This window comes from Prionailurus bengalensis, chromosome C2 (assembly GCF_016509475.1).
Source record: "Prionailurus bengalensis isolate Pbe53 chromosome C2, Fcat_Pben_1.1_paternal_pri, whole genome shotgun sequence".
Taxonomy (NCBI): Eukaryota; Metazoa; Chordata; class Mammalia; order Carnivora; family Felidae; genus Prionailurus; species Prionailurus bengalensis.
This window is the reverse complement of record NC_057350.1, coordinates 55,268,171-55,340,006: the sequence shown is the minus strand read 5'-3', so window position 1 is coordinate 55,340,006 and position 71,836 is coordinate 55,268,171. Positions and strand designations below refer to the sequence as shown.

The 71,836-nt window shown below is 38.6% G+C and overlaps 2 protein-coding genes across 8 annotated transcripts; one reads left to right on the top strand and one right to left on the bottom strand.

The window, feature by feature from the left end:
- Nucleotides 1-12,610: 12,610 nt before the first annotated feature.
- On the bottom strand, nt 12,611-32,357 carry LOC122491404 (WAS/WASL-interacting protein family member 1-like). The gene is made up of 2 exons (XM_043594067.1): nt 23,333-32,357; nt 12,611-13,625 (listed from the first exon to the last, which is right to left on the bottom strand). Exon 1 carries the CDS (start codon nt 25,018-25,020, stop codon nt 23,728-23,730), a length of 1,293 nt encoding a protein of 430 aa, XP_043450002.1. The 5' UTR covers nt 25,021-32,357; the 3' UTR covers nt 12,611-13,625; nt 23,333-23,727.
- Nucleotides 20,008-70,436, top strand: CD47 (CD47 molecule). 7 transcript variants are annotated; one of them, XM_043594071.1, is made up of 12 exons: nt 20,008-20,125; nt 20,233-20,337; nt 35,839-36,186; nt 43,950-44,039; nt 56,667-56,774; nt 58,171-58,263; nt 59,300-59,392; nt 60,211-60,303; nt 66,222-66,253; nt 67,634-67,658; nt 68,270-68,302; nt 70,193-70,436. In XM_043594071.1, the coding sequence occupies exons 3-12, from the start codon at nt 35,952-35,954 to the stop codon at nt 70,195-70,197; spliced, it is 807 nt and encodes a 268-aa protein (XP_043450006.1). In that variant the 5' UTR covers nt 20,008-20,125; nt 20,233-20,337; nt 35,839-35,951; the 3' UTR covers nt 70,198-70,436. The 7 variants fall into 7 exon arrangements, 4 of the variants coding, with proteins under 4 accessions (XP_043450006.1, XP_043450003.1, XP_043450004.1 ...); XR_006299350.1 differs by lacking the exons at nt 20,008-20,125; nt 20,233-20,337 and adding exons at nt 24,345-24,450; nt 63,106-63,152; XR_006299351.1 differs by lacking the exons at nt 20,008-20,125; nt 20,233-20,337; nt 68,270-68,302 and adding exons at nt 24,345-24,450; nt 63,106-63,152.
- Nucleotides 70,437-71,836: the final 1,400 nt, after the last annotated feature.

Here is a 71,836-nt window from a genome sequence, read left to right as displayed (position 1 = left end):
AATGCTGAACAATAGGAAAACGGTTAAATAAAGTGCAGTACATCCTCAAAGGAAATTAGGCAGCCATTAGCAATGGTGTTTTCAAAAAGTATTTACTGACATGAGAGAATGCTCACACTAAAGGAAAATCAGGATACAAAGTTATTTATATGGCACAATTGTAGATTTGTAAAATATATGCATACACACACATACACATATACACAAATCAAGGAAAACTCAAGAGAGAGAAGGATCAAATAGCGATCTGTGCAATATGAGCTCATGTGTGCTTTTTAGTTTCTCCTTTATCAGCTTCCACGATTCCTAAATTTTCAAATTTAATGATACAATATAAGTATTTTTCCAGATAATAAGAAGTATCTGCAATAGAGGGGCAGGCATTTCCTGGAACCCAACGGTGCTGGGTCACAAAGTGTGCATTGTGGGTCGCTCACCTTATCCAGCTTGCATGGGACTCTTCCAGTTTCAGCAATGAAAGGGTCACATCCTGGGAACCCTCTCAGCCACAGATAAAGCAGGCATAGTTGGTCATTCTACCATTTGGCCTAAAGGAATCACTGAAGTGAAAAGCTTTCCCAACTGTAAACTGCAACAGTAGTCTTGGTAATTCCTTCAGTCTCTCTATAGAACTGGCTATTTTGACCTTGCAGATTTATGAAGCCTTTAAAAAAATTTTTTTTTACCATTTATTTTTGAGAGACAGACAGATCATGAGTGGGAGAGGGTCAGAGAGAGAGGGAGACACAGAATCTGAAGCAGGCTCCAGGTTCCGAGCTGTCAGCACAGAGCCTGACACGGGGCTCAAACCCACAAACCATGAGATCATGACCTAAGCCAAAGTCAGATGCTTCACTGACTTGAGCCACCCAGGTGCCCCTATGAAGCTTTTTAAATAAGTCACATCTTTTTTTTTATTATTTAAAAAAAATTTTTTTTTAACATTCATTTATTTTTTGAGAGACAGAGAAAGAGCAAGAGCAGGGGAGGGGCAGAGAGAGAGGGAGACACAGAATCTGAAACAGGCTCCAGGCTCTGAGCTGGCAGCACAGAGCCCGATGTGGGGCTTAAACTCACAAACCATGAGATCATGACCTGAGCTGAAGCTGGACGCTTAACCGACTGAGCCACACAGGCACCCCTTAAATAAGTCACATCTTAAAGAGCTTGTTGAAAGCAAAGCAGATTGCATTAACGCTAAATAGGCTGGTTAAGCGACATTATAAGAGCTCTGAATGTGTGTTCAAATAGGTCAGCAAACAAGAACTACCTCTTGTCTTTGGGAAAAGAAACCTATTTATCTCTCATTTCATTTTTTGTGCTGTACATATTCTTTCCCTTTGCAAGAGAGGGAGTGGCAGGTGTATCATGTCACCAGAGGAAAAGTGAGCTCTGGGGAATCAGCTTAGAGGGTGAAATGAACTTGCTGGTTAGGGCTAAAGCTCTATGGAAGAACAAAGAATTGGGTCTGAAATGCTTTTTTTTTTTTTTTTTTGCCTGCCTTTCTTACACAATCAGGACAAATCCTCTCCCATGCTAAATCTACAGGAAGTTCTTCTACATCTTTGCTCGGAAAATATCTTGAAAATATAATAGAACTACAATACTCAATGTGCTAGCAGCAATCTCTGCGTCATGGAGGAGAGCTGCAGTGGCTAATCAGGGGGTTGTGGGGATATCAGATGCCTGTGTCAAGCCTTGCCACTGTAAGTACCATTGGCCAGTCACTTTGCCACTCTCTGTGCCTCAGTTTCCTCACATATAAAATGTGGATGCTGGGGTGCCTGGGTGGTTCAGTCAGTTAAGCATCCAACTTTAGCTCAGGTCATGATCTCACAGTTCATGAGTTCAAGCCCGAAGTCAGGCTCTGTGCTGACAACTCAGAGCCTGGAGTCTGCTTCAGATTCTATGTCTCCTTCTCTCTCTACCCCTTCCCCATTCATTCTCATTCTCTCTCTCTCAAAAATAAATAAAAAAATAAAATGGAGATACCAATAGCACCCACCTCATAGCATTGTGAGGATTAAATATGTTCACAAATAAAAGCTTGAAGCAGTGCTGGGAGATGAGTATACAGGTGGTTTACTAGAGAATACTCCTAAAATCAGCACCAGGGGTAGATGAAGGAAAGAAGCTGAGGAGAAGGAGAGGATGAGCTGTGATGAAGTCTTGACAGAGCCTTAGTGGGGATGGCCCCAGATGTGTCCTGATTTGGGGACAGTGGGTGCTTGGCCTCGATACCCCTGCAATCCATTAGATGGTGACCACTCTGAGAGGGGGTCATGAACTGGGTATGGCAGCTGTGAATTGCCTCTCAGGTTTCCTCCCACAGACCCAGGTGCTAGGATCTTAAATCCCCAGGGATCTGAACCCCCCTGAAATACTACAGGGGCTGATCTGATAGTTTATCTTATCTGCATAAAACCCCCTTGGCTTTGTAGAACATTCACTTCCTTAGATTTTACAGTGATCTAGGATGCTTCCACTCCACCTTCTGTTTCTGTCACATTTACTTAGGATCTGATTCCTTAAAATTTATGGTGAACATTGTGATGTGCTCCAACCTCCCTTTAGGAACAAATGTTAAAGTTATCCTTTTCCAATCCTCTTTATTTTTTGAATATTTCAAAAAAAAATAGTAAACACACAAAAACAAGAAGAAGGTGCACTTGGGTGGCTCAGCCAGTTAAGCGTCTGACTCGATTTCAGCTGAGGCCATGCTCTCACAGTTGTGAGATCCGCATTGAGCTACACACCCAGCACAAAGTCTGCTTAAGATTCTCTCCTCCCCCCTCACCTCCCACCCCTCTCCCAGAGTCCTGGCTTGCATGTGAGTGCTCACTCTTTCTCTTTCTAGAAACAAACAAATGGGCACCTGGGTGGCTCAGTTGGTGAAGCATCCAACTTCTGCTCAGGTCATGATCTTGCAGTTCATGAATTCGAGCCCCGCATCAGGCTCTGTGCTGACAGCTCAGAGCCTGGAGCCTGCTTTGGATTCCATGTCTCCTTCTCTCTCTGTCCCTCCCTGCTTGTGCTCTGTCTGTCTCTCTCTCTCTCAGTCTCTCCAAAATAAATAAACATTAAAAAAATTTTTTTAAGCAAACAAATGAACAAAACACCCAGAAATATTCTCAGAGAATTCAGAAGCCTACCTTGAAAGTCAGAAACAGGATAGAGGAATTGTTCTAGACTAAGAGACTAAAGAAATATGGTGACCAACTGGTTCAAGGGGAAAATATCTATCTAGCTATAGATATAAAAAACCAATATGGCAAAATGCTAATGATTGTTGGTCTGGGTCAAGAACACTATATTCTTCTTTGAGTCTTTCTGTGCATTTTGAAAGTTTTCAAAAAATATAAATTCAGGGGAAAGTAAGAAATGTCTGCTTGTTGAAATGTCTGTTGCTTGGGTTCTTATTTATTTGCAAACATGTTAAAACAGGAAAGAGAATCTACATGGCCTGAAGGGCAGCAAATAGGTTCAACACTAATACTAAGCCCTAATTTCTTATAAGTCAAGCAGGAAGTAATAGAGGCAGACATGTGGGTTTTAAAATAAGACACTTTTTAATTCTCAATGAAATTCTGGAGAGAAACACATCATCTGTGAGCACTTAGGAAGGAAAGCAATGATCACTAGGAGACAACATATGTTCATGAAGAATAGGTCATGCATAATACACCTTTCCCAGTGGGGAACATCAAAGATATAACTTAATTACAACAAAGTAGTTGAAAAAGCCCATCAGATTGGGTATGTCATTAAAATGGAGAAACGTTAGCTGGGTTGTTAGTTGAGCTTTCCTTTCTATCTATCATTCTTTCATCCCTTCACTCATTCATTATCAATCATGTATCCAGCACTGTGCTAGGCAACCACCCCCCTGGAATTAACAAACACATTACTGTCCACCTAGACTCAAAGGACATTTCTAAAGATGCTTCTAAAGTTGACCTAGGACCAAATGCATCAGGATCACATGTGGTACTTGTTAGAAATGCACATTCCTAGAGCCCCATCACACGCTTACTGAATCAAAATTTCTGGAAATGAGACTTGGGAATCTCCATGTCCAGATAATGTCCCAGATAATTCTCGGTACACTGAAGTTTGAGAACTACACTAAAGTTCTCTACCCTCTGTTTTGAAATCTTACACATATTAATCAGTGAATTAGGTGAACCCCAGTATAAATTTTGCCTATCAAATCTGTGACTCATAGTTGGAGGAAAAGCTGATAAACTGTATTAAAGAATCAAACTGGAAAAAGACCTTGACAAAGGAGAATGATGGAATGAAATTAACAGTATAAAACTTAATAGGGTTAAATGTTAAGTTCTGCCTCTAAGTTCAAAGAATCAACTACTTAAATACAAGGTAGGAAAGCTCTGGACTGACAGCAGTTCACTTGAAAAAGATTTAAAGTTCAATGAGAGTCAAAAATGTGATATTATTTTTTAAAAAACTCATACAAATTTTAGGGTGCATTAATAGAAACTGAAATTAAGGAATAGAGAGGCAAGGTTGCACCCATCATATTTTGCATTGCAGAGCACATCTATTTTAAAATATTTGAATTTTTTAAAAGACACTGTCAGACTAGAAGTGTCCAAGAGAAGGTGACTAGGTAGTAGTCTTAAACCCACATCCTATGAAGAATTAAGGAACAGAATACATTTCACATAGAAAAGTGAATGTTCACATGTCATGATAGCTGACAATATGAGACTGAGACACTATTGAGTTGTTGAAGAAGGAATTTATTTTTCTGTGTGGGTCCACAGGACAGACCTGAGAATATAGGGGCAAAATTATAGGAAAGTTATTTTTGGCTTAATCTAAGAATTAGGGGGTCTAAATACGGTATGGGCTGTTCCCTTTAGAGATGAATTCCAGCAGTTGGTTAAAACAGAGGATTCCAATTAATAAATCAATCAAGGGAGGTCTAGCATGGACCAGTGGTGATGGTGGGCTAGAAAGTAAGGAGTATGTTTAACTCAACCTTCTGTAATTGAAATACAAAAAAAAAAAATTAAGTGAAAAAAATAAAAAAGGACACCTGCCTTACATAGGCAGTCCCTTCATGTATTCCATTCTTTAAATTTCTATATAAGTTTATCCAGAATTTTAGATGCCATGAAAAGCCTTCAGACCCTTATCTGGTTATATCAGTTGTTCATCCTTCTGAAGTCATCTGTTTCTGACATCTTTTAGAGGGGCTGTTTTGGAAAAGGCAAGAATGCCCATGACATACTTCCACCATCCCACAGAGGAAACCCAACCGTGGTGAATCCTTAAGCTGACAGGATTTCAAACCTTACGCTGTGTTAGTCAACAACAGCCAACCTCACCATAAGTGGAAACTGAACTGGAGGGCAAACAACGTGGAGGTTGGCTGGTGCTCTAAGAGGTGGCTTGTCACAAAATCTATGTTAAAATAGAGAGATCATGGTGATTAATTGAAGGGATTATATTGCTTATTTTGGAGAGTTTTATATATAATACACAAACTGGTTGGGCATTTGGAAGATGGAGCAGAGGCAAAAGATATACAGAAAGTAAGTTGTAGAGGCTGTGAAAGCCCACTGGATATACCTAAATTATTAGTAGGCAAAAGCCATGGGGAAGCAGAAACCAAAAACTATGGCAAGGAGTGAGGACCGTGGTTGGCGGGTGGGAGTAGGAACCGCTGAAGCAGACATACTGGCCCTTGCCAGAGTTCTCCTAAGAGCAGAGGCAGAAACATTGAACTGCTGAGGTGGTGTCCAGATAAATCATTCACCAGAGCCATCTTGGGTGTGTTTAGCTAACTCTGTTCTCAGAATAACATTCCAGTCTCCAACAATGTCTGTTCTGCAGTCCTTACTATTGTCCTTAAGGACTATTGTCTTTATTTCTCTGTAAATCCTATTTAATACTTCTCTGACTTTTCCATTTTACCAAGGAAAAAGAAAAGAAAGTGTGCTATTGGTAGTTTGGGACATGGCCCAAGCAGTTTATCATCAGTTCAACATTTCTTTACAGTCCCATGGTATTTTTATCTTTAAAATTTCGAGAAATTTCCATCCTCCTCCTTAAGAGATCTGCACTAGTTTCTATACCAAAATAATGTTTAGCCCATTGATTTAAATTAACAACTTAGAGATATACCCCTTTTTTATTTTTTCAGTTCCTTCCCGTAACTCCTGGCTGATAACTCATGTAATCTTCTGAGGTATGGCTACCTCAGTTTGAGAAACATGGTCTTGCAATAAACCTACATTAGTTGAGGTTATCTGAGTATTCCCTGAAGATTGTAACTACTGCAGAGGTTGGTCTCAGGGAGATACAAATGTGTGTGTGTGTGTGTGTGTGTGTGTGTGTGTGTCCCATTCCAGAACCTCTTCTTATTCACAAAGGCCAAAATGGACAATATTCTAGATGTTTCAAATACGTGTTAATTTTTAATAAACACATGCTATAGAAAAATTGAATTTAATGTTCAAACCCAAATATATTTATTTGTTTTTTTTATCTTTCTGTAGATTGAAAGTAATTATATTTTTGCTTGTTTTTCTTAAGTCAGTGTTGATTGCCCCCACTTTATTGTAGGCCTGAAGAAAGTCCACCTTCTTTCATATAAACCTCACTGAAGAAATAATAGGAAGAAAAAGAAGAAAAGCTGAGAACATGAGCAATACAAACAAAATCAAGGATGAGGATCAGACCTAAAACTTGGTCAAGGTGTAGCATTGTAGCTAGCATAATTTTTCCACTACAGTGTATTTAAAAATCAATTATGATAAAAAGTGTTTTTACATGAAGTGTCATTTTTAGTTACTGAATGTTATTATTTATTAAAACTCTATTAAAAACTAGATTTTAAATTAAATATTAGATCTCAATAAACTAAATTTAAATAATTAAACCTATTTTTTAAGTTCATTTATTTATTTATTTTTTTATTTTTTTAGTAATCTCTACATCCAATGTGGGGCTCAAACTCATGACCCGGAGATCAAACGTCATATGCTGCTCTGACTGAGCCAGCTAGGCTCCCCTAAATAATTAAGTCTAATATTAATGGTGAGGGATTACAGGGAGGAGGAAATCCATTGTGAAACCCATATTTTATTTAAAAATTTATACATAAATAATGTGTTGAGAGATTACGATTCTCTAAGTCACCTTTTTGCCCATCGCTAGTGTCTACTTTCTTTAGAAACTGGTTTGTACTTCCCAGGCACTATAAACATCAAGTAAAATTTACTGAGAACCCACTAATAACTGTATACATCAGTTAAAAAGCCCTTACTGGACAGTAACGGGCATCAGACACAGTGAGGGAGGAGCACTAAGATATGGTCCTATCCTTCAGGAGTCCACAGCCAGCAGAGAGGAAGGGACGTATAAACACATAATTGCAGTGGAGCATGACACACACAAGAGGGGAAATATGTGTAGGGCACCCAGTCAGGAGTCTTCATAGATACAGTGGCTCCAAGCTAGGATTTTGACACAATATCAGGTAGGGCTTTGACAAGTGAATATCCAAAAGAGAGGTTCCAAGCAAAACTACTTAGTTTGTGCAGAGGTGTGATGCAGCATCGGGTATTAGAGGGACAGCTATTGCTTCAGTGTGACTGGGAGATGTTAAAGGAAATAAACTACAGCATGAGTGAGAAAAGAAATAGGGTCAAGGCTAGATTTGTCATTTCTTCTCTCTGTATGACCTTAGGCAAATTACCTGACCTCTATTAGCTTCAGTTTCCTCATTTATAAAATTTCTTCCTAGAATTACTGTGAAAACCAAATGACATAAATTGAAGATTATACATAAGAACTGGCTCCCCAGTACTCAATGCAGACTAGCTGCTCATGGTGTTTGTGGAGGTTGACACAGTTAAATACAAGAATGGGATGCCAGGCCCAAGACCTCACAGGACCACCTCAAACTCACTGCCATGCCAATATCTATAAACTCAGTGTGTGTGTGTATGTGTGTGTGTGTATGATGGAAGTGAGGGTAGGAGGGGGGAGGGAGGGAGAGAGAGAGAGAGAGAGAGAGAGAGAGAGGAAGCTTAATCTTGGGAAGCAGGAAACTCATTCCACCTGTGTCTACTACTCTCTGACACCCAGATTACTATCATATTTAAGCCACTTTCCATAATAAAATGAGTATGTTCAACTGTCCCTTTCTTTTCATCCTAACACCTGGCTTGGACAACCACAGAGCTTAGAAAGATTGCTCACATTTCTCCTCTACCTCCCTCAGAAATCCACTGGAATATTGCAGATGAGTGTGCCTGTCCAGCCAATGCCTGCTAGGGTAAAATATAATACACTGTTTTCACACAAAGAGGTGTCTATAATTAATGTATGCCACATAATGACTTTGGAGATAAGTATATATCCATGAGACCATCACCACGATGTATGCCACAAACATATCCATTACCTCCAAAAGTTTCCTCCTGCCCTCTTCTTTTTTGGTGATAACAACAGTTAATAGCTACCCTCTTAGCAAATTTTTAAATATACAATATGGTATCATTAACTATAAGCACTTGGCCATACAGTAGATCTCTAGTAGGACTTATTCATATTGCATAGCTGAAACTTTGTGCCCTTTGACTAATACCTTTCTGTTTCAGCCTCCCCTCAGCCCCAGCAACCACTATTCTATTCTCTGCTTTTATGAGTTTGACTATTTTAGATTCTTCATATAAACGGCATCATGGCTGCTGTATCTGGCTTATTTTGCTTAGCATGATGCCCTCCAGGTTCATCCACGTGGTCACAATGGCAGCGTTCCCTTCTTTTTTTAGGGCTGAAAAATATTCCACTGTATGTTTATGCCACATTTTTTACAATCTATTCATCCATCAATGGACATCTAGTTTGTATCCATGCCTTGGCTATTGTGAATAATGCTGCAATGAACACGGCAGCAGTGCTGACATCTCTTTGACCTCCGTATCTTAATTACTTTGAGAATATACCCAGAAGTAGGATTTCTGGGTCATATTCGGGAGTTCTATTTTAATTTTTTGAGGAAACCCCAAGCTGTTTTCCATAGTGGTTGCACAAATTTACATTCCCACCATCAGCGTACAAGGGTTCCCTTTTCTCTGAAACAAAATGCACTCTTAAAAAAAAAGTTCTCACAATTAAAGTCCAATTGGACACCTCTCTGTTTTTTGATAGGATAGGCAGCTTGAATTCATTTATCTGAAAACCATTCTCTCTTAACCCTGCCCCTAAACTTGCATCTCCTCCTTTGCTCCCTATTCTGGTCAGTGGCATCATTATCTATCCAGAGCTCTTCCCAGGAACTTGCAAGTCTTCCTTGATGCCTCTCTCCTTCACTACCCACACTCAATCAATGACTAAGTCCCAGTAGACCTAAGTCCAAAAAGCAAACCTGTCTTCTTCCTTCCGCTTCTCCTGTGGCTTCCTCGGCTCAGGTCCTCATTATTTCTGTGTTCAGGCAACATAATTGTAAAGGCCTCCTCACTGGACTCCCTGTATCCAGCAGAGCCTACCCACATGGTGGCAGAGAGATCTAATATAACAACCTCTACTTGAAATCATTTCAAGGTGCTCCTTCATCTACAAAATGAAGTACAAATAGGGTGGACGAGGTCTTGACTGCTCTGACTCTGCCTTCCTATCTAACTTTATCTCCCACCACATAACACTTTGCATTCTGTGCTCTAATCATACCAAATTACTGGTTGTTCCCCAGAAAAGCTCTTCCAAGGCTCCATACTTTCATACCTACAAATCCCTTTGTCTAGAACTTTGCTACTTTAAGAGTGGTCCATGGACCAGCAACATCGGCATCACCTGGGAGCTTGATAGAAATGTAGGTTCTCAGGCCTCACCCAGACATTCTGAAGCAGAATCCACATTTACCACAATACCCAGGTGATTCTTAAACACATTAAAGTTTTAGAGTACTGCACAGAATGCTCTTTCCACCTTTGTTCATCGCACTGGTTCTCAGGCTTAGAGACCCAGTACCCCCTTTTTATATATTAAAAAAAAAGCAACCTGCCTTTTACTATCTTGAAATAAATGTTGTGATAATGTATCTATGCTCATAATTTAAAAAATTCAATATAATGTTTTAATAATAATGTGAAAAAAGGCAAGTGATATAGAATAAAACATATTTCTATATGTAAATGGTGGGGCACAATTATACTTAAAAACATAACAAAGTAATAAAATATTTGCCTAAAATCACTGGGAACAGATACAAATGAAGACCAATTCAGGTGTATTGCATTGGTGACACAAATACCATGAGCAATGAGACAGTTAGTGATGCGACTTTTCAGGATGGAGAATGACTCTTGGCAAAGTTCCAAAGAGCAAAACACAATCTTCCTTTGACTCACAAGGGAGTCATATATTGCAAAATTCAGTTTTTAATAAAACTGTGCAAGTCATACTTTGTGTCTATACATGACAGGAATCAGGTTTTTGTCTCAGATAATTATAACCAGATTTTCACCTACGTGAATGTCTGGTGGGACATTCAAATGTCTGTTGGATGCAGGGTGATGCTGTCTTATACAGGACTAACCAACGCATTGCAGGGCATCTAGCATCTTTGGCCTCCATCCACTAAATGTTAGAACCGTCCTCTCAGCAGTGCCACCACCAGTAATGCCCCCTGAGATTTCCAAAGTTCCTGAGGGGACAACACCTCTCCTGCTGAGAACTGTTGGTCTGCCAAAACCACTTTAAGACTTCCTTCAAACCTCTGTTTACCCAGTTTCTCTCTCCGTCACTGGTGTTACTCTGGCTCTATGCTTCAGTGGTGCTCTTAGCTCCCCCGAACATGGTTCTGGTTCAGCCCTTTGAAGTACAGGACTTTTATACCCTCTAGGGAATCACACAATCTTTTGTTGAGTAAATGCTTAACAAAAGTGGTTGAATAAATGACTTAAAAAACAAACTAAAAGGAATCCCTGGATGAGTCTGTTGGTTAAGTGTCTGCCTCTTGATTTCAGCTCAGGTCATGATCTCACAGTTCATGGGTTTCAGCCCTGCATTAGGCTCTGCACTGACAGCACGGAGCCTGCTTGGGACTCTCCCTCTCTCTCTGCCCCTCCCTCACTCATGCACACCTTTCCCCTCTCTCTTACAGAATATATAAACAAACATTTAAAAACAAAAACAAAAACAAAAGAACTTTGAGAGCATGTAAATTAGAGACATTTTCATCCATAACAACTGAATGTTTTCTAATATACCTATTTTATCCTGAAGATAGTATGATAAAAATGAACATTTGGTAATTTTTCTTTTGTTTTCTTTATAACTGCAAGTATTTGGTAATCTTTATTCTTTTTTTAATTTTTTAAAATTTTTTTACAGAGAGAGTATGAGCAAGAGAGAGGAACAGAGGGAGAAAGAAAGAGAATCTCAAGAAGTCTCCATGCTGAGCATAGAGCCCAACGCAGGGCTCGATTCCAGGACCCTGGGATCATGACCCTGGCTGAAATCAAGGGTCGATGCCTAACTGACTGAGCCACCCCAGCACCCCTCTGTAGCCTTTATTCTTTTATTCGATGTATTCAGTACCAACTGTGTGTCAGGCACTGAGCTGCACATTCCTTTGAGGAATCTATGATGCATCATGAGAAAGAGCCAAGTACACAACTTGGTATATTTAAATGTGAAGTTACTTTATTTTTTTTAATTTTTTTAATTTTTTTTAATGTTTATTTATTTTTGAGACAGAGAGAGACAGAGCATGAATGGGGGAGGGGCAGAGAAAGAGGGAGACACAGAATCGGAAGCAGGCTCCAGGCTCTGAGCCGTCAGCCCAGAGCCTGACGCGGGGCTCAAACTCACGGACTGCGAGATCGTGACCTGAGCCGAAGTTGGACGCTCAACCGACTGAGCCACCCAGGCGCCCCTAAATGTGAAGATATTTTAGCCTCCTGTGGCACCAATCACCAGGAGTGATTAATTCTGACCAGGTGACTTGAGATCCACATCTTCTATATATAATAGTGCAAAAGTTCACATTTTGGTGCTCTCATATAAAGGCTATATGAAAAAATATGTGATTCATTCACTGATGACACTTAAAATCTCTCAAAAAAAAAAAAAAAACCCAAAAATCAAAAACTGAAGAGAGGCATTTTCTCAAGGTTCATTGTTATGGGTATACTGATATGCCCTCTGTGGGGTGACTTGGGGCCCTTCTAAAATCAGCCTTTCCAAATGGGATGGCTTCATCACAGTATTCTTCTCCAAAAGGTGATTGGGAATATTATTTTTTCTTCACTAATATGCTGAATTTGGTACTTATGCCCTCAGGAAATTTACCACTAAAAAATACTCCTCTAGTTCAAATAGGCAATAGCACAGGTCTTGAATACATTTGTATATTTAAGGGCTAGTTGTGGGGATGGTGGTAAAAAATTAAAACTAAAATACTTTTGACAGCTCTAATAGTTAAGAATTACAACATATATATCTGCCTGGTTCTTCTCTGTCCCAGAATATCCCACAGCTCCTGGCATGTGTGAGGCATATAACAAATATCTGTCAGATGAATTAATCCATGCATACGTAAATGAATGGTCTATATTTCCACTTATTCTGGGCTTCAGAATTTTTTTTTTATTAAGCTTTAGGGAAGTAAAAAATGTTAAGGAAAGCAACTGTGAAGGGTTTTCCTTCCTATCCCAGAGAGAATGCAGTCTTTGGAGGCACCGAAGCTTCTTGGTCAGGCAATGCTGTAACCTCTATCGAACCTAGCACAAAGGTGGCCTTTCTTTGTTTTCCTCCTTCTCTTCACTGGTTTCATGAGCTGGTGCCAGCCGAGTCTAGATGGCATGCGCTTTACACTTGAATGAAACACTCCCTGCCCTCGGTTCTGGGAGCTCCACTCTGCTGCCTCCATCTGCTGCTTCTGATAAATGCTCATATTCTAAATATATTACTATCAGCTCACTCCCAAAGTGGTTTGCCGGCTCTCCATGCAGCAAACAACCCCACTGGCACAGAGCCACTTCTTGGGTAGAAAGAATTTGGGCAGACAGAAGACATACCTCCCAGTGAGGAGAGATGAGAGAGAAGAGGGAGGAAATGGCCTGGAGAAGCTAATGACAAAGACCTTGGCTATGTCCTGTGGGTCTCCAGGGGCCACCAAATCAGCTTACACTGCCAGGGGTACCTAATGCAGGGGTGAGTGGGTCTGAAGTGTAGGCATTCTGAGAGAGCAGCAGAGGTTAAGTTGAAGATGACGCTTTGCTTTTTCTCTGAAAATGAGTTGAATATTCTTAGCCTGGTCGGCTGACAACCCTCCATTATGAATAACCTCCAGGAAACTAAGATTCACAGGAATTTGCCTCCAGCCCTTTAAAGCCTCCTCGGGCACATACACGATTTAAGCTGCTCTTCCAACTCCCCCTGCTAGTTTCAGCTGCCAGTTGCCTCCCTTTCGATGTTTCTTCCTCCCAGCAACTGATCTCTAGCCAGCATAATCACCAATTGCATTTGGGAAAGATGGAGTAATGCAGCGTGGAAGGTCTCCCTGAAGAATGCGTTCACAGCAGAAGCCACTAGGGTAGATGTTTATTCTCTCACAGTTGTGGAATCACAGAATATTGGAGCTAGAAGGAGAGTTAAGAAACATCTAGTCCAATTCCTTTATCCTAAAGGCATCTTCAGTTATCATGTTCCAACAGACTCCCGATACCCCTCCCCCACTTCCCCACCACACCTCCCCTTCTCAGTTTGCCCATTTTGGTAGTGGCAACTTCATTTCTCTAGTTGCACAGGCTGAAAACCCTGGAGTTATCTGGCCACAACCAACATCTATCTGGTCCCATGGCAAATCCCGAGGGTTCTACCTTCAAAACATAGCTACTATCTAACCCCTCCTGGCCACCTCCTTTGCTACAATTCTGGTCTGAGCCACCTTAATCTCCCCAGTGGATTACTGCAATAGCCCAAGGACCAGCTTGTGACAAATCTGGTCTGTCATCTGCTTTTGTAAATAAAGTTTTATAGACACACAGCCATATTCATTGGTTTACCTGGTGCTCCAACAGCAGTATCAACGAGTTGCAACAGAGATCTTGTGGCCTGCTAATTTACTATCTCTGGCCAACCCCTGAAATAACCCACTAAATGGAAAGTTGGATAGTATCACTGCCCTGTTCAAAATCCTGTCACTCAGAGTACAAGTCCTATTAAGCCCTGCGTAAACTGCCCCTGCCGTGATCTTCTGACCTTATCCCCTACTATTCTCCCCTGTGCTTACTGTCACCTGACCACACTGTCTGTTCCCCTGCCCCTAGGCCTGTCTTCCTCCCCCTGCTCTTCCTCAAATAAGCCAGGTGGGCTCCAAATGCAGGACCTTGCATATATTGTCTCCTCTGCCAGAAATGATCTCCATGTTGACATCTGCCTGACTTGCTCACTCTTTACTTTTTCTTCAAATGTTACCTTCTAGTGAGCCTTCCCTGACCACCTTATTTAAAATGGCATTTCCTGGGGCGCCTGGGTGGCTTGGTCGGTTAAGCGTCCGACTTTGGCTCAGGTCATGATCTCACGGTCTGTGGGTTCGAGCCCCGCGTCAGGCTCTGGGCTGACGGTTCAGAGCCTGGAGCCTGTTTCAGATTCTGTGTCTCCCTCTCTCTCTGACCCTCCCCTATTCATGCTCTGTCTCTCTCTCTCTCAAAAATAAATAAACATTAAAAAAAATAATAATAAAATGGCATTTCCTCCCCATCCCTTCTCATTGCTTTACTTTTCTCCACAGCTGCTACCACCATTTAGTGTACCACACTTCCCTTTATTTATTTCCCATGTTGTCTCTCCCCACCCTCCCACTAAAACACAAGTTCTGTGAGGGCAGGGTTTTATCTGGTTTGTTTTCCTGATGTACCCACAGTGCCCAGGCATGTACTAGCTGTTCAATAGCTCTTTTTGAATAAATACATACATACACACTTAGAAGTGTCTCAGCAGGGTATCTGTAAACACTCCTGCTTAGGAGAAAGAATCACCAGGAGCTCTAGGCAGAAATGACCTCTGTACTTGGGGAGGCACTTTATTTCCCACTTTCCTACTTTCTCTTTTCCATCCATCTTATTTCTCACCATGTAACTAGCATACTTCTTCTATTCCTTAAGTCTATGGCTATAGTTTCTGTAGCATTTCAGATCTCAGTCTTTTCTGTTCTGCCCATCTTCATTAAAACATATCTCTCTGGCTTCTATTACCAAAAGACTCTGGCCTGTTCTCGTCTAAGCTTATAAACTCATTAAAGCCCAGATATTAATGAATAATAATGTCTCTACCTCCTAGAAAATAATTTGCATTTAAACAACTTTCAGTGCCTCAATCCAAAGCGACCAGTGATGTGGGAATTCCCAGCAGGCAAAAGGCCTGGGCCAGCTAGGGTAGTCATGGAAAGGTCCCTCCAGCAAAATCAAATCACAGCCCATCGGCAGCTGTCCACTTTGCCTCTATAAGATGAATCCAGCCATGTATATCCCCATCAGACTATGTGTGCACCCAGATACACAGGGTGTCAATTAGAGGCACTGAGAACATCTTAACTTGCATGGAAATGAGACTGTCACTTGTGATATATGTGCACGCTTACATATATTACTATCGATTTCTTCCCTTAGTGCTTTGATAGCTTTTCATCTAACTTGTGGTCCCACTGGCACAAAGCCACTGCTTGGGGAGGAAAAGGAAGCTGGGTAGGCATAGTATTCAGCCCCCAAAGAGGTGAGACAGGGAAAGCGGATGACTATTGGAGCACAAATTACAAGCATGTTCCATTGGTCTTCTGGGGCCATACTTACAATGCTTCAAAACACAGTGTGGGTTCTGAGAGTAGAAAGGAGGAAAAGATTGAGAAGTGCAACCTTTATACCAAAAAATAATACCAGCAACAACAACAAATTTCTGTTTCATAAGAATTTGTAGCATGCAAGGAAAGCAGATTTTCTTAGGCAATCCAGTACTGCCAGACAAAATTAAGAGAATCATCTATACAACTGAAGAGGAGGAATATATCCATTACCAAATCTGACTGATCTGTCCATCAGAAACCCTTCTAACATCTCCAGAGGAAGGAGCATTCATGCACACCTATGGGCAAGAATGCTGCTTACCTTTTTAGGACAAAGCAGATTCAGATGACCCTTTTATCTTAGTTTATCAGAACCAGCTGCAGGTGATCTAGCTCATGTGGTTTTTGAAAACGAACAAATAATTTTCTTTTGAATTATGATAGAGCATGACTCATTTCTCCCCTATTCCACATACCACCACATAGGTGCCTCTGAATCTGTCATCTGGTGAAATGGGTATTGATTTGTCATTCCTCCAGGGAATCCTTGGTTTCATTTACTTCCTTCTCTAGACAAAGAGACACATTTATGTGACTATATGAAAATTTCTACATTTTCATCAAAATGGCATCTTGTATGGCTAAAATTAACAACTCAGGAAACAACAGATGTTGGTGAAGATGCGGAGAAAGGGGAACCCTTTTGCACTGTTGGTAAGAATGCAAACTGGTGCAGCCACTCTGGAAAACAGTATGGAGCTTCCTCGAAAAATTAAAAATAGAACTACCCTACAACCCAGCAATTGCACTACTAGGTATTTATCCAAAATCACAAAAATGCTGATTCAAAGTGGCATATGCACCCCAATGTTTATAGCAGCACTATCAACAATAGCCAAATTATGGAAACAGCCCAAATGTCCACTGATTGATGAATGGATAAAGGTGTGGTATACATACACACATGCACATGCACATACACACACACACACACACACACACACACACACACACACGGGAATACTACTCAGTGATTGAAGGAATGAAATCTTGCCATTTGCAACTACTGGATGGAACTAGAGGGTACTATGCTGAGTAAAATAAGTCAGTCAAAGATAAATATCATCTGATTTCACTCAAACATGGAATTTAAGAAACACAAAAGATGAACATAGGGGAAAGGAAGGAAAAATAAGATAAAAATGGAAAGGGAAGCAAACCATAATAGACTCTTAAATACAGAGAACAAATTAAGGATTGCTGGAGGGGTATTAGTTTGGGGGATGGGTTAAATGGGTGATGGGCATTAAGGAGGGCACTTATTGGGACTTGTTGGGATGAGTACTGGATATTATACGTAAGTGATGAACCACTGGGTTCTACTCCTGAAACCAATACTACACTGTATGTTAGCTAACTTGAATTTAAATAAATGAATTTATTAAAAAATGGCATCTTGTAAGTGGAAACTCACAAGACATTAGCCCAGATTTCACATACTAAATATCTGGATGAACACACAAAAAAGGCAGTTTGTAAACTACCATGAAACCAATTTCTTAAACTACTTGTAAACCCACTAACTATAGAACTAAAGTGATCCTCAAGTCACTCTGAAGCACACTTCGGTTTCTATCAGTACAGACGTAGTGCATGTGCTCTTTCACCATAAGATGTTAGAGAAACCTGCAGCTAATACAAAACACCCAGTGGGCCAAGAGACAACTGGGGTTGCCAGGGATTCTACACTGTACCCACCAAATCCAAGGAGACAGAGGCACCGATGACATTTTTACCAAGATGGATTACCTCCTAGGAGGAGCACCTGACTTCCAAGGTCAGGCCTGAAGCCAGTGGTTCTCATACTTTAGTATAAACCAGAATGGCCCAGAAGACTCCCTGAAACAGTGATTGCTAGGTCCCACTCCAGAGTTTCTGGTTTGGTAGGTTTCAGAATAGAGCTCAAGGATTTGCATTTCTAACAAGCTCTCAGTGGCTACAACTGTTGCTGATGCAGGTACCACACTTGGAGAACTACTCCTATAAGCATAGTGTTTCTATAACATTTTCCTTTCCTCCTACTGTTGTTGTTCACGGGGCCTGTGGTTGGGGAAGAGAAGGTAGAAGTTGCAGCTGCAACAATAGCACTTGGCACATGGGAGCCTTCAAGTCCAGGCTGCCATTCAAGACAGACAAGTAAGAGAGGTTACGGGCACATGGAATCAGGCAACCTTTCTCATGATTCCAAATATGTACATCTGTCTTGTCTGGCAGTTTGATCCTAGTTTATCCACTTCACTTTTAAAGCCCATCTGATGATAGTTTGAGTCCGCTGGCCCACACCCATAGCAATTAGACCAGTATTAGGGAAGAGCAGATTGGCAGATGCACGCAGAGAACTCATGTAGCATCAATAAGCAAACTTGACGAGGCACAGTGTCTTGAGTAATTTTGCACAAGTGGCCATGGACGGGCAAGGGAGAGCACACCTAGAGAGCACTGTTTAGGCAGAGAACAAAGCTTTCTCAACAGACGTTCCTGGCTGCTGCAGGTGGGGAACTCTTCTGAAACTGGAGAGGAGACTATCAGCCTGACATGCAGACAGCTACTCTGCAGCTAATTTCAAAGGACATTCATATGCTCTAGCCTTTACTCTTTCTTTTCCTAGAAAACTTGCCCCTCTAAGGATACAAAAGGCAGTCTTTGAAATCTATTTCTTTCTACACCTTGCTCCATAGAGGAACAATAGTGCAGTAAAACGTTGCCAGTGGAGCTGGACTAAGAGGTACAGTGAGGCCTCAGAGTGGTTTTGGCTAATGCCAGTATTCAAGGGTATTTTTGTATACAAACAAGGAAGTGGGGAGCTGCCTTAGCTGCTGGGAATATTTCTGAAGGGCTGGACTATGTCATTAAATGCTGTAGATGGTATCTGTCAGGAGAGATGACACATTTATTTCTATTCTCGTTGTACGTTCTTTGTAGGTCAGCCAGGGCTCTGCTTTGCCTCATCCTTACTCTAGGGCCCAGGCCGACAGAGCAGACACTGTCTGGAGCATTGCTGATTGCCATGATGTAGGGAAAGAAAGAGTGGCAAATTACATGCTAGGTTTTATGCTTTTGTCCATAAGTAATACACTTTACTGGCTACAGTGGGTTGAATAGTATCCCCTCAAAATTCATGTCAATTCCTGGATCTTCAGACTGTGTCTTTATTTTGAAACAGGAACCTTTGCAGGTGTATTTAGTTAAGTATTTGGAAATAACACTGTAATTAGGGTGGACCCTAAATCAAATGACTGGTCTCCTTATAAGAAGAGGGACGGGGCATCTGGGTGGCTCAGTTGGTTGAGTGTCTGACTTCAGCTCAGGTCACGATCTCACAGTTCGTGTGTTTGAGCCCCGTGTCGGGCTCTGCTCTGTGCTGACAGCTCAGAGCCTGGAGCCTGCTTCAGATTCTGTGTCTCCCTCTCTCTCTCTCTCTGCCCCTCCCCTGCTTGGACTCTGTTTCTGTCTCTCAAAAATGAATAAATGTTAAAAAAAATTTTAGAAAGAAGAGGGACATAGAGATGTTAAAGGCCATGTGAAGACGGAGTCAGAGATTGGAGTGTTGCAGCTCAAGCCAAGGAACTCCAAGGACTGTCAGGATCCACCAAGAGCTAGGAAGAGGCAAGGAAGGATTCTTATCGAGGACTTCAGACAGAGCATGGATCTGTTGACACCTTATTTTCAGACTTTGAGCCTCCAGAACTAGGAGAGAATAAATGTTTCTTAAGTCTCCTCGTTTTTTGGTTTTAGGGTAGACCTAAGAAAACTAATCCACTGGGCAAAGTAAGTCACCTGTGATACAAACCTCTCTGGAGCTCAGTTTCTTCACATACACAATGGATATGAACAACGCTTCCCTTACTGAGCTGTTACAAAGATAAATGGAATAAATATGAAAAGAACCTAACTGTGGTACACACAATAATGCCTCCCAAAGATTGCCAAACTCTAATTCCTGGGAATTTGTGAATATGTTGCCTTACATAGCAAAAGAGAGTTTGTGGATGTGATTAAGGTTACAGACCTTAAAATAGGGAGATTATCCTGGATTACCGAGGGGTCCAATCTAATCACTTGAGCACTTATAAAAGTAGAAGAGGAAGGCAGAAAAGTCAGTCATAGAAATGTGGCAGAGGAAGGGGAGGCAGAAGAAACGTGATAACATAAGAAGGATTTAATGTACCACTGCTAGCTCTGAGATGTTCAGAGACCACATGCAACTACACACAATGACCCAAAAGAGGCCTCTAGATGGTAAGCAGCCCCCCTAACCCCAGATGGCAGCCGGCAAGAAAATGGGGACCTCAGACACTGAACTCTGTCAACCACCCAAATAAACCTGGAAATGGATTCTCCCCTAGAGCCTCCAGAAGGGAAAGCAGCCCAGGCAACGCCTTGATTTTAGCCCTGTGAGACCGGAAGCCAAGAAACCAGCGGAGTCCAGTGGACTTCTGACCTACAGAACTGTAAGATAATAAATGAGTGTCGTTTTAAGCCCCTAAATTTGTGGTAGTTTGTTCTGCCAGCAATAGAAAATAAATGCATTAGCACAGTGAGGTCTTGGTGCATAGTATGTACCCACTACATGTATGTTATCTTCCATCAAAGGGAAGAGTTAGGCAAGATACAGAGGGGCCTTCCCAGGACCCCAAACATTACATGCTCTCAAAGAAATAAGCCTGCTGTGATTTTACAACCTAACCTAGAAGCTGGCTTTCTCTCGTGCTTTCCAGCTGTCATGTGTGGGCCCCCTACATGGGTAGCCTCCAGCAGCAGCAGCAGCAGCAGCAGCAGCAGCAGCAGCAGCAGCAAGAACAGGAGGAGGAGGAGGAGGAGGAAGAGGAGGAGGAAATGCTGTTTCCCCTGACTTAAGTGAAACACGCCTGTGCACATCTGACATCCAGAAGGGAAGTTACACCAGAGCCAACTGTCAGCACTCTGGTAGCATGCTTCTCACCTGGAACCATTAAGTCCTGCCATCCTCGTATATGGAGGCAGTTTCTGTTCCTAATATTTGCTCCTAATTGAAGCACAAGCAAGGATGAAGAGCATTTCCTGCTGCTAAAGCCTTCCTTCTGTCCCCCTAAGCCAAATCCATCTCTCCAACCACATGTCAATATCTCCCAGCTGCCTAACCATCCAAACCTAGTCCTTAACCAGAGAGCACAGACTCTCCTTGCTACATTGCTTTATTTGATGACTGGAGCTCCTATGCTTTAATAACTAGGTCAAGTTGAAATAACATCCTAGGACACTGGGCCCTGAGCCAGGTGTCAGAGATGTGGGCCACTCGGCATTCAATCACTAACAAAGTGTTCAGAAAAGCAAGAGGATTAAGGGCTACCCACTGGGCACAGACATGTGCCTCTAGCTTGAATCAAATGTAGACATTTTGCCAAGTCCCAGTACTTCTTCAAGGCTCCAGACCAGCAACTGGTGATCCTTTTGATAATAATTTTCATTTCTATTCTAGGAGAACCATCTCACTATAAGGAGACTATAATATTAAGAGCTAATATTGTGTGCTTACTGTACACCAGGCACTGTTTCATATAAGTGTAAAGTGTTCACTTATTATACTGTTAAGGCAATTTGAAGATTTAATTTCTATTATCTTTATCATCTAGCTTTACAAATGAAGAAACTAGGGCTCAGAAAGTTTAAGTAACTTGTCTAAGGTTACCTGGTAGTACATGGCTGGATATGTTCTATATACTACATACCACACTGATTTCTTTAGGTCTTAACCAGGCACTGTGCCAGGCCCTGGAGATGCAAATATACCCAGGAAAAAATTCATTTTCTCCTAGCTGACATGATAGAAGAGGAGACAGATATGTAGAAAGATGTATTGATATATTTTATTAGCAGCATGAACAAAGTATGATGGAAGAGGTAATTAAATCCTTTAAGTGGTGGAGAATTATAGGAAAGAGGAAAAGTAGCATTTGGGAAAGGATTCTTGGAAGAGATAGAAAAAGGACAAGGGAGATAGACATAAATGAGAGACAGAGAGGAATTATCACATATAAGTGTGGACAAAATGCTCGTTATCTCTCTCTACCCTTGTTTCTTCATTGCTAAAATGGAGATCATAATATCTGTTGCAAGGCTGTTATGAAGACTAATTTAGGTGATAAATCTAATGTGTATTACCTCTGTTTAAAACATTCTAATGTGTATTACTCCCTTGCCTTCCACCCTCCCCTCCACGACCCCCCCCCCCAAAAAAAATCCCTTATGTAAAGATAAGATGAGCTCAAAATCCAAATAAAAAGGTTTGGGAGCACTAAAAGGGAAACATAAATGTAAAGCGGTTAGAGACTGGAGAGAAGAGCCCAAGGTTATCTAAGAGAGATTTGGATTCTATCTCTGGAAAAGGCCTCCTCTTGCTTCACCATCAAAACACGTTCCCAAGAGTAGAAATAGTCACCCAGGTGGCCTCTCATTCACCTGACATGAGCCTACTGCATTTTCTGCACACAGCTACACTAAGCTCATAGCCTCGGCAGCTCCTAGTATGAAACAGAGCATCCCTCAATCTCTACCTCTGAAGACTGGGGACAGTCCTTCCCAGTCACTCTTCAGCTTTAGGGGGGTCGGTTGGTCTCAGGGACAGCTGACAGCCTTATTTAGCCAACCAGCTGCTCTGTGATACACAATGTCCCGAATGCTCAAAGTCTGGTGGATGATTCTTTTGTATCCATATAAGCAGCAGTTGGAGGAGAATCCATCAGTCCCTTTGGTAGCCTCAGGGTGTCAAGGCTGCCATTCAAATCATTACCACCATAATTATTAACCATTATTTTAGTGAGATATCTGCTAGGCAACTGTTTTTCTTTTTTTCTAATCATTAAAAAACAAATTTCACTGGAACAATGCTTGCCTCAAGTCACATCAACACATTTATTAAACCCCTTCTGTTTTCACAGTTCGATAGGAAGTCTTCGAGGAAATACTTAAAATATTCTCTGAAAGAATCGATAATGCTGTGCACAAGAGGTCCAGACCAAAAAATAATAATAATAATTATAGAAAAAAGTTACACACGTATACAATATACTGCTACAGTGTCGGGGGGGGGGGTGGCAATTGTTATTTCCTGGATTTTATTACGACAGGGATGGGGTGCAATGGAAGAGACATCACGGGTAGAGGATTTGGAGAAGCAGGATACTGTGGTGAGAAACTGCTTTCCTTTCCAGCGGATAAGAGAAAAACAACCAAGGGGAGCAGACATATATGCACCCCATTAAGGTAGCCACCGGAGCCGGACTCTTTAAGGAGTTAGTTCACCATTTAGGGTTAAGTGTTACCGGTAGTTGTAAAAGGGCTTTCGCTTCAGGACGAAGGATGATGATTCAGTGAGACAGTCAAAGGCCTTGTCCACATTTTGAACCCATTTTTCAAGCACGCTAACCCCGAACGGTGTAGCGGGCTGCAGGAGTTGGGGTCACTCACCAGGCTCAATTGAGGATCCTGGGAAGGGACGTCTTGAGTGTGTCAGCCAGTTTACAACCGTGCCTGACTGAACCCGGGGGCTTGGCGTCAACCACACCTAAAGATGTTTACCACCACGACGGAAGGTGCTGGAGGAACCCTGTTCAGAGGAGAAACACACTAAAGAACAAGGCGAGAAAGCGCGAGGGGAGCCCACAACCGCACCGGAAACAAAAGCTTGTGGGGCAGGTGGACCGAAGCGGCGCCCAAGAGGGCGAGCGGGACCTCGCCGCAGACAGGCCCGCCCCCTCGCCCAACACTCAGAGAGGCGCCCCGGGCTCCCAGACTGTCGGAAGCGTAGCGACGCCCCTACGCGAGTGCGCTCGCGTTGAGGGATGGGGGGGCCGAGGCGGCAATTAGGGGACGCAGGCACAGGTTCGGGCGAGGACGCGGCAGGAGGGGCTCGTGTGGGCGGTGACGCCCAGGTCGGGGGAGCGCAGCGCCAGGCGGCGCTCCTGAAGCGTGACGGTGGGAGTGAGAGCGGAAGAGGACCGTTGCAGGGAGGGCACGGGGCCCTGGGTGGTGTGAGAGGCACGGGAGAACCGCGGAGAGGGCGGGGGCAAGGAGGTACCGGGTAAACGTAGGAACACACGCTCAGCCTCCTGTGGCGGCTGGCGAATACACCGTGGGGGTGGGGAGTGGAGGGTGGCGGGACGTGACCCGCAAGTCCAGCGCGTGCCATTGCGGGGGAGCGGGATCCAGACCTCGTCGAAGCAGACCGGAGCGCGGACTCGAGCCCGCAAAGCCGAAGGGCTTCGCGTCAACAGCCCCGGCGGCGGGGCGGGGGCGAGTGCGCGTGCGCGTATCGCGCGGCGGGAGAGCGGGAGGGTGGGAGGGGAGCGAGCGGGGGGGGGGGGTGGCAGGAGCGCGCGTGCGCACGGCCAGGCAGCCTGGGCGGCGGGTCCTGCCAGTGACGGACGGCGGCGGCCGGTCCTGCTTGTGACGGCAGTGGCGGCAGATCCTGCCTGTGACTGCTTCGGTGGCTGCTCCAGACACCTGCGGCGGCGCCGGCGGCGACCCCACGGCGGCCGCGATGTGGCCCCTGGTGGTGCTGCTGCTGCTGGGCTCGGCTTGCTGCGGTGAGTAGCCCCTTTTTCCTGGGTCGGCGACTCGTGTCTCGGCGCCCCCGCGGCGCCCCCGCGGGTGTGTGGGCTGCGCCCCGGCTGGCTCGGCGTCGCCCTAGAAAGGGTGGTCCGAGCGCGGGACGCTCGGGCCCTGCACGCTCCTGGTGCGAGCGTAGGAGGGCCCTCGGGTAATCCTGCGCCCCCTTCCTTCCTTTCCCTCCTCTTCCCTTTCCCCCCTCGGTGGGAGAAGAGTTCTTCTCCTCCCCCCCCCCCCCGTACTCCACCTCCAGATGCACACCGAAGAAGGTTCTGAGCCGTGCACCTCGCACAGAAATTAACTGTGGAGAGAAAGGGCGCGATCGGAGGCGAGGGGTGGCAACTGTTGGGGGCCCCCCTCTTTTGCACCCCGCTTCCTCCTCTGTGTTTAAACGCATTTGGGGATGGAGGAGGGAGAGTGGGAGGGCCCGGGCCTCTTGCGATAGAAGTGCGCATTTTGGCGAAGTCTGCAAGATGGGATTTCTCCTGTTTGCCCTCCCACTTGAACATAGGAGTTAAGGAAACATAAAGGACACAATTAAGTTGCATTTCCAACCCAGCATTTAATAGGAAGAATATTTTGAGTGCTTTTTTTTTTTTAACTCTAGAAATAAGCTACCTGGAAACTCTCGCTACCCACCCCCACGCCCTATTGCTCGTTCCAAGTTTTTCTACTTTATTTGGGCGAACCGTCTTAATAGTAATACAGATTTCGCTTGAAATATGAAGACCGTAACCTCTCTAGAGTCCAAACATATTTGCAGCAGAGTGGGATTTGGTGTCTTTCAACGCCAAAGGCGTTTGGTCCCCCCAGGCTTTTGGAATCCATTATGCTTTTTTTTTTTTTTTTAAACGTGTGCTTCCTCTGTAAAAAGTGAGGAATAGGAATTTTTGTGGTTCTCAGGTGCCTGTCATACTTCACATCTGTACAGTCTTCTGTGAACTTTTTGTAAGATTCAGAACTGAATTTGAGTAAAAGTAGGAAGCAATTGTTAAATTGAATTCTAGAATGCTAAATTAATTAGATTTTAAACCGATTATTAGCCTCCTTGTGTCATTTATAAAGGTTTGTGACTTCAAGCCACTTCCATTATGCCTTTAAATCCTTGGTTACCACTTTCCTCAATCTCTGAAACATCATGGGTTGTTGGAGCTGTTAATGATATCTTTATTATCTAAAGAGTTATTAGATAAGGTAGTATTTTCTTGTTATCATTAGTGGCTTATTGCCATTACTATTATTATACCTAAAATAATACTGCTTTCAGAAACCTGTTGTAGGATGAGAAAGCCTTCATGTTGAACCAAATTACAAATTTGTAATAAAATATCAATAACTCAGACCATTGGCATCAAAGCTAGTCTGAAGAATAAGAAGTGTAAGTCATATAGTATTTTAAAAACAGAGGTCCTGTTTTCAAGCAGATCGGAAAGAACTGTTATAATGGTACTTTTGGAGATAGGATTTTTGTTAGGCCATATTTAATAATAGTTAAGATCACATGTAATTGGTACTCATTTACATACAATATAAATATGCTCAAGTCCCCACAGTCACAGAATTCACAATTTATAGTATTTTATTGTAGTTAGTTAATAACCCGGAAAAAAAATAGAGGCATTATACTTTTGAGTTTTGTTGACTATAAAACAAGAAGTGATCGTGTTTGTCGTAAGATATAATAGATTTTGTGTGTGTTTAATATGTGGTTTTAAAAAGGACATGTATGAAGATACGTTAACAGTCTCAGAACACGAGTAATTACCAACCAGGGTATTTAAGAGACTGAGTTTAGAATCCAAAATGAGTAAGAAAGTCACATATTTATAGGTTTATTTGTACTGAAGTTTGATTTTGCTTTCAGTTTTATACATGACTGTTAATCGAAGGCATTTTTTTGAAGACACTACAGTTTCAGTTGACCTTTGTGGTAAAAGAAGTTATCTAAAATGCTCCTTTCATCTACTTTCAGGCAAACTGCCACCCCCCTGTTGGTTTACAAGATGCAGAATGAATTACTAGGCTTCTTTCTTCCCCCCTCCCCTATAAGCCCAATTATACTTTTTTTTTTTTTTTTTTTTTTTAAAGCACATCAGCAGTTTCAGTAGTTTTCAGCAACTGGCAAATAAAACTTTACTCAAATAATGGCAGGGACATTGACTGTCTTTTCAGCGGTTGAATGATTTTTCTTTGTTCAAAGTGAGTTTTTAAAATCAAGGGTACACTGATTAAAAGACATTTTTATTATCTATGTCTGGTAGTAACATGTCTTGCTTAAATGAAAATGTTTTCTTTTCTCTTAAAGAATGTATTACTTTTAAACACAAGTTGCCATTTTAAGGAAGTAAATGCCTATTTAAAAGTACTTATTTATGGGGCCTCCCCAGCAGTCTAGAGGCAGTGTGTTAAAGCATTACACTAAATGCCTACCATTAGGACACTTGCTCATGCTGTCATCTGTATTTTGGCAGATGTTTTATCTTTGCCACTGAGCTGTTAATGGAGATTTGAAAGACCAGGTTCTAAAGAAGAAAAATAGGTGTTTTTCCCAAGTTTGATAAATATTCTAAGTCCACAGTAATCACTCATATTATTAAAACCAAGTTTGTATTCCTTAATGTTAGTTCATCTATAGCTATATAGGCATTGTTTTTAATACTTTAATGTTCTTTTTGTGATATAATTTTCCTATAACCATTTCAGCCATATTATAGGTTTTTGCTGTTACCTTTTTATATAAGATAAAAATCTCTACATTTTTATATCTTGTGTCTCACTCAGACTAATATAGTGCACTCTTGGGTTGTCATAAAGCTACTTTTACTTTGTCTCCTGGTGCAGATAGTAGTTCCATGACAAAAGAGCAAAAATAATAGTGTAGGATTGATTTTGTTAAACTCATGTAGTACTAAAGTACATAGAGCACCCAAGAAATTTGATCCTGATATACCTAGACTAAGGACTTTTCCTTGTAGTTACATAGAGTTGAAATGGGAATTATGAGTTCTAAACTCTGAATATTACATTTGCTATCTGTGGAACAGTTATATAAGACTCAGAATCTGGTCAACCCCAGAGTTTGAGATTAAGAGAATAAAAGTGCATATTTTAATACATGTCACACTTACAGTTAAAAGGTAAGGTAAGGCATTTGGCAACTGCAAGGTCTGTCAAAACTCCTTTTTCCATTTTGAGCAAATATGAGCCCATGCTATTCTCTAAGCACTTTGTAAGGCCCTCTTGTGTATAACAGATAAATTTCAGATCTTTTGCTTCTCAGTAACTTAAAATGTAGTATATAAAGGATAGGAAATTTTGTTTGTTTTTATCTCCTGGTGACATTTAATATATTTTAAGTGCTTGAGAAGCCCATAATTCTGGATGTTACTAACTTGAAACTTTCTCTCCCTTGCAATTCTAGGTTGACCACTTCTGTCCTTATAAGGCCACTTTAAATCTAGTTGGGGATTACTGAACACCTTGTGGACACCCCTACTTTCCTCCAGGCCTTTTTTGGTCTCTGTTGGGGAGAGAGCTGTCTAGATCCTCCTTTTTGACCCTAATTCTAACCCGATTCAGTTTGAGACTCCAGGTCTTCATACCAAGGGCTTGATCTAATGGCAAAAACTGGTAGGATTCACTTTGAGCTGTTATCTTTACTCATGAGCTTTGCTTCATTTACCTTAGTGACTGTTAGGCTTCTTACCCCATTCCTGAACATCCATTTCAAGCAGATAATTAACTTCCTACTCTACTGCAAAAAATAGTGATGTGTGGTGTGGACTCGCTAAGCTTCCCTCCCACCATTACTAAACTTATCTGCAATATCTTAAGCGGCCTTCATCTCGTTCTCCTCCCTTCCCCAGTTTCAGAAGTATACCCATTCACCTTTCCAAGGAAAGGTTCACCTGTCTACAGCTCTTTCACTTCCACCATCTTGGAGACTTGCCCAGACAGCTTAATTCTTTCATCTTAGATCTCTACCTTTCCATTGGCTTCTTCCACACATGCTCAAGTTTTACCCCTTTTGGTCTTAGATCTTTCATCTTAGATCTTGCCTTCTCCATTGGCTTAAGTTTTACCCCCTGTTACAAACAAAGAAGAAAAACCAAAAAACCTTGCCCTTGTCCCCTTCTCCAGACTCTTTCTGTTGCTTTCTCTGTCTGCTTTCTTACACTGCCAAATCTATTGAAAAAAATAACTGCTTCTTCCTTCTTCCCACCCATTCACTTCCCAGTGCATGATGTTTGCTCCCACTAGTCTGCTGATATTGGTGTAGATAAAGAAGCTAATAATGTAGTTTTTAATCTAGAGGCTGTCTTTAATCATACCATTTAAGAACTATTTTGTTCATATAAAGACCCTTCTTTGGTGGTCTGCAGTGGTATTCTTTGCTGCTCTCACTTCTTTTTCTCACTTCCTTGATTTGTTCCTCTTTAATGATTTTTCCATAAATCTTGGTGTTCTCCAACATTTTATTCTCTTCTTCCTGCTGTTTGCTTTGCAAGTACTCTCTGGGCAATCTTGATTATGCTCACAATTTTCACTTACCAGCTGTTATCTTGGTGATTCCCAGGTATTAATAGTTCTGACCTTTCTTCTTAAATCCAGATCCATATGACCTGGGAACTATTGGACATCCTCATTTCATTGTACTGCAGGTACTTTAATACCTAGCCTATTAAATATTGAAAGAATATTCCCCTGTAAATGTCCAAAACTCTTTTCTCAATAAAATCCACAATCTAATGAGTTACACATACTCTTAGTAAATAACTTTAATTCTTTCCTCTTTCCCCTTGTTTCCCACATCCGACATACGTTGATTATATTAGATTTTTACTGTAATGTTTGGCTTTCTCTCCAGGTGTCAATTACCTGGACTATTGCAGTGGTGATCTCTTAGTGGGCCTTCCTTTCCTATCTCCCTTCCTGCCCTCAGTTTACCCTTCATACTACTGTACTGTTTTTTTAATGCAAGTAAACCTGAGTGTTTTGCTTTTGTTTATATTATCCAGTCCCAGCTCCTCAGAGTGACATGCAGGGAAGCCTTTACAGTATTTCTTTACCATCCCTTGTTCCTAGTGTTCACTTGAATAATCTTCTGCCTCCTGTTACCCACTTTCCTTATTCCTCTGTGCATGTTACATACTCTGCCTGGAAAGCCCTTCCTTTTCTATACCATTCCTACTCCTCCTTCAAGACCTAGCTTAAATACCATCCTCTAGGAAGATCATTACATTCATGTAATTCTTAAGAAACTCTTCCATGCAGTTTGCAACTGACTTGTTCCAGATTGTCCACTAAACTATGTTGCTTCTCAATTCCATAATGAGGTCTATTGAAGTGAGAGGCAGTGGAAGATTCACTGGACATATGAAAGAAGAGTGAATCCTTTTTGCTACAGTGTTTAGATTTTGATTTCTTGGAATTCATACTTTACATTTTTTTACATTCATAGGGAATGTATTGCTTTGTATTTGTTGGACCCTGGATCCATACATAGGATACCAAATGAAGACGCTGTCATTGTTTCTCTAACTTCTGAGACTAATGGAGATTTCGGTTAAGGAAAACAGTAATTGCAGGATTCAGTAGTTGAGTGCAGTGACAAAACTTGAACAGGGGGCAGTATGAGCAATAAGGAGGGGATGAATACGACTGAGTAGTGGTAGGGAAGGAGGGGAGGACAGGACTGAACATCTCCATTGTGTTTTAGTAGGAAGAACCAAAAGTAGCAGACTATAGCTGCCATTTATTGAACATTTCCTATGTATGCAAAAGCACTGCACTAAGAACCTAATATTTATTATCTCATTAAATCTTAAAATCTCTATGATGTATACACTGTCACTACACATTTTCTGGATGAGGAGACTGAGGTACAGAGGTTAAAAACGTGCCAAAGGTTATACAAGTATAAAGTGCTAAGTCTTGAGCCCAGGTCTGACTCCAGAGTGCGTACTCTTACCTGTACACGTTTGCCAGCATGTGCAGAGGTATGGAGATGAGAGGGCATTTGCAGATTCATGGAATTGTAAGAGGTCATTATGATTGGAGCTTAGTTTGGAAATGAGGGAGTACAGGAGGTGGGGCTGGACAGGATCTTGAAGGATCTAGTTCGCATTCGATGATAACGCACTTAGAATTTAGCTTGAAGGGGGCGGGGGGTGTTGTTAAAGTGTATTAGGCAAAAGAGTGCACATTTGCATTTAGAACAGTTATTTTGGGAACTGTGGAAAATACATTGAGGCTAAGATGGGAAAACACTGAGGCTGGAGGTAAGGAGCTAGTCAAGAGGTTACGGCAGTATCTCAAAAGAAAGATGATAAATGTCTAATTCGTACAACAGACATTGGATTGAGGAACCATTAAATAATAGGTTGAGCCTATCAAGAATTTTTCATGGCTAAAGAGAGGGAGAAATCTAGCATGATTCTTACTAGGTCCAAGTCTTGTTGATGAATAGGTAATAGAAAATACTTTGGATGGTGAGTATTTGGGAGGGGGATAGGAAGAGGGTAAATAGGCGTTTGGACATGTTGTCCAAATTTTAAATTAAGTATAGTGCATTCAAGTGGAGGTGCACAGCAGAGTGTTGGCTTTCCAGGTCTCCAGTTGAGAAAGTTGGGGCTTGGTTAAACAAAAAGTGTGTAGATGTTAAAACTGTGGATTAAGGAGAATGCTGGACCTGGGGCATTGGAAGGAAGGTGGGCAGTGCTGGTTATGAAGTTCTGAGGAACACTGATACTTATTGTGAGTCAAGGAATAGATTTCAGTAAAGAAAGAAAGATGAAGTGCGGTGGACAAAGCAGTAGGAGGAAATTCAGAATCAGGAGCTATCACAGAGGCCAAGGGACAAGAGCAAGAAAGGAGCTGCCTACTGGCTGAGGAACTATAGAGTAGTCAAGATACAGAGAAAACCGTGCACATTCAGTTTTTCACTTGGGATTATTAGGGCTTGGCAAGAACTATTATAGTGAAGAAGAGGTAGAGGCCAGGTGGCAGAGATTTAAGAAGTGAATGGGAGGTGAAGAAATGCATTTAGATTATTTTAGGATGCTAGGGAAGAGATGAATGATTTTTTAAACATTGGCTAATATTTAAGCATTTTTTAAAGTATTACAAAAAACCCTATGTGAATGGCATAAAGGATGTAGGAGGCTGATAATCAGTTAGGGAAAGTCCTTAGGGAGATGAGTGGGTGTGGAGCCAGAAATGAAAACTAACAGGTGAAGGGATGCAATTCTGAAGAGGAGGAAGGTGAGGGGGTTGTGGATAGTTGGGGTTGTAGGTAAATTTATAAGTGGGAAGTATTGGAAGCTTCTGGCTTCTCATGTGAAGGACTCAGATTAAGAAATAGGGCTCCTGAAGCACCTGGGTGGCTCAATCAGTTGAACATCAGACTTCAGCTCAGGTCATGATCTCGAGGATTGTTATGTTGAGCCCCACCCATGTCAGACTGTGCTGACAGCCAGAGCCTGGAGCCTGCTTCAGATTCTCTGTCTCCCTCTCTCTCCCCCCAAAATAAACAAACATTAAAATTTTTTAAATTAAAAAAGTAATAGGGTTCCTTTGGAGAGTATATGATAAGCTCCTGCAAAAGAAGAGTGATTTAAGAGTTCTTGCAAAGGACAGAGGCTTTATGTAGCATATATAGAAAGATAAAAGATTGAAGACTTGAGATGGGTGGCATCTATGACAGTCTTCTGTTGTTTCCTTGGTAGCAATGCAAATTTTCTTAGACATCTGTAAGACTGGTTACACTCCTGCCCATCTATAGCACTTTCTTCATACCAAAGGATAGCACTTAGGACCTTGTGTTACAAAAAGTATGTATCATTCTTCCAAGTGAGAATCGAAAGCTTCTAAAAGATAATTCTTGCTTTTTTTTTTTCTTTTCTTTTCTTCCACCCCCCCCCCCATCATTGTATCCTCTCATCCTATCAAAATATTCAGGTCAGGTAATTCTCAATAAATGTTTATTGAATTTGTACATTTCTGAGCTAAACTTGTGTGCTGTGACCACCATGTATTGAGCCCTGTCAGCAACACATAATAGCTGTTTTCAGGACTGTGGTATGAGATGGTTTCAGTTGGTGGTCTGTATTTACAGAGGTTGTGAAGTCCAGTATTTTTGGCATTTTATATAAAATAATTTCACCATTTCATTTGTTAATTCACTGATGGTTATACTTACCTATTCCTATCTGATTTTGACTGCTATAGGCATATCAGAATTTACTTATTCATGTTAATTGCCTATGTGCTTTTATTTGCTCTCTCTATTTTAAATCTTTTCTTCGCTTTGATGTTTCATCAGAAAGCAATACACAAAAGAGAGAAAACCCAAATCAGATAATTTTACTAGGTGATAGGTTTTTTTGTTTTAATAAATGTTTGTAGGGATGGAGCTAGTAGTTAACAGCTAGTAGAGTGGTATATTTGGACTACTTTTATTTATTAATTAGTACAAGGGTTATTAAAGTTATGGCTTATCCAGGTCAATTTTGCTTTGGATTTTATTGACAGCATTTATTCTACTTAAATTGCTTCAGCTATAAAATTCTTTTGTTACAACAAATAATGGAGTGCAATTAGTGCTTTCTGTATTCTTTAGAAAATTCATTCTCTAAATGTAAGTTATGAAATTATGGAGTATTTGCCAGCCATTTCTTTCTTAGAGCCTTCTAAAAAAGTTTGTTAGGAGAACTGAGCTCTTCACTTTTATCTCTTTTATTAAACGGTAATTTTTAGAAATATTCTTTTTTATCTTGACTCAAATACAAAATGACCAAGTGTCAAAGATTTTATTTCACATGTTAATTAATAAGTAAGCCAGCAAGATGGTAAAGCCACCTTGATTTTAAAAGAAAATTGAGAGAACAGACACATTTATAGGCAATCAGGAATGCTGAAATGAATTTTCAAACAGATGCAAGACTGGTCAGAATCCTCAGGGCAATAAAATGTGCTTTTTTGAAATCCTCTCTTCTTCCAGCAGGGAGAAGTGAATTACAGAACAAAGTTTATTTGTGTCTCTATGTACATGAATCATTTGCATTACTCAGTTTTACCAAAATTGTAAAATAGCCCAGACAGACAAACACAGTGAAAGGCACAAGCCTTCTACAGAATCAGATATTCCCAAGGAATTTGTCACACAATTCCTAGCACTCTATTGAAAGGACACTCAGGAATCTTTTTGTCCATTTCAAAACCTTTCATTATATTTTATGACACGTTCCGTTCTAATTCCAACGTCATACTTACTTCTCTCCTTTTTGTACGTTGTAGTTCCCCCTCACCTCCAGTGCTTCCTTCTCAGGGGGAATAATTCACAACCCCAAGGCTAGGGACAATTACTGGAAGTACAGGTTTTGCCTGGCACTTGTGAATGTTTGGATGGCAAGCAATTTCGAGAAGTGGGAAGGGGTGAGCGGTGGACATCCCAGAGTTGGTTCAAACTGCACATTCCCAGAAATATAACAGTTTGGACCTGCCAGGTCCAGATTGTCACATTAAAAGGCTATGTTGCCTCACTTGTACAGTACTGCCCCTCATATTTAGAGCGTGGTATTGTTAGAGAGCACTTGCCCAGAAGTTTTCTCCTTTGGTGCTCCCCACAATTGTATGAAGTAGCCAGTGTTTGTTTTTGATCCTCTTACTCACAGAGAGTAAACCAGGGCATAGAAAAGGTAAGTTAATTGCTTGCTTTGTACTCAGGCTTTCTGAACATTGTTCACTTCATATTCCACTATGCATCCTGGCATTTAAGTGGGCAGTTACTAAATAATAATTATGTTCCTAGAACAATAACATTCTATACCCCTGATTTTTATTCCCATTTTATGAATGTAGAAAGAAGAAATCTTAAGGATGAGCTATTGAAGATGATGTTTTATTTATATTTGTTAGTGCTTTGTTTTTTTGAGGAAAGAGCCGGCTAACTACTTAGGTAAAAGAGTTGATAAATGGCTGAGCAATGTGGAAGACCGCTATAATTTCCCCATATTCTTGCACATTTTAGATTTCATTTATAAGGCAACAATAGTTTATCATACGGAGAAGATCTGGATAAAATATGGTGGTCCCCCTTACCTGAGGGGGGATATGTTCCAAGACGCCCAGTGGAAGCCTGAAGCCACAGATATTACCAATCCTATATATACTATTTTTTCTATACATATCTATAAATATTTAATTTATAAATTAGGCATAGTAAGAGATTAACAGCAGTAACTAATAATAAAATAGAACAATTACAACAGTATACTATAGTAAAAGTTATATGAATGTGGTCTCTCAAAATACCTTCTCTTGATAAAATGCCTACATGATGAGATGAAGGATGTAGGCGCTGTGACATAGTGTTCGGCTACTCTAGCATCTTAAAATATAGAAATTTATAATGAAATGAATGTATAATATGTAGAATTATAGAATGTGTCAGAAGGAGGATTCTCTGCTTCCAGACTGGTTCACTGCAGGTAACTGAAACCACAGAAAATATGACCATGGATACGAGAGGATTACTCTGGACCCTACTTATTAGCAGTATCTGCTCTTGGTTTTAACTTGTTTTTTAGCTTCTTTTGAATGGTTTATGGTTTCTGGGAGGAAAGAATACCTGTAATACATATTTGGAAATTGTTGTTCCATAGTTTTAATGAAATACAGGGGTGGGAAAATGCCTTTCAATTGTATATACTCGTTTCTAATTCGTACAAAATGAGTATTGCTGTCTGTATTTTGCCACAGAAAGTGCTTTTTCTTCTTAGCATTCTAAGACTTTCCATCCTCATGGAGAGATGTGATGTGATTCATCTGGTTTACCTTTTTATATTATAGTAGACTCCATCATCTTTTTGGAAATGCAACATAAGGATAGAGATAAACTTCCTATCAGTTTAGCAAGTTCTATTTGGAGGAAGTATATGAAGTTGAGATTGGATATAATGTTTGGTTTGATTTTCTGTTCAAAATTTTCACATGGTGAGGACAGTATTTTTCTACATATATCAGTAGGCAGTAACGATTACTTCAAAGCTTCCAAAGCCAGATACTACACCTGCATGTTCCAGCAGGGTTGCTGAATTTATTCCCAAGATGCATGGTAATGTGTACTTTGTATTACTGAGGTTGAATAAGGAAAAGTTACAGTGTTCTCTGCCAGCTGTGCACATTAATATTGAAATAATTTGGGGTTTTTTTTCACCTTGCCTGTCTTCTGTATAGTTGCACTGTTTTCTTAAATGAACAAGAGAAGCATTGCTCTTTATCTTAAGGATTTGTAACATCTTAAAGTATAGAATTCTATAATGAAATGAAACGATTTTCTTTTTCTTTTTCTTTTTCTTTTTCAGGTTCGGCTCAGCTAATATTTAACATAACCAGATCTGTAGAATACACTGCTTGCAATGAAACTGTTATCATCCCATGTTATGTTAATAATGTGGAGGCCACAAACATTAATGAAATGTATGTAAAGTGGAAATTTAAAGGAAAAGACATTTTCAGCTTTGATGGCGCTGTAGAAAAGACCACTCGCGACAATAAATTTAAGAGTACAAAAATCATACCACAAAAATTACTAAATGGCATTGCCTCTTTGGAGATGAACAAGGAAGAGGCTGTTGTAGGAAACTACACTTGTGAAGTAACAGAATTAAGCAGAGAAGGCGAAACCATCATAGAACTAAAATACCGTATTGGTAAGATTTCTATAAAAGCTTCTCATTTATTTGTCCTGTAGCATCCTGATCCTATTAGAAAGGGGGCAGAATGGGGCTAGGCAAAGCACAGGCTATTAATAATGTTGATGTAATGTTTATCAGCTTTAAGATCATGAGTTTTATCTTACTTGCTTTTCTACTTTTCAGAGTAAAACTCCTTTGCTGTTGGTTAATTTGTATATTGTGTGGTTCTCACACTTTTGGTCCCAGGACTACTCTTTGGGGTGAACAGTCCTAAGGTCATCTATGCTGCATTTCTGTTTGCTGCCATCAAAAGTACTCTCTTTCATGTAATTAATTTTCCAGCCTCTTTCCAATTATTTGGCCTTTTCTTTAACCTTACACTTTGACCAAGGGTTGACGAGTGCCAGCCATGTCCCCTCTGCAGAGACTAGATTAGGAGACTCAGGAGATTAAAAAATCAGATTATCATGGATGAGTCCTTAAGGCTTCCTATGCTTAGCTTTGCTTTGGTGTTTTCTTCATTGGCCAAGATTTGGAAGAACTAGAGATCCAATTCAGTGTATTTGAATTCAGCCTTGATTATAGCACCATGGTTCTGCCCTTTCTTCACAAAATTGGCTTGGTGAGTTGTATAAAGCAGTAGTTAGTTGAAGTAAACAACCTGCTTTCTTTATTGTGCCGTCTGATTTCTTCAACCACATACAAGTGCATCATGACCTTCTGTTTGAAGTATCTGTTTAGAATCACTAGACATGTTACTGATTTTAGGGTTAGACCATACTTTGAGAACCTCTGCTTTGATGGGACCAGAACAGTTCAGTTGGATCACCTCTTTGTCTTCCCCTAGTGTTGAGACACTATAAAATGTCTGTCACCAGACTGAGAATGACCTGTTTAATTTGGTGGAATCTTTTGACAGTGTTTTAGGATTAGGAATCAGGAAATCTAAATTCGATCACCTATTTTGCAACTTAACTATTTGCCCATATGATCTTGAGAACTGTCTTCTCTGAGTCCAAGTTACCTCCCTTATCTCTGGGATGGGGATGAAAGTAGTTCCCTGCTTTTATGTATTCTGCAGTGTAATGAGCATCAAATGAGATCTCATATGTAAGTTCTTTGTAAATCAAAGTGCTTTGCAAATGTTGGTTGTGTTCCTGGAATGTTTATTTTATGAAGTAAGATTTATCAAGTTGTTGAAGCTGGCCTGGGATATTGTAAGAGGGATTTTTGTGCAGTGAGGAATGGGTAGGAGATAGTTTAGAGCGGGCTGGCAGAGTTTGGAAGGCGATGCTGCTAGGAAATCTCTTATGTTGTAACTTGTATTAATTTGACATTAACTGGGACTAAGAAGCTTTAAAAAAAAAAATGTATACCTTTCAGCAGGGTCTGACCATTCAAACACTGGGATTACCTAGAATTAGGTAACCTGACACCTACTTGAAATTTTTCTGAAGGAATGTATACTTATGTGGGAATGAAAAAACAAGATGGAGGGGGCGGGGAGCAGCAGTTTTGGAGTATAGCGTCAGTCCCTGAGAGACAGACTGTTAAGATACGAGATTTGAAAGGCCAGAAGATGGAGTGAAGATGGATGGGAAAGAAATACCAGTATCTGAGATGAAGACCAAGTTTATATTTTCATGTGCAATTATTTTAGTTTTCTTTGTTTTCAAAGTACCCTATAAAAAAATGAGTTGTACTTACCTTTTGGGCCATTAGAATGAGAAGGTATTATTTTCTTGCAGAGAATGTTGAATACTATACAAGAAGTTTCAGACATTTGGCTTTGCACCCATTTTTATTTTTTGAAATAAAGATTCATAGGAAATTGTAAAGATTGAACAGAAAGATGCTGTCTACTGTGCCCAGTTTCCCCCAGTGATTACGTCTTCTGTAACTGTAGTAAAGTATCAAAACCAGCAGGTTCACAATGGTACAATGTGTGCATATTTCTTTGTCATTTTATCACATGTGTATATTTAAGTAACTACCACCACAGTCAAGATTCAGAACCATTGTTCCATTAACACAAAGATCTTCCTCATGCAATCCCTTTATAGTCACCCCCAACTGTTCCCAACCTGGCACACATTAATGTATTCTCTATGGCTATGATTTTGTCATTTCAACAGTGTCGTATAAGTAGAATCATACAGTATTTTGAGATTGGCTTTTTCTACTCAGCACAATGCCGTTGAGAACTATCCAATTTGCTGTGCGTATCAATAGTTTGTTTCCCCCACACTTCCTCTCTCTGAGCTAAGTAGTATTCCACAGTATGAGTGTATCACAGCTTGTTTAACCATTCACCTGTTGTAGGACATTTTGGTGGTTTCCAGCTTTTGGCTATTACAAATGAATCTGCTGTGAAAAATCGTGTACAGGTTTCTGTGTGGACATAGTCTTCATTTCTCTGGATAAATGCCCAGAAGTATGATTACTGGTTGTATGTAAGTATATGCTTAGTTTTTAAAGAAACTGCCAAACTGTTTCTCAGAGTGGTTATTTCATCTTACGTTCTCATCAGCAACATACAAGCCATCTAGTTTCCCCACATCCTCGCCAGCATCTGGTGTTGTCTCTGTTTTACACCCATTTTTGACTGGAAGAAGAAATAAACCTCCTCTGCTCAAAAATGTTAATTTGGGGCAAGACTCTTACTGTGCAGTACAGAGTTACTATAGTAGTGCTGCTTGCCCATCATGTGGACTTTGGAGATTTAGCAGGAGAAACCATTATCACTATGTTGTGCTGTTTTTTGCCAATGTAGGCATAAATGAGGAACAGAAATTACTTAATAGAGAAACCTACTTAACGGAATGTGGAGTAATGGTGACCATTTGTGTTCCTTTTCTGAGCACTAGGACTGAATGTGTAGAATATTATATATGAATTAGAGTTTTATATACCTCTGGTGTCTCTGTGTAGTAGTATACTTTTGGAAGGAGCACAGGACTTGAATTTAGAAAGATTTTTCTATACTTCACCATTTCTAGTTTAAGAAAACTAGGTTGAGAAACTCAACCAATCTGGCCCTCAATTTTTTACCTGTAAAATGGGGATACTGTCTCCATGACAGAATTGTTTGGGATGTATATAAGTTAATATTTCTCTTTCTTAAAAAGATTTATTGAGTACCTACTATTCCCAGGCACTGTGCTAGGCACTAGGGATTCAGTAATGAGTAAGATGTGATCCCTACTTTCAAGGAAATGATAGCAGTATAAATAAGAACAGTAAAATAACCTAACATTTATTTGAGCGCATACCAGATACTTTATGTATGTTGTGTCCTGTGATCTTCTCAAGAATTCTAGGAGATAGACATAGGTCTTACCATTTGTTAGGTGAGGCAACAGGCGAGATTGTGGCAGAATTCAGTTCCTTGTGATTGTAGGACTTCTTTCTTTGTACTTCTGTTTCTTTGCTAGATGTCTGCTAGGGGCTTTTCTCAGCTCCTAGAGGTCACCTCATTCCTTGCCACACAGCCTCTTCCATATAATAAAGCCAGCAAAGGAGAACCTTCCTCTTGTACAAAGAATCTCTCTCACATTTTGATTTTCTTTTCCAGGAAGAGCTCAGACCTTTTTCAGAGCTCACTTGATAAGACCAGCCCCCTCTTCTCCCAAAGGCAATTTCCCTTTTGTAAAGCCAACTGGTTGGGCACCTTAATCACATCATCGGGATCCCTTTTGATACATAACACAACAGAATCATGGAAATGAAATCCATCATATTCGCTTCCCCATCCCTTCTTCAAGGGGAGAGAATTATAAAAGGCTGATTGTAGGGAGCAGGGATTTGGGGAGCCACCGTAGAATTATGGGTTTAATTAAGTAACTGGGGACTAGCCTAGCCTAGTCAACACATCAAAAAAGTCATCACAGGCCTGAAACATCACATAAAAATGTGGCTTGAATTTTAGTGTTATAAATTTTATTTTAACCTTCTTTTGTGGAAACTGGTGTTTGTGAAGGTTTACCATGTATATATTTGAAGGAAAGGCACATTTAATTTATTTAAGTGATCTCTTCACTTTTTCCGTTACCCCTTTTGTATACAGTGATAAGAGGAGTGAAGTACTGGGTTTTTAGAATACTTAGGCTGGGAAGAAAAATTTAAACACTCATTCATAGACCATATCCTCTTAATATCATTTCTTTGTTTTTCCACTAATAAATTCATCTTGAGACCACACTGCCTGAACAAGAATTGGGGAAGAGTAATGGGCAGAGTTGTCAGCCACAGCTTGAATGGAATAGCATTGCCTTTGGACTATCTTTCTTATTCCTAAGGTGGAAAAATATCCAATAGGGACTATTTTAAGCTTAGTTTATTTTCTTAGTACCATAAACATTGAAAATTGAGAAGGACCTTAGAGAAGTATCTTATTCTTTTCGCCCCTTGAGGAACAATAGTTAAAGTCATCTGATAATAGTACCAAGACAGATCAATAGCTTAATGGGTATATAAGTGGTTTTATATAAAACATTGGCTTTTTCCCCCCAGCATCTCATTTGGTTCTTGAATGTCCACTTTGGTGACCCTCGGACTCTCCACCTTAACAAATTAGAGAGAGGTAACACATTCGTGCCAGTGAGAAGAGGTAAATTATGCCAGAGGTCTGAAGCAGTGATTTTAAACTGAGAGAATGATGGACCACCATGTACATGTGTGCGTATGTGCACACATGCACACATACACACACTCTTGCTGTGGAGAACATATTACAGTCTTGGGGTGAGAGCTGAGAGGAAAGAGTGTGTGAAGTTTGAATAAACCTTCTAGTACGTTTCAGTTAAGCATCTCTTAGGCAATAATATTTTTTATTCTATAATCCTACTTTCTGTATGTCACTGAAATGTTTCTCATACTTCTCATTATTTCGGCATAGAGGCTTGGAGTTTTCCAGTAGTCATTTAGTCTCTTTCACCATCTCACTCATTAAGTACTTCTATCACATGCCAGGTAATTGGTCATTCAGACATTTTACCTCAACATGTGACATGATGAAACTCTCTTCCTTCCCAAAGGTCTTGGTTTATTAGTAGGCAGTTCTAGTTGTAACTTAAGTCAAGCTAGAACTTGACATTCTGTAATTTCTCTCATGAAGAAGGCTGTGGTGTTTCTCTCCCAAGCTTGTTTTTCTCTAAGGTAGAAATCCCCGGTTCTTCTAGCCATTGCTTATGTTTCAGGATCCCCATTCTAATCACCTTGCTTTGGAACAGTTCCTTGTTATGTGTTTAAATGTGAGGAGTGAAAATGAACTCAAGATTGTATTTGTGGATCACATGTTGCTTTCCTGCTACTACACAATTGCTGCAGCAACTTTATGATCAGTCCTGCTTCTTAATCCATTGTCTACATAGCTAGCAAAGATTTTAAATGAATCAGGTCATTTTTCTCCCCTGGATGAAGCTTTCGAATCACTTATCATTGTTCTTGTGATAAAATCCAAACTCTTATTACAAGCTATTAAGACCCAATATGACCTTACCCCAGGAGACTCTTCCCATCCCCTCTTGTATCATTAAATTCTAGCCACAGTGGCCACCATTTTGTTGCTTGAATTTGCTGTTCCTTTGGTGTCCTTCTTCCCTGTCTATGTGGCGCAGATCCAGTTCCTCACCCAGAGACCTCTCCTTACTACCCACAAAAGTCTGATCTTCATTTCCTTCCCCTGCTCACGCTCATGGTCCTACTTGCCAAATTCACAGTGGGTCTTAAGTTTCAATAAATGTTTGTGAAATAAGTGAAAAATGAGTGGTCAGACCATGGTTAAACACATCTCTCATTAATAGGTTTCTGTCAATATGCTCTGAGATTATTTTGTTGCGTAGGCAGGGAGGTCAGTGAAAGAACATTTCATTGTTAGCTCATCTTGAACATACACTGTTCATGTTGATCAGATACTGTTTGTATTTTGAATGTAGAGGGCACAGGATTTGCTGTTGGACCAGGTATGGGGTGTCAGAGAAACCAAGGAGTCAAGGATGACAATAAGATTTTTGGCCTGATGAAATGGGGAAACCCTAGGGGGGAGGTTTGGTGGGGAAGTAGGGGGAGGACTGTCAGAAATCTGTTTGGGACATGAAAACTTAAGATACTTAAGATTCTTAGTTCACTGTGCCTCAGTTCCCTCAGCATTAAGGAGGGGCTAACAGTTCCTCATATAATAATTGTGAGAATTGAAGAGTTAATGTAGACAACTCAAAATAATAGAGAACGTAGATTAAGAATAGTCATTAGATCATAGAGCTTTTAAATCCTTTGGGCATTAGATACAAAAACCTAAGCATAATTTACAAAGATTTTTCCTGGTAGGAATTTTGGCCCAATTGAAATAGGTTTTCTTTGGTGTAGGAAGATACACAGTAATATAGTTGGAAATTACGGTATTGATTTAGAGTATCTGAAAAACCCATCTCTTGGTAGAAACCCAAAATTTAAGATACGGTCTTCCATTCACTCACCAAACTATCTCATGATTAAACCTTTAGCAGTAAACCGTTGAGTTTATACAGGGCAAAATGCTCGATTCTGAAAGGTTATATCTCTAAGACAGAATTTGTAACGTTATTTTGTGTGGATCATTGCGAACGTTTATCAGGTTTTAATGTAAGAGTAGCACAAGAAATGCATGGCTATCGTGGTGGTACGAAAGCACACAAGATTCTTCACACTCCAATATGGAAAGACAGAGCCAGGGAGGATTTGAATGAATAGGGTTAGTTTCAGAGGAACACCAGTGCTTGCTTTGGGCAGTATTGAGGAATGTTCTTCAGCAAGTCCCCATTGTAGAGGCAAACTTTGAAATGTTTTTAGTGCATTTGCTTAGCTTTATTGTTAGGGAAGAAATACCATGATAAAATCAGTGTATTAGTGTTAAGATATGATTCAATTTAATTTTTTTTTTTTAATTTTTTTTTTTTTTAACGTTTTTATTTATTTTTGGGACAGAGAGAGACAGAGCATGAACGGGGGAGGGGCAGAGAGAGAGGGAGACACAGAATCGGAAACAGGCTCCAGGCTCCGAGCCATCAGCCCAGAGCCTGACGCGGGGCTCGAACTCACGGACCGCGAGATCGTGACCTGGCTGAAGTCGGACGCTTAACCGACTGCGCCACCCAGGCGCCCCTCAATTTAATTTTTAAAAAGTTCTCAAGTTATTTGATATCTTAATGTCACGATTTCTTTCATATAGACTCTGTGACTATTATTTTCACTGTCTAGGTAACATGTGACCCACTTAACAGAAGCTTCCTGAATACCTAATGTTACAATCATTGTAGTGAAGGTTGACTGAGTACTTGGTACATGTCAAGCTTTGTTTTAAGCCCATTTCATGTTATTAGCTTTGTTAATAGTCATAACAGTCCTTCAGGGTATAGGTATTCTGTTGTACTGGGGTTAACAATTGAGGTCACTGAAGAACAGAGAGGTGTTAAGACTTTGTCCAGGGTCACAAAGCTTGTAACATAGAGTTAGCTTTCAAGCCAGCCAGAGCCCTGTTCTCAGCTGTGCCATACTGTCTTCTTCCACAAATCATAGGTTAGGGAAAACGTGGAAAACACACTTAAATTAGCTTCTTTTTTCATAAATAAAATTTGTTGTATAAGTAAATTATTTGTGTAATTTGTAATTATTTTAAGGCCACAGCTTTAATAAATTATTTTTATTTTCTGTCTTTACAGTAAAATATTTTGTTGACTATTCAATGGCAGGACTTAACATGATTATAGTAAATATTAATTGCGACTTTGTTTTCTTCCCAGTTTCATGGTTTTCTCCAAATGAAAATATCCTCATTGTCATTTTCCCAATTTTGGCTGTACTACTTTCTTGGGGACAGTTTGGTATTGTGAGTAAGTATTTATTTTTATTTTTTGTTTATGTTTTAATGATGAAAAGATTATTTCTGGGAGGTAATATCAGTGAAATATTTTACCTGACTTGTATTAAAAAGTGTGATAATGTGATAAATAAGAATATACAGTCTTAATATTCTTCTTGATTCATAAGTGGCTTTTTTAAAATTTCTTAAGAATGACTGGTGGGAACCCTAGCAATAATAATACCTTAAACTTATGTAGAGTTTAATATTTTCAGAGCATTTACACATATTATTTTGGCAAAGAGATGGTCACAGCCCACCTTAGTGTTAGGGTAGAATATTATACTTTTTATTTTCCCAGTTTGCACTTGTCCGTGTCCATGTGTTCATCAAAAGCCCCATTTGAACTGTGTGTTGTCATTCTTACTATGATTCTCTAAGGAAGTGGCCACAGGAAAATTGTGGTTTTGGATCGTGTTTTATTGTAATAATCACGTGACCAAACTTGTCAGGGAAAATCTTGATGCTATATCAGAATCAGCATTAACAATGTAGAATGGTCACTACTAGGTGAAAAGGTAGTATGTATTCTGGTTGATGCTTATACTCAACCATATTTCCCTACTGGTTTGGTAAAAGAAATTTACTAAATTAGTGAAGTTCTGAGGTGACAGTGTAAACTTCTAAACTTTTAACATGTGAGATGTATTCCTCATCTCCCTTTCACACAGTGAGAGGTCAGTCATTGAAGGCCAGCAAGCATTTATACGAGGCAAGGTGTGAATGATGCTGATTTCATTTATTTCATTCTATAACTTTTAAAAAAGTAAAAAAAAATAATAAAATGTGGTAGTGGATTGGCTTATTGTATATTTCATGAATTTCACTTTTACTCAGAAATCTAAAGTGATCTGAAAATGGAAGAGAGATGACTGATTATATATTCTAAGGGCTCTTCTCAATGTATCACACTCTGGAAATGCTTTGTGATTTCAAAGCTGTTCTCAACTTTTGTCTAAAAGGCAAAGAAAGGGAAGAAAAGGGCTAACAGTGACAACTGTCAAGACATTTCACAACTTTTATTTTCAAAAAAGTGTCTAGGCTTCTTATGGAAATTTTCTTAGGATTTCGGTAAGTCTTTTGTATCATGAAAAAGACTGATACAGCATCAAGACCTATTCAGTCTGTATTGATGTTAGGGAAAGCCTTTACTCTTATTGGCAGCCCCAGGCCTTAAGCCTATGTCATATGTTTGAAGTAGAGAATAACCTTTTTTTTTTAAGATAATGAAATTATTTCACAACAGTGTGATTTGTTGCATTTGGTTTGATTGAAGTTTGCTGATCATAGCATTCTCATTAATGACATTACTTTTCATTGACTGAACCAGGAGTTAGCCTGTTTACTATCAGCCCTATTTTTACAAAATAAGCTTTACAATTTTTTTCTGACTTAAAAAATAATAAATACCACTTTAAGAACCCTTATACAAAATTGGAAATTATAGAGAAAAAATAAAAATCTGAAGTCCCAGAACCTAGAAATAAACTATTGGTATATTATAGTGAATTTTCTTCTTCCCTTTCTGTTTTTTTCTATGTATTTTTGTTAACCTTTCTTTAAGAAGGAAAACCATATATAGACTGATGTAACTTACATACTTACATCCTAATATCCCCCCTTGTTTTCAGAAAAATTTTTTATAGCTGCCTATGCTCTACTTTTATGGATGCAGTATAATTTACTTAGCTCTCATCTTGATGGATATTAAGGATGTTTCCAAGTTTTTTGATATTATGAAAGTAATTCTGCTAAAGATAGGTAAGACTGGAAACGGCAGAGGTATTTTAAGGCTCTTGATACATACTGCCAAAATGTTTTCTAGAAAGTTTGTATCAATTACTTACAGATGAGAATATCTGTTTCTTTAATAAGTTTATTTATTTTGAGAGAATGAGCAGGGGAGGGGCAGAGAGAGAGGGAAAGAGAGAGAATCCTAAGCACTATTACTGTGGAGCCTGACGCAGGGCTTGAACTCACATACTGTGAGATCATGACCTGAGCCAAAACCAAGAGTCAGACGCTTAACCAACGAAGCCACCCAGGTGCCCCAAGAATATCTGTTTTTTACCTCTGAATCCTGACATAATTATAACTCTAAAATCTTTGCTAGTAATTTGATGACAAAAAAAGCATCTTGTTTTAATTTTCATTTTTGTGTTAGGTTGAATGCTCTTTTTTTGTATTTATTCCACTGATCATATTTTAAAGAACATGCTAATTAAGCTAAGAAAATATTTTGATGGCAATTTTTTATTTAGGCTCTTCTTAGAACAAGTATATGTGGGGTGTGTGTGTATGTGTGGAGGAGGACCTATATATTTGATTCGCTCATTCTGGACTCACATTTAAAGGTGTTTATGATAAGAACACCTATTTATTTGTGGAACTCTTGCTCTGTATGATGGATGCTGCGGAGCACATCTGCAGTCAAATTTTCATCTCACAAGAACTCTGTGGGGGTAGGTACCATTGTTATTCCCATTTTGTAGAAAAATACGGAAGTGCAGGTAGGTTAGGCAGTTGGCCACAACCCCCCAGCTGTTCTCTGGTAGTACTGGGATTTGAACCAGTGCTATTTACCACTGCAATATACTGCCTCCGTGTCTTGAACTTACTTTGAGAACTTTTTTTTTCCATGAAGAGTGAACCTATATGTGGGTACACATACTGAGTAGATGAAACTATTACTGACAGAGCAGAATGTAGACCTACTTTGTTTTAATTTATTCAACAAATGTCTATTGACAGGGTGCCTACTGATTGCTAGGCATGGGCTATAGGCTCGAGATGTGGAAGTGAAATGCATATTGCCCCTGGCTTTGTAGCACCCACATTTCAGTTGAGGAGACATGTAAGTGTGCATGTTCTGTGCCTTCTGTCACATTTTTGGGATAGTTATGGATCTAAGTCTACCTTTTACTTTGGTATGCTTTCTAAGAGACCTCCTATTTATGGCCTAGAGATTCCACCAAACAGGAGAGCCCCTCTGTTGTTCACTTGCCACTTGGTTATATGTTTTTTACAGTGTGGTATCATGTAGCCCCTGAAGTATTAATAGTAACTCAGACCCATGACTTTCACTTTCTAGATTGCTAGTTCTCCTTAACTGTTTCAGATTACCATTTATAGTCTGTATTTGACCACTGGAAGTTTTTCTCAGTGGTTTTCTGGTTCTGCATGTCAGTCTTTTGGTAGCCCAAGATTAAACTTGGACTTCCCATAGGCTAAACATGTAGTAAAGAACAGGTTGTACCTTCATTTTTAGGAGAAAGAGTTACTTTCTACCAGAAATGTATCTTGAACTGTATCTCAAGATGCGATTGATCCTACTGAGGAAGAAGCCTGAGAAGACTTTTAAACTGCTGAAGCCAAGCCAGGACTTGGTGAGCCCTAGACCATGTTTTGAAGACAAAGGTTTCTCACAGGGAAATGTTCCTGAACATCTTTGCCTTTATCTTTAACTCATAAACTTTTAAGCAGAATCTTAATGCTTAGCAAGCTCAGCGGTTACTAGAATCAAACCCTGAGTCTCAACCAAAGTCACAAATCCCTAGTAGTATTATATTTGAGGCACTTTGTGTTTTTTTCTAAAACTATACCAACTCACAGTTTCCTGCTTGACAGTTTCCCTTAATGACAATTAAGATACTGGCTTGATTTCCAGGTTTCTTCTTTCTTAGTCTTTGACAACATACCAGGTAATTTCTATCATTTAGGTGTTTCATAAGTGGTTTCAAGTGTTACCCACCAAAATCTCTGGTTCCTATAGGGTTAAGATTCAATTCCATATCAGGAACTTACTAACATTCTGAAATTCTTTGAGTTAGGCATATACATTCTTACTTTTCCTTCCTTTGAACTTTTTACAAGGAGTCTTTCCACAAAACTGTGAGACAATAAATGTGACCAGGTAAGCTGAAACTTTGCAAAGCAATCTAAAATAAATGCAAAAACCTACTATTGCTCCACGACCTTTAACATTTTTGTCAAAACATTAAAACTTTTACTGTCAGTAATAACACTAGTAGGAAAGGAAAAAAGTAATAGTAGACGGTAAATTGAAACATCAAAAACATTGAGAATTAAAGTGTTTCATCAAGAGTAGTTGGAACAGTGCTTGCCTCCTTATTTATTTTTTTTTTTTACCATTTATTTATTTATTTATTTATTTATTTTTAATTTACATCCAAGTTAGTTAGCATATAGTGCAACAATGATTTCGGGAGTAGATTCCTTAATGCCTCTTACCCATTTAGCCCGTCCCCCCTCCCACAACCCCTCCAGTAACCCTCTGTTTGTTCTCCATATTTAAGAGTCTCTTATGTTTTGTCCCCCTCCCTGTTTTTATAGTATTTTTGCTTCCCTTCCCTTCCCTTATGTTCATCTGTTTTGTATCTTAAAGCCCTCATATGAGTGAAGTCATATGATATTTGTCTGTCTCTGACTATTTTCTCTTAGCATAGTACCCTCTAGTTTCATCCACATAGTTGCAAATGGCAGAATTTCATTCTTTTTGATTGCCGAGTAATACTCCATGGTGTGTGTGTGTGTGTGTGTGTGTGTGTGTATGTATATATATGTGTGTATATATATATATACCACATCTTCTTTATCCATTCATCCATCCGTGGACATTTGGACTTACCTCCTTCTTATTATAGAACTTTGAATACAGAGCAGGCATCTTTTTTATGCCTCAGTGAATTGTCATACTCCTTTTTAAGTTGGGATCAGCTTCCAACATTTTATCTTTTGCATTTACAGGGTTAAACAATATCTCCCACAATTTCTTTCATGTGAAGTTTTTTGCCAGAGTCACCGCTCTTGGGACATCTGTGTTCCTTTTGTCACAACCTACTCACTGTCCCCATTTATGCCAATAAGTTCACTTTTACTGAGTTTCTCTGACTGTATATCTAGAGTCCCTTGAATGGCAGTATTGTTGATATTCCCTCATCCAGTTGTTTCTTCTATGATGCCATTTACATTTTATTCGAATTTCACTTCCAACATTACCACTTTATATTTCTTTACTCTTTCATCTTTGTTGCCTGTTTCCTGCTTTGATAATCCATCATAAAGTATCACACTGATTTATTACTGGGACACAAGGAAGTTACACAACACCTGCTTTGCTGTCTGTGCATGAACTGAATAACAGGTGTTCAGTGAGCAGTCACCAACAGTCTTTGAAAGAAGTTACATGATTGGTCACTGATCATGATACACATCTGATATTAACAGGGTGATTTGTGTACTGAAGAGATAACAGTGAAGTTTGCACTTCATGCAAGTACTCAGTTAATTTATTGTGGTATTGCGATAACTGAAATTTCTACTGTAATTTGGGGGCATTTGTGTTATTTAAACCATGGCAACTGAAATTCATGCATATTGAAACTGAGCCAAGCAAGGACCACTGTAATTTATTTCATATTCATGCATTCTGGGCATCTTTCATGTCCTTTTCTAACTTTCTAGTCCTTGCTCAAAATTACTCCACAAAGATTTTGGTTACTGCTCAGAGGTATTTGGTTATATGTTCCTGTAGAAGTCATTGTTGCGAAATTCAAGGAAAAAAATTACAACAGCTTTGAGATCCTATTAAGACCTTGAATCCAATTTTTAGGACTATTTTATTGATATTGAAAGTAGTTAGACCATGAGCACACCTAAAAAAATAACGTAATGGAACAGGGGATTTCTTTGTAGATCAGAAAAATCATTCTGAAGAAGTGAGGATATATACTAATTTGCTCCAGGAAATTTCTATCCAGGAAGGTAAAATATTAGCACAATAAATACTATTACAAAGAATCATTCTGTGCCCTGGTTGATGGATACTATTAATAGGACTTTGTTATTAAGTTTCCTTTGAATTTCATTCACTAATCTTGGACTTAGAGTGCCTTCCCTTGGTCCTTTCCACATAATTATCACACTGTGTTATTAAATGTTTTTATGCCCTGGTTTTATTGTAGGAAGAACTGAACAAAACTGTAGCTTGGCAGTGTACTCTTGTAGAAATGTAATTGTTATTCCTTCGACTTTTTACAAATTCGAGCATCCCAGCTTCCTGCATTTACTCTGAAGTTATGGCACCATCCATAAGATCAGGGAACATTTGGAACCAAGGAAAGGAAGTTACTGTGTTGGACATCCTCTTCTTAAATCTTCTGTATTCAAAGTACTTTCTGTACAGTGCCTGGGCTTTTTTATTTCTGTGTCCTATAGACCAGGAATGTGATTTTTAGTCAGGATTCATTTTTACCAAATTGTTTCATCAAAGCCAGTTGGATAGTGCATGCAGTTTATTATAAAATCCTTTACTTGCCTTTTGGCAAGTAATCAATGGGTATTCATATTCTGTTTTCTCCAGCACCAGATTCACATAGCCTTTGTTATTTTTTTATGAGTATGTTAAATATTTGTAAAGTAGTAATTTAATTAAATAATTAAAAATTTGGAAATTGTAATTTCACTTTCAAAGTGATTGGATGTGTTTTATCCTGCATCAAAGACAATATTGATTTGCAGCTGAACAGATACCAAAAAGATCTTACAATTACTCTCCTAAAGTTGTCAGAAAATAATGAAGTCAGACATGTCTCCCTTTATGATTTATTCTTAATCTGGTATGCATTACATCTCGCTGGTTAGCCTTCTTATCTGACCACTAACTCACTGACCACTCAGTAGAGGAAACATCTAAATGTCATGCCTTTGAGCAGATATCGCATTCATAGATTTGGGGGTTTGTTGGTTGGATAGACTGAGGTCTTTGTAGATCTGTATGGGCATATTGAATCCTGTCTTTGGAATATCATGAAAACTAGGGTGACAGCTTTTATTTGATCTCCAAGTTGATCTGGTAATTTCACTCTATTTTATCAACCACAGCCTGCATTTTTTTCTTGTATGTCCTTTCTGTTAGTCACAAGGAGACAAGAAAACCTAAGTGGACTATGTATTCATGACATTAGCTGTTGTTTCAGGTGGTTAGAGGGACATGTCATTTTTTTATTCACATTTGAATTTGAAGATTAAATACATAAAGGAGCTTTCTTAGGCTAGAGGAGACCCACACCTTTTACTGAACTGGGAAAGAAGGCCAGGGAATAACATTCCATCAGTCGCTTCTCCCTTACCCCTAACACACACATACAGGTGCACACGCATGTACACACACACACACACACACTAGAATGTAAGGGCTTTGAGGCAGAAGTATTTGGGTTTTTTGTTCAATGCCAGCACTTAGAATAGTGATTATCACATGGTAAGTGCACCATTATTGTTGCATAATCTTCTACTTGTACCTTGATTTCATTGATAGGATTTCAGCTAAGAAAAGGGCTTGCTACATTGTCGGTACATAGTAAATATTTCTAAAACAAACAAATTAATCAGCCTCGCTCATTTCTGAGAAGTAGCTGGCTATATTTAATTATTTTATAGAATATGTAAAAGGGGAAAATTTTAGAATTCCTAATTTATTGTCAAAAATAGTTCTCCCCATATATTTGGTACTCCTTTGTCAGGCAGCATTAGGGTTATAAGTTTTTGTTAAAAATATAAATACTGACAACACCAAATGCTTATGAGGATGTAGAGCAGTAGGAACTCTCATACATTGCTAATGGGAATGCAAAATGGTACAGCCACCTTGGAGGACAGTTTGGCAGTTTCTTTAAAATCTGAACATGTTCTTCCCATATAATCTGGCAGTTGTGCTCCTTGATATTTATCCAAGTGGAGTTGGAAACTTACGTCCACACAGAAACTGGCACACAGATATTTATGGCAGCTTTACTGTTCTACAACAGGTGAGTGGATAAACTGGTACATCCATACATGGATATTATTCAACAATAAAAAGAAATGAGCTCTCAAGTTGCCATGAAAAGACATGGGGGATACTTAAATACATATTATTAAGTGAAGTCAATCTGAAAAGGCTGCATACTTTATGATACCAATTATAAGACACTCTGAAAGAGCCACAATTGTGGATATAATAAAAAGATGAGTGATTGCCAGGGAAGGGGCTAGGGGTGGAGGAGAAATGCATAGGCCAGAGCACAGGATTTTTAGGGCAGTGAAGTTACTCTGTACGATATAATGATGGATAGGTGTCATTATGCATTTCTATAAACTCAAGAACATACAACAAGAGTGAACCCCTACGGTAAACTAGGGACTTTGGATGATTAGGATGTGTCAACATAGGTTTATCCTTTGTAGAAAATATACCATTTTGATGAGTAATGTTGATAATGGGGAAGGTCACTCGTGTTTAGGGGTAGGGTATATATGGGAATTCTCTGTACCTTCCTTTCATTTTGTTGTAAACCTAAAACTATACTAAAAAAATAAAGTCTTAAAACACAAGGAGTGTTATTGTCTTATTTTATTTTTTGTATTGATTTCAGTACTTTTAGCTGAGGAGAATCTTTTAACACGTGCTGATTTTTAAAATTACATAGATTTTAAAAATCTATGCTAAACAACCAGGAAGTTTGATAAGAGCCTGCAGTTAAGGTCAGAAGAATGAAACTGGACCACTTCCTCACACCATACACAAAAATAAACTCAAAATGGATGAAAGGCCTAAGTGTGAGCCAGGAAACCATCAAAATCCTAAAGGAGAAAACAGGCAACAACATCTTTGACCTTGGCCGTAGCATCTTCTTACTAGACACATCTTTGGAGGCAAGGGAAACAAAAGCAAACATGAACTATTGAGACTTCAAGATAAAAAGCTTCTGCACAGCAAAGGAAACAACAAAACTCAGAGGCACTCTGTGGAATGGGAGAAGACATTTGCAAACAGCATAGCTGATAAAGGGTTAGTATCCAAAATTTACAAAGAACTTATCCAACTGAACACCCAAAAAACAAATTATCCAATTAAGAAATGGGCAGAAGACCTCAAAAGACATTTTTCCAAAGAAGACATCCAGATGGCTAACAGACACATGAAAAGATGCTCAATATTGCTCATCACCAGGGATATACAAATCAAAACCACAATGAAATAGCACCTGACACTTGTCAGAATGGCTAAAATTAGCACAGGAAACAACAGATGTTGGCAAGGATGCAGAGAAAGCGGAACCCTCTTACACTGTTGGTGGGAATGCAAACTGGTGCAGCCACTCTGGAAAACAGTATGGAGTTTCCTCAGAAAGTTAAAGATAAAACTACCCTACAGCCCAGCAATTGCCCTATTAGGTACTTAACCAAAGGATACAAAAATACAGATTCAAAGGGACACTTGCACCCCAGTGTTTATAGAAACACTATCAACAATCGCTAAACTATGGAAAGAGCCCAAATGTCCATTGACCAATGAATGGATAAAGAAGACGTGGGATACACACAGACACACACACACACTGGAATATTACTCAGCCATCAAAAGGAATGAAATCTTGCCATTTACAAGAATGTGGATGGAGCTAGTGTATTACACTAAGTGAAAGTCATCAGAGAAAGACAAATACCATATGATTTTACTTGTATGTGGGATTTAAAAAACAAAACAGCACGTGGGAAGGGAAAAAAAGAGGGAAACAAGCCATAAGAGACTCTTTACTGTAGAGAACAAACTGAGGATTGATGGAGGGAGGTGGGCAGGGGGATGGGCTATAAATGGGCAAGGGGGCATTAAGGAGGGTACTTGTGGTGAGCATTAGGTGTTGTAAGTGAAGAATAACTAAATTCTACTTTTGAAACCAATATTACACTATTGGCTAACTAGAATTGAAATAAAAATTTGAAACAAAATTGTCAGAATATTAAAAGAAAATAAAGTCTATTAGATTTGAATTATAAAAAAAGGCACATTGTATCATTTTTATCTTAATGCTAAGTGGGAAATTACTTGAATTTATTTTCTTTGATACATTTAAAGTTTTTATAGGTTTGATAAATAAGAGTAATTATACTTAATAAAGGGCCAGAAAAAATCACCAATAAAAGATCCTTGAGATTATTGGGTTCTCTGACATCTATATCAGATTCCTGACTTTTTAGCTACACTGAAAACTTTGACAGCTGACTTAGCAACAAGGTGCTTTCTCCATTCTTGCTGTAGGACCTGCATAGGCACCATCATGAGCAAGAAAATGAGTCAAAAGAATTTGTTTTTATAGGTTCACTAAAGGTATATAGAGATGAACTCCTTCATTGCCTGTGGTTACATAAGTAGACTCCACTGATATTTTTGATAGAAATGGCTACTTAATTTAAGGAAGAAGATAGTATCCTTGAAAATAAGTAGTAGTTGAACTAATTAACAGGAACAACAGCTATCTGGAACATGTAGTGCATTTATATGCAAAGGTTTGAAAAGTGGTGGTTTATTTTTGTGACTATCGTTGGCATTATTTTTCTCCTAAAGCTCTTCTGAGTCTGAAAAGGTGGAATTTTATATGAGGTTCACACTCTTATTTTTTGTTAAGAATGATATGTCTGCCTCTTTGCATGAATTTGTACTGTACTCCGAGGTGAATTCTTGCTACATGATCTTAGTAACTCTTTTATGTGTTGAATTAAACCAGAGTCTCATAAATGTTTGATTGATTGTGAGGTACGTTTGAAACACAACTTCTATTTTATAACCCTTTTGCAGAACTTTCAGGCTCTATTTAGATAACAGTATGCATGGGATTAAATCAGAAATCTGACATATGTCTAGAGAAAATTTTCTTTTTTTAAACCATATTTGTGCCTTTTGTGACCTGTACATGGAGTTTCATCCTAAACAGTGTTTGAGCCTAGAAAATAGGGAAGATGTGAACACTGGTGCCCTGTAATAAGTCAGGAACATGATTGAATCATAGTCACGTAAGTTTCAAAGCTGGATGAGTCAAATGAAATCTTGGGTAACTTGCCATATTGATTCTCTTTTCTGATGAACGTGGATTTGATTACTCAGCTTCAGGACTGGTTATTGCTTAGCCTTCCATATCCCCCTGGAGAGAATAAAGTTGAGGTTACAATCTAAAGTATGATTACAACCTAAAATAGGTAGGGAGTTAAAAAATCTTCAGGTGCCTGCATTGTATCTTAACATCTTAACCATAGACTATAATGGAATCCTAGGTTATAATACCTTATACATAGATTTTGTTATGGTCATTTAAGGGTTTATTGTTTTTAAAATTATATTTAATTATAAATAAACATATTTATAACTAGCAATGTATAAATATATATTTATAGTTTGTCATTTTAGTTGAAGCAGATTAAATGCTAAATATAACATTTAAAAAATCTTCACCTCAGTTCAGTCACCCATTGATCAATGGCATGGAGAATCTTGTGTGTATGAAACACAGCAGAATTTCTGTCATACATTCTGCTACTCAGCCTCCTTTTACGTTACTTTAACAACTTTCTTGGTGAAAAATTAGTATTAGCCAAAACAGAACCCAAAAGGTGAATGTATAGCAAAAGAAATACAGTTAACTCTTGAACAACATGGGTTTGAACTCTGTGGGTCCACTTATATGTGGATTTTTTATGGTCCAATGCTATATATATATATATATATATATATATATATATATATATACATAAAATATATATTCCCTTCCTTGTGATTTTCTTAATATTTCCTTTTCTGTAGCTTACTTTCTTATAATTCAGGACATGATACACCTAACATACAAAATATGTATTAATCGCCTGTTTATGTTATTAGTGAGGCTTCTAGTCAACACTAGGCTATTAGTGGTGAAGTTTTGGGGGAGTCAAAAGTTTTATACTTGGATTTTGGACTGCAGATGGTGAGGGAGGTCAGTGCTCCCAACACCTGTGTTGTTTCAGGGGGCAACTCTAATATTTTTAGGCTTATCCATTATATTCTTTCAAGGAAGGTATTAGATACTTGACAATAGAGCTAGCACCAAAAACAGGAACACATATGATGAGTGCTATTGAGTATTCGTAGTTTGTTTTTATACAATTATTTTAATTGAACAATGTAAACATGTTTTACCCTCAGGATACCAAAAGGGTCTGATGTGTCTAGTGTTTATTCTACTTTTTCAAAACAATCTAGAATTCCAAATGCTTTCCTAATTTTATATTTTACTAAGTAGCCAGTTATTTCTCATCAGTGTATGTATATCATTTGTAAACCTGAGGCAGTTTTGTTCCTCAGGCGACATTTGACAATGTCTGGAGACATTTCTGATTGACACAACTGGGGAGCCATTCATGGCATAGAGTGTGTAGAAGCCAGGGATACTAAACATTGTATAATACACGGAACAGAGTTATCTGGCCCAAAATAATAATGCCTTAATTTAGAAAGCCTGATGTATATACCTTCATTCTTTAAATATAGGGGAATAAAGCATCACCTTTAAATTTAGTGCCCATATTTATACTGCCATGACAATAATTTAGATAACGACTTACGAAAAAGATTTGAGGTAGCTTCACATGATAGGAGGGAGTTGTTCCTCAAAGATTATTCAGTTACAGTAAGTTACAGTTTATCTCTGCATTTCATGTTACAGAAATGGCTTTACTTTTTGTGATTGGGTTCATGTAATTCTTTGTGTTTTGTTTTTTTTTTAAGCGCTTAAATATAAATCCAGTCTCATGAAGGAGAAAACCATTCTTTTATTTGTTGGTGGACTAGTGCTCACTATAGCTGTCATTGTTGGAGCCATTGTTTTTGTCCCAGGTAAGATACACAGTTATATGAATGACGCAGGATTGATGGAAATGAGGACCCGGGGGCAGTGGGGTGGGGGGGCTCATAGGGCTGTTGTAACACATTACCACAAAGGAGGTGTCTTAAAAGTGTAGAAATTTTCTCACAGTTCTGGAGGCCATAAAGCTGAACTAAAGATGTCCTCAACACCATAATCCCTCCTGAGGCTCTTGGGGAGAAACCATTCTTTGCCTCTTCTGGCTTCTGATGTTTGCTGGCACTCTGTAGCTCCTTGGCTTATGGCGCCATAATTTCCATTGCTGCCGCAGTAGTGTCTTTGTCAAATCTCTCTCTGCCTGTCTTACAGAGACACTTGTCATTACATTTAGGGCCCACCTGGATAATCCAGGATAAACTCCTCCTTTCAGGATCCTTAACTGAATCATCCTTTGCTATATAATGTAATATTCTTTTGCCATAGAAGTTAATATTCACAGGCTCCAGGGATTTGGAGGTGGATGTATCTTTAGGGCCATCATTCACCCCACTGCAGAGGCAGACTTCATTTGCCAAGACCTGGAAGTGGGGATGGGTGTAGGAAACAATTCTACCTGAAACTACTTGTTTTTGGAAGATGGGAGTGGAAGGGGGAAGAAAGGGAGTGCAGCACATGGAAAGATGGCAGATATGAGCTGGGACCCACAGAGCAGACTGGAGAGATCTGTCATTGCTTTGGAGCTAGATACAGTACAGTGTACTGTTTAGGAACATAAATTTGGCAGCTCTGTTTGCCTCTGGAGTTAGGACACCGGGAGGACGAGAAGAGTTGAGAAGATAACTTGAAAGAACAACTGTTTTGACTTTGGGACAGATTGAACACAGCAAGTAAAGGGAATAGTAAGAGGGACTCCCAAGCTTCTCACTGGAATTCTGTGGGTAGTTGAGGCAAAGCCAAGTCAAGGTTTCCACATGTTGAGACTTAGATGTTGACATTTAGTAGATGTTTTAAGTTTGGTCTTAATAAAAAAATAGTTGTGGGGTGCCTGGGTGGCTCAGTCGGTTGAGCGTCTGACTTCGGCTCAGGTCATGATCTCACGTTTTGTGAGTTCAAGCCCCACGTTGGGCTCTGTGCTGACAGCTCAGAGCCTGGAGCCTGCTTTGGATTCTGTGTCTCTCTCTCTCTCTCTCTCTGCCCTCCCCTGCTCACGCTCTGTCTCTCTCTATCTCAAAAATAAATAAAACATTAAAAAATAAAATTAAAAAATAGTTGTTTTGTGTGAAGTTTTGGGAGAAATATATTTTTGAACCTTTTGCAGTTTGTAAGAATAGTATTGAGGTTAATACACTTAGTAACTTTGAGTACTTTAACTTCCTGTAAAGTAGGAAGTACACAGGATAATATTTTTAATGTTATTTTTATTAACAGGTGAATATTCAACAAAGAATTCTTGTGGACTTGGTTTAATTGTGGTTCCTACAGTGATTTTAATATTACTTCAGTACTGTGTGTTTATGATAGGTAAGTATATGTTGTTATAGCATGATTTTGTCTACCTTTTTCTTTTTGAAAACATTTTTGGTTAAAATATTTCTTGTATGATTTTCTTTTTTTCTTTTTTTCACAACCTGATAAAAGTCGGCTTATGTTCTTAGTAACACTTTCCCTGTGTGGATTAATTTCAAGGTTAGCTTAGGTTTTCAGGGCATTCTATTATTTAATAAAAAGTAATTTTCATATATATTTGATGCTAGCCAGTGGATTTTTTAAATTATGTTATATAATTTCTTAATGATTATCTTCATATTTTTATTTCAGTTTTTTCAAGTTATAAGTAGACATTAAACATGCCCTTTCTCTTCTTTTGCCAAGCCTGTCTTAAAAAATAGTTCTACAAATTAGGGTTATCAATTATAAATAGAAATATATCTTTTTTAGTTATTGGCAAATCTCAACATTGTAGTTTTAAAAGATGATGCAAGTATCCAAATTGTAATTGGTATAATCTTCACTGCATTTTTGGAGTCAATCACTAACATATTTTTGTTATTTTTACAGTCTGTTTTTTCCTATTTGCACATTTAACTCGGTCTTTGAGCTTATCTCTGGCTTGGTGTACATTGGAAAGTTATTAATTTGTTATAAAATCACAGATCTAGGCACACGAGACAGAGGTTATGATGTTTACAGCAGCATGTTTTGCATAATGGTTCTCTTTGCTAGAGTAATTTTATGTGCATGTGGTGAAGTCACGCATAATAGCCATTCATACTGTAAAATGCACAAATGTGGTAAAAGCAGCATTGTTCTAAGGTTTGGGGTAAAAAGCACCAGTCCAGCTCAGCTCACTGTGAAAATAAAAGACTGCTGAACGTGTGACTCTGGAACAGACTACTTGTGTGAAAAGGCAAAGTTTAAATCGTTGGGAAAGAATCAAGCATCTCATAAGGAAATCCAGAGTCAGTCTATGGTCACTGGATATTATTTTTGATTGCACAAAATACAAGTCGGTATGATTGCTTCTTAAATGCTCTCAACCCACTTTTTCTTTCTTCAGGTGTTTGGATGTCTTCCTTCACCATCGCCATATTGATCCTTCAGGTACTGGGCTATGTGCTCTCTGTGGTTGGACTAAGCCTCTGTGTCTCAGGTAAGGGTTACGTTCTTCTCTCATCCCAGTTTTTAACTACAGATTTCTCTTGGACAGAGCTCTTCTTCCTCCTCTCCTTCTTCTTCTTTATCCATTCATCCATTCCCCTATTGAAGGACATCCTGCTGCTTTCAGTTTTTGATGATTAAGAATAAAGCTACTATAAACATCCATGTGCGTGTTTTTGTGTGGACATAAGTTTTCAACTCCATTTAAGTAAATACCAAGGAGTGTGATTGCTGGGTTGTTATGTTAAGAACATATTTAGCTTGTAACGAATTGCCAACCTATCTTACAAAGTGGCTGTGCCATTTTGCATTCCCACCAGCAATGAATGAGAGTTCCTGTTGCTCCACATCCTTGCCAGCATTTGGTGTTGTGGGCTTTGTGAGCTTTCTTTTTTTAACTCTCATTTTTTCCCCACTGAGAATAGTGCTTTCCATATTGCCATGAGAATATTGGCTGTATATGGCTTGTGGGCTGATTATTCTAGCAGCCAAACTGCTGTGCCTATATTTGTGGGAGAATTTTTTAAATAACCAGCCTCTAATTGGTTGGAACCTAAGGCTTTACACACTATTTTCTATTAGTCTTGATGTGATAAGGCACATGTTATGCAAACAAAATCTTTTGTCTTTTAATAATTTGGAGGCATTTCACTGAGTTAATAATGATGAATATATGTAGGTAGTTTTTGTTTCTTAATAATTAGAAAAAGAATTACTCTCCTTAAAACTTGATTTATTGTTGTTTGTTCTTTTAAAAAGATAACTTATTTCATGTAGATTTTTAATGTAAAATCTCACTTGTTTTTACAGAGTGCACCCCAGTGAACGGCCCTCTTCTGATTTCAGGTTTGGGTATTATAGCTCTAGCAGAATTACTTGGATTAGTTTATATGAAACTTGTTGGTAAGTCAATCTTATTTTTTGTTAGCCTGTGCCGAGAATTTCAGTTATATAATTGAAATATAACGAATGTAATGCTTTGATTGGCTCTTATGGTTTGACTAAAGAAATTTATCAGTTTTCCCAAAAACGAGAATATATCATGAATGCAGCTGTATTTCTTAAATAATAAAATTGGAATGATTTGGGGGTAATGAAAGAGGGTAGAAGTAATATGAATTAATGAAAATTTTAGATTATAAACTATTTTTTAAAAAATGGCTTTATGTTTTAGAATGTATAAACTATACTAGCTAAAAGGAGAGAATGTTGAAGATTCGTTTTATATTTTTTTATTTTTTATTTTTATTTATTTATTTTTTTAACGTTTACCCACTTTTTTAGAGACAAGAGACAGAGTGTGAGCAGGACAGGGGCAGAGGGAGGGGGAGACACAGAATCTGAAACAGGCTCCAGGCTCTAAGCTGTCAGCACAGAGCCTGAAGTGGGGCAAAGATTCATTTTAATAGAAAAAGATTTTTAATTGTCCCATTGTTTCTATGAGAGACCTAGTTGTTACTTGCTCCTCTTGCAGATTGTTTATAGACCTTGGCTCCCCTAAGTAGACAGGTTGAAATTCAAAATCTGTCACTTTTGTTAAAAGAACAGTGTCTTTTGACTTTACTTGACTTTAAAATATTTTTACTTAAGAGACTCTTAAATATAGGGAACAAACTGAAGGTTGCTGGAGGGAAGGGGAATAGGGGAGATGAGCTAAATGGGTGATGGGTACCAAGAAGGGCACTGTTGGGATGAGCACTGGGTGTTATACGTAAGTGATGAATCATTAAATTCTATGCCTGAAACTATTAACACACTATATGTCAACTAACTTGGATTTCAATAAAATTAAAAATACAATACAATAAAATAAAATAAAACCTCCCAAAACAACAACAACAGCAACGAAACGAATATAATAAAAACATGGAGCTTTAAAATTCAGGCTTTTGCTACCTTTTAATTAATTAATTAATTAATTTTTAAAATCCAGTATAATTAACATACAGTGTTATGTTAGTTTCAGGTACACAATATTAATGACTCAATAGTTCTATACATTATTCAGTGCTCATGATGAGGAGTGTGCTTTTTACTTCCCTTTGCCTATTTCCCCCATCCTCCACCCACCTCCCCTCTGGTAACCACCAGTTCTGTATAATTAAGAATCTTATTTTTGTTGTCTCTTTTTTCCTTTGTTTTTGTTTCTTAAATTCCACATATCAGTGAAATCATATGGTGTTTGTCTTTCTCTCACTGACTTATTTCACTTAGCATTATACACTCTGGATCCTTCCATGTTGTTTTTACTACCTTTAAAATAAATGGTTAGTAAGTTGGAATTAGCTAATTTTTTTGAATTTCATCTTTAATCTGCCAATTTTCAAATAACAGATGTCTATATAAATTCTTATTTTTTATACATAGAGGCAGATGCTTTTAGGTAGTATGTTGTCTGATTTAAGCTAAAAATGTTCCCTACAATTGGTTTACATTAGTATCCCTTTTAAAAAGTTGTTTTTTTTATTTAAGCAGTAAACCAGACTCTTAAAAATTTGTCAAAATAATCAAAAGTTGCCAAATAATAGAGTAAAAAAAAAAAATCAGTGTTCTGCTTTAGGTGAACTTTACTGTGTTTCAAAAATTATATGAACCTTGAATTGTTAGTCAAATAATTTTCCATATGGCTTACATAATATTGTCAAAGAAACTTTACCTTTGTTTCTTAACCTCAGCTTTTGCTGACTGATCATTGAGTTCAGTTTTGTTACATATTCTTTTGTCCCTATCTAGTTAATGCTTGTTAGATAAACAAAATACTTAACTAAAATCTCCCTATCTTTGGTTTATGTGTTCTCATAAATCAGAGTTGTTTCCTCAATGAAATTTTCTTAGTTCATGACTCACAGGTCCATAAAATACAATGAAGACCTCTCAGCCAAATGGTAGTAGCTATCATGAGCATCACATTATGAATGTTGATACATATTCTATTTTTGTTGAGTATTCCAGTCCCCATTTGTGTGGTTCTTGAAGTTGATACTGCTAGTTACATTGCTCTGTGTGAATGTTTGAGAATACAATGTTCTCCTCAATATTCCTACAACATGATGTAGTATTAGGTGTCTTTGATGGCTCTTTGTTCTGTTTATTCCTCATTGTCTGGATCATCCTCCCTTTTTTTAAATGTTTGCTTATTACTTTTGAGAGAGAGCACGCATGCGCGTGGGGGAGGGACAAAGAGAGAGTGGGACACAGAATCTGAAGCAGGCTTCAGGCTCTGAGCTGTCAGCACAGAGCTGGACATGGGGCTTGAACTCAAGGACTGTGAGATCATGACCTCATCTGAAGTCAGACACTTAACCGACTGAGCCACCAGGCACCCCTGGATCATCCTCCCTTTTATTGCCTTGCTCCCCATGCCTTCCATGTCTAACAAAGAATGATGTTCAGTAGAATTGCCAACAGGTCTGGAATGCCGACTCAGGTGGAAATAGGCATTGTCTAGCTACCACCTCCTGGGTCCTGTCTCTCCCTTCTCCATAGCTTATCTCCCAAAGAAGCTTGGGAAACCAGTGTAGTAACACACATACTGTTCTCATGTGAAAAATCGAAGTGAAAGTAAAATCCTAAAAGAGTTCCCCCAATTTTTTCTTTATCATAGTTTAGCATATAAATATTTATATGTTAAGAATTTAGTCCAATTTTATTGATATTTTGAGAATATTCTAAAGTAACTTTCCAAATCAACTTGTCTAATGCCAGAATTCAGAGGCACACCTTCGGTCAGTTGAAGGGCAAGAAGAGAAAAGGTACAGGAAAGTTGCTCTTTAGATAATGTGGTAGAATAGGAAAATTAGTGTGTTTTTCTTATATAATCTGAGTGTGTAAATATCAGTATATGTAACATTAAGGTTGCAAATTTTAGCATTTTTATCAGGAGGCAAGTAATTGTGTTTCCAAAATAAATTTTACTCATTGTGCTCTGTTTTGGAAAAGCCTAATGAATGTGTCTTGACTTAAATGCAATAAAATTCTCAGATTTTGTTGTTGTTAAAATCCAAGCTATCTTTTTTAAGAGTAAGTTAATGGCCCTATGAGAATTTTAACTGTTATTTTTATTATTTCCAAGTTTAAATTTGTAGCCTTAATTGTTACTTTAGAAGTAAGATTTTAACTTTCACTTTTTATGGTCTTTTTAAACTGTTGGATTTTTTTTTTTATTACTGGAAGTATTTAAGTTTTACAAAATGAAATTGGTGTTGGAGATAAGAATAATGTGAATCACATAGAAAATTAAATACTGCTAACTAAACTCACTAGAATTAGGTTTGTTGATTATATGGGGCATTTATATCCATTATTTATAAGAGTCCATACTTGTTCATTTTGTTTTCCTTTTTTTTTTAAGCCATTACCAGCTCAGTATAAAGACATATAATTATGTTTTGTTATAAATCAACCTACTAGTAATCAAAAACCAGATTTATCACAACATATCACTTGTTTTAGAATGACATGGAGTGAATATATATAAGTGATATTTTTATAGTTCACTGTTAGGATGTTAGGAAGAGGTAGGTCTGCTATCAGTAGGAAAAATATTTCTGAAAATTCAAAACGTAGAAATATATTTGTGTCATGTCATCAGATGTTTCAGGGAGAGAAGAACAAATCAGGAAGAAACCTTGCAAGGGGGCTCATATGGAATCCTTAAAGCTTGTGGCTTAAAAATAAATAAATATATGTATTTAAGCTACATATATATGTGACTACATACACACACATATACACATATGTATGTATGTGTGTAGTGCCTTAGGCATGGTAAGAACAGATAAACCACAGCCATTTTGTCACCTCGGTCATATGTGTGTGGGAGAGCATTAACTCAAGTGAAAACTCAAATTAGCTTTTGCACTTCTGGGTTTTATACTACTACTAGGGAGAGCACAGCTGACTGGTATCCCAGCTCTTATTTTCCAGAATGGTCTAGCCAAAATGTGATGTTCCCTGGACCTGAGAATTGGAACTCAGAAACTATTCTTTACACATTATTAGGATAGAAAAGGAGTTACTTGGAAGTTCTTAATGTTAATCCTGATAAATAAATTTATGATTTCAAAAATACAGCTCTAAAATCTTACCTCTGATCCTTCACGCTACCAGTCAGAAATTTGCACAGCTGTTCAGTTTTCTTTTCTTGGATAGAACATAGAGTCATGGTTTAGTTGAAGTGATTTGTATATATATGTAACTACTGTGATGATCCCTAATGAAGTTCTATAATTCTGCTTGGCTTCTTTTGAGAGGCTGCTAAATGTGATTCACCCATATTCCCAACCCATTTCACTCCATACTACTTGAGAAAGTGGTTTCCTTGTTTGGCTGCAAGGACCACACCGCTGCCCCCGTGCCTCCTGTAAGGGAGATTTACTTTAAAGCCACACGTGACACTAGCAGAGATGGGGATCTCTTGAGAACTGAGATATAACCAGACCTCACAGGGGCTGAGACAGTAAGCCGTTTAGGAATTAGAAAGTTCTGATACATCTCTACAAACTGAATCATCGTGTTGCCCTCTGAGTAACAAGAGTTAGTCAGTGCCCATCTGCAGATTATACTGTGAGTTCCTTTCTGGTTCTTTCCCTAAGAGCTCATCCTCTCCTTTATGGCCTCATCTTATATTTTGTTCTTGTCTTCTCCTTGGTAGTTTCTCTTATGTTTGTCTCTAATCTTTGAGCTTCTCTCCCAGCTTGCTTTCTGTCTCCTTGTCACCTTCCTTTCCATCACCAACTTTCTGGTCTACTTTCTCTTTCTCCTCTTCAGGTCCCAGTGGGAGAGAAAAACTTTTCAGGCTAGTTAGTCACCATGGTCTCTGTTTGAGAGAGCCTGTTGGCTTCTGGCTGGTTTCTACATTGGCTGTCCTTGCGTGGGGTCTCACTCCCATTGCCCATCAGCTTTGGAAGCTTGGTAGGGGTGAATGTGGAGGAGGAATGGTAGTAAGTAAAGAGCACAGAACACTAGAGCGGTTCTGGGGCCCTGCATCGGTAGCTCACAAGCAAATTCAGCCTTCCATCCAATCCACAGGATAATATAATTGACTATCCCATAGCATTACCCCCCCACCAGCCTGTTCACAGGATGTTGCTGGTTCATGCTTTCATACATATAGGACTCTGATTTAGGACTGGCTTCCGCTGCGCTGGGTCCTTCTCACTTGGCTTTTGTAACGAAGTTCTCTCTTTCTCCCTATGCAACTGAAGTAAATGTTTTTCCCCTCTCTCTTTCTCCATGCCCTGTATTCCTTCATTAACCAGTCCACTCAGAAACAGTGCAAAGGGTAACTTGGAAAACTGAGAAAGAGTACATGGAGAAGAGGTTGATTGTGGCTAAAACTAACTGCTGGGAGAATTCATTGAACTCCGAGGGATCTGAATATTTTTTTTCAGTTTGTTAGCTATTTGGAGCATTGAAAACTGGAAAGATGGAAGCAGAAGAGAAGACTGGGTCACAAGGAATGAGAACAGTGAGCTAATAAGGGCAGGCAGTGGAGTAGAGGTGAAGATTGGTCATTGCCACCTTCTGTCCACATTCTGGCTGGGTTGAGTGGGGAGGGGTATAGAGTCCACAGTGGGGATGAATAGATGATAGACAGCATTTTTCACCAAGAAGTTTAACAAATGGCTGATTTAGGAGAAATATAGCCCGTACAAATGAGAGAATGTATTGGTTTATTATTTGATGTAGGTGGGTCATTTGATCATTATATTCTATCAATGCATAAAATCATTTGAAATTAACCATTAATAGTCATTGAGATTAAACATTATATTGCCTTAACGTATTAAATTTATTTTCTCAATTTTTAATTATATCAGCTTCCAATCAGAAGACTATACAACCTCCTAGGGTAAGTTAAACTTTCTTAAATGAATTTGGAATGATCAGTTGATGGTTTTGACTGAGAAATGATAATTGAGATAGATACTAAAGCCTTTTGCTCTCTGTTCAGTGTATACCATCAGATTAAGAGAACACTGAAGTAATTTCATGACTTTTGCATGAGTAGATCCAACTTACTTTAAAATATATCTGGCCATTTTAGTTGCAGTAGGACAGAATCAGTGATTCCTTAACATTGTGCTAATAATTTCTCAAGTGACTTCTCACTTTCTCAGAACTGGAAAGTTTCTGTGTAAGAATAATGGTTATTATCTCTGCTGAAGGAAGCTGATTCCAGTATATTGCCTCACCTATTGGCTCCATTTGATGTAGGTATACAAAACGTTACTTCAGGCTTTTAAAATGAGAGTGAGAGATTTGTATGAAATTGATTTCATTAAAAATAATAATCTATGCAATAAATGTACATATTGCTGAAATATATCTGTTCTGAATTATGATTCATTTCCCTTCTTCCCTCATTTTAGAAGCATTTTTCTTCCTCCAAACTGTACTATAGTTTTTACTCTATCTTGGATACCTTAAAAGCTATCTAAGAAAATTCCAAGAAAAGGAACAAATTAGGAAATAAACCAGATAAATGAGCAGGTGAAAAAATCCGTGTAGAGAATTATCATGTGACAGGCCCAAGAACTATTTTATGGAAAGAAGACCTGGAGAGGACTATACTGTACTCACCTTCCTAGAAGGAATAATAGTAGCTCTATCTGAAATGCCAAAATTGAGACTCTTGTCTGTGGCAGGAAGTGGAGATTACATATACTCCTGAGTCTGACAAGCTTCCACAGACATGCCTGATAGGCAAGGAGGGCCTGAGGGTGCATCTTTCCACGGGTGTTTATTCTGAAAAGATTGGGGCTGTAGCTACATCAACAGCCAGCAGTGTTTAAAGTGCCTCTGTTAGAGATAATTCAATCATTGGACCCTTAAATCTTAACACATTTTCTTTCCTTGTTACTGAGTTCAACTTGCATGATTTGAAAATGATTGTGTTTTTGTCTCCCCCCTTGTTTAACTGTATTATCTATTATTGTGTTGCTATTTATGTTTGCGGTTTTTTTGAGAAGTTTGAATTTCTTGAACTGAAAGAGGAAGAGTGGGTGGGAAATTCTGCATAGAAAAATATTAAAAGACTAATAGTTATTATTAAACTATCAGGTAAACTTGGCAATCTTTGTTTCCTTAACTTTTATTGCCTTACTTTGTTTTTAGCCTATAGGATTCACTCTTTACTATAGAGTTTAAATGTTAGCATATATAAATTTTAGTATAAAAGGACATGAAATAAATTCTATTTTTACGTAAATATATTTTAAATATTTTCCAGAAAGCTGTAGAGGAACCCCTTAATGGTATGTGGTTATTACAAACTTGTATATTCTTCTTGATCCATTACCAGATGATAATTTAAACTGGCCCCAAAGCAGTTAGAATGTTCCATCTATGCCTGGGGAAAAAAATCCCATTTTTTTCTTGCCTGACCTCTCTTTTCTTGATTATTATAATTAATATAATAATTAAAATAATAATTAAGAGTATTACTATTGTAATGTTCTTACCTCTGAGAAAAACGCACTCCTCAGTGTCTCTCCAGTCCTTGCTTGCATTGGCCAAGCAATACTTAGGCAAGAAGACCATTGCCTTATATTAGCCGATAGAAAAGAATCTCAATTAATTTCAGTTTCTGATTTACAAATTCAGATACAGACTGTCATCATGTAGTGAGACCCAAGCATCTCACTTTCGTTCTCCCTAAACCTAGATCTATGTTCCCAACTGACTTTGTTTCCTTTGAGAGTCTGGATATGAGCCACAGACATGCTTTTGTAATAAAGTAATAGACTTAAAATTAATTTGTCTTCATAGCTGTGGAATAGTTAGCATGATATTACTGCATATTTATTTAGAAATGATTTCTAATTGTTGAACCTTACTAACTGCTTGGCTTGTTACTAATTCTTAGCATTTAAAGAATCAAAAGGAATGATGAATGATGGTAAGTGTAAAATGCACCTGCAATTATAGATTGATTAAAATAGGAACATTGAAAAGAAATAAAAGGGCTTCTTTAAAGTATGCTTTTTTTGTATATAAAAGGGACACTGTCAAATCATAAAGGTCTACATTTTTTGATTTATAAAACTTAAAGCTACTCTTAAAAGTTGCAAAACCAGTGATATAAAAGCTGTAGGGTGTCACTAATCAGACTTTCCAGTCTTAACTGCTTGTAGCAAAGAGAAATTACTGCTTTTTTAAAAACATTTTTCAGCTACAATGTCTGGTGCCTGTAACTTTTAAAAATGATTTTTAGAAGACACATAGATAATCTGGCACAAATCTTTATCATCTTGACAGGGTTTCTTTTGTGCTTGTGTTGGTGATTTGTTGCATTTAATTCATGGGGACTTAATATCTCTGCTTTTCCAACTAGGGACTCAGTTGTAACCATTTGAAAAAGGATTTAAAAAGAAATGTTTAGTCACTCAGCTTTTGCTTCTTGTTTTGGAACTCTGGGCTAATCACTTCTATTTTGTATTGAATATTTCAAAGACATTTGCTAGTTTTTAAAGATAAGTAAGTCAGACATATTGAGTGCTATGAGTATTCATTTTGATTTTGCTTGAAGATGCTGTGATACTTCAAGTCTGTTAATATTTTAATAACTGTATGTTTTTATCTTATCAAACATTTCTTCATACCTTTGATATTTAGTCATTCCTTGATCATGTAAATAGTGTGCTATTTTACTGCTTTAACCTCCTCACCTCTGTGGCAAAGTGCAGCATTTAACACAAGAGGCTATATTCCCATGAGTGCAATTAATTTTTGCATAAGATTAAAAACACACCAATTGTGTACTGGTGGACAAAGTTTAAAACAATGGTTAGGCTGTGTTCAACAAGGAATCACAGAACGATTCCACTTGTGTAGGTTTGTGTTGTAGCCACAGCCTTTACTACAAAAATGTTTGTTTTATTTACCAACCACCACCTTCCTAATAAAAAAAAAATTTGCAGTTGGTAGGAATAAACTAAGTGACATTCAAAAAAAGAACTGGTACCTGGAATTGTGGCATGGTTTGTCCATGTTTACATTCTCTTGTTTTGTTTTGTTTTTATTTCTTTGCTCTTTTTCTTCTGCCATGTGATTCTTCTGCAGTTGTATAAAGAAATGAAACTCCTTTTCTCTGTTTTCAGAAAACTAGTGTAAGAACCTCAAGTGCATTTTCCTTTTTTAATTTCATGTGACTTTTTTTGGAACCACCATGTCAGTAGATACAGCAGTTTTTGTGTGTTCATAGCATACAAAGTCTATGATGATCTTTGAAATTCCCTTAATTTTGCTAATATTTAGCTGTTCAGAATTTGTTCTTGTTTTTTTCTTTTTTTTAACCTTTTTTTAAATCTTTCTGGTGGGCTCCAGGCCCTCACAGTGTGTCTGCCTCGTCAGTTTCAGACTGTCTTTCTAAGGACCACAATCCTGTTTTCTCTTTCACTTGCACCTACTCGCATGTTTATTTCACTTACATCAAATGAATGATGTAGGTCTAAAGTGAATGTGATAGAGTATTATTCTGTGGTAAATATCTTTTGCATTGAAAAACCAACATCTCTTGGCTTCTCAGCCAACCCAGCCAACTGAGATTATCAGACTTTGTTGATTTTTATTTTCATTTGGCATTGGCCTTTTACTTACTACAACTAAAAAGGCTAATGATTTACCCGGTTTACATCTGTGACCTTTGTAAATCTAAGATTAAACACTTTTTTCTTTATTTTTAGATGCTGTATATCTGAAACTTTTAATTTTTAAAAATTCATCAACTTGTTAATGCATAGAAAATGGACAGGAATAATGATTATATGTTCATTTTTCAATTTTCCAGAGTAACTGAAGTGAAGTGATGGACTCTGATTTGGAAAGTAGTAAGACATGAAAGGAATACAATTGTGTTTAAGCACCATGGCCTTGATTCACTGTTCAGGAGAAGAAAACAAGAAAAATTACTGGTTCTCATCTGTGGGAGAAAGTAAATCTTTGACCCTTAAATGATTGTTACAGTTAAGTTTTTATTCAAAGCATTTGTAATTTAGTTAATAAAAGAATTATTATCTGTGTTGTGTGCCCAATTGAGATCCAGTTTTTTGTTGTTATTTTTATTCAGTAAAGGGCAAGGGTAGAGTGGCTAATTTCCAAGAATGATGCCTTTCAGATCTTAGGGCCTCTTGACTGTAGTTTACCAGTTTGAATTGGTTTGAGGTTGAGAATCACGTGACGCTAACCTGTTGGTTTCCCAGAGAGATCTGTGAAGAACAGTGGCTTCCACAGAACCTTAGCAGACTCGGGTTCACAGCCACTTTGGCAGTTATGGCTGGTGTTAGCCGAGTAAGGTTTCTGGAACTTCTGGGTCAAAGGAATAGCAAATTTAAGTACAGATAGGAGTTTGGTTGGGAACATCTTGAATGCCGCCTACATCTCCGGCAGGAGACCATGGTCTTCATTCTTGGGGGTTGCCATTCACACATTCTTCCTTCAGCATACCGTGTGATGAATCCTTTTCAGAGTTAGGGTAATTTTATTGATGAATGTGTTTATCTCTTATTCACACAACCCTTTAAACCCTGTCTTGTCCTCCTGTTATTTGCTTCTGCTGTACAAGATGTAGCACCTTTTCTCCTCTTTGAACATGGTCCCGTGACACGTGACATGGTAGCATCATTGCAGAAAGGAGCCAGACTTATTTTCAGAGAACTATGTTCACACTTTTCAGCAAAAGTAGCGATGGTTGTAACATATGTATTTCCTTCCTCGGATTTGAAGGCACAATCTACAATGTTTCTTCACTTCTTTTCTGATCTGGGGCATGAAAAACCAAGATTGAGATTTGAACTGTGAGTCTCCTGCATGGCAATATAACGTGTCACCGTCAGGCCAACAAGCCAGCCCTCGGAAGGGTGGTTTTGTTACTGTTGTGTCTGTGTTGCATGATAAACACTCATCATCTCCCTCCTGTAGTCCTGCCTCCGTAAGCCCCTTACCCTAAGATTGGAAAGTAAAACAAAACCCCCACGTTTCCTACCCCCATTAGAAGAAAACTAACATTCTGACCGTTGTGATCACCTGGAGTACTCTTAGATTATTAGCACTCGGTTCCCTCTGTGTGTGTGTGTGTGTGTGTGTGTGTGTGTGTGCACATGTATAAGGTAGGCACGTGCATCTTCTGTGTGGACAACAGTGGGTACCCACAGGAGAGCAAATGTTAATTTCATGCTCTTAGTAAAAACATTTAAAAAGATCTTTATTGGATGGAATTATATTTGATGCGAATATTTGATCATTTAAAACTTCAAAAACTTCTAGGTAATTTGCCAAGCTTTTTGACTGCTCACAATACCTTCTAAAAATACTAGTAATTCTTCCTGTCTGTCTAATAAGACATTCATATCTGTAGTTACATTACTAATAGTTATTTCTTAGTCCACTAACTGTTCCCATGTGCCTCTTTTATGCCAAATTAATTTTCATATTT

Bases quoted from the DNA above. Each gene is read 5' to 3' on its own strand.
- LOC122491404 (XM_043594067.1), bottom strand. From the start codon at position 25,020: ATGCAACTTAATTGTGTCCTTTATGTTTCCTTAACTCCTATGTTCAAG.
- CD47 (XM_043594068.1), top strand. From the start codon at position 24,405: ATGTGGCCCCTGGTGGTGCTGCTGCTGCTGGGCTCGGCTTGCTGCG. The intron at 36,187-43,949 runs GTAAGATTTCTA...TTTTCTTCCCAG, and splicing joins AGAACTAAAATACCGTATTG to TTTCATGGTTTTCTCCAAAT. The intron at 59,393-60,210 runs GTAAGGGTTACG...TTGTTTTTACAG, and splicing joins ACTAAGCCTCTGTGTCTCAG to AGTGCACCCCAGTGAACGGC.